The sequence below is a fragment of the Spea bombifrons genome, chromosome 2 (assembly GCF_027358695.1).
Source record: "Spea bombifrons isolate aSpeBom1 chromosome 2, aSpeBom1.2.pri, whole genome shotgun sequence".
In the NCBI taxonomy this organism is placed as follows: domain Eukaryota; kingdom Metazoa; phylum Chordata; class Amphibia; order Anura; family Pelobatidae; genus Spea; species Spea bombifrons.
In genome coordinates this window covers 136,975,986-137,047,607 of record NC_071088.1, presented here as the reverse complement: position 1 = coordinate 137,047,607, position 71,622 = coordinate 136,975,986, and the positions used below count along the sequence as shown (strand labels likewise).

The following is a 71,622-nucleotide window of genomic DNA, read 5'->3' as shown; positions in this document are numbered from 1 at the left end:
GATTAGAAGGACAGAGCCTGTGCATGCGCGACCGTCAATAGTATCCAATGGATTCCCTCCTGGCAGCCGGGTTCAGAATTAAACCCATTGTACGCGATGGTCTGCGCTTTGCTAAGAAGGCCAAGGGGTCATTGTGCCGAAGACCCTCTGCAGGGAAGGTTCAGCAAGTTGAGCAGCCTGTTCAAAAGTGTGGGGTCGCCTAGGAATTTCCTTGTTTGATAGAAAGCTATTTTTGTCAATATAACATGAAATCACTCCCATCACTCCTGTATTCCAATGGCCCTTTATCACTCCCATCACTCCTGTATTCTAATGGCCCTTTATCACTCCCATCACTCCTGTATTCCAATGGCCCTTTATCACTCCCATCACTCCTGTGTTCCAACGGCCCTTTATCACTCCCATCACTCCTGTGCTCCAGTGGCCCTTTATCACTCCCAACACTCCTGTGTTCCAACGGCCCTTTATCACTCCCATCACTCCTGTGCTCCAGTGGCCCTTTATCACTCCCAACACTCCTGTGTTCCAACGGCCCTTTATCACTCCCATCACTCCTGTGCTCCAGTGGCCCTTTATCACTCCCAACACTCCTGTGTTCCAACGGCCCTTTATCACTCCCATCACTCCTGTGCTCCAATAGCCCTTTATCACTCCCATCACTCCTCTGCTCCAGTGGCCCTTTATCACTCCCATCACTCCTGTGCTCCAATGGCTCTTTATCACTCCCATCACTCCTGTGTTCCAACGGCCCTTTATCACTCCCATCACTCCTCTGCTCCAGTGGCCCTTTATCACTCCCATCACTCCTGTGTTCCAACGGCCCTTTATCACTCCTGTGTTCCAATGGCACGTTGTGTTCGCTGATCCCGGTTTTAAGTGTAAAAGGCTAATTGATCATTGGAAACCCTTTTGCAAATTGTTACAGCCAGATATGTCCTCTGAACGGTATTGTATATATACATAACTTTTAGGTCAACTAACAAATTTGCTTGACGCCCTTAACACCGATTACTAATGAAACCAGTTTGAGATATAACAATGAATTAAACCAGAAATGATTACAATTTTACGTTTACCTTATTCGTTTGCTTCCGACTTTTCTTTCTAGACCAAAAAAGAGCGACCGTATACCTGGAGAATCGAGCTTTCTAACACAGAGAAGTATTGGGACGGCTGGTTTCGAGGCCTCTCCAGTCTCTTCCTCGGCTGTTCTGTGCCCAAGCAGCTCCTGCTAGCAGGTGGGTGCCGACGTGATCTGTTTATATATTTTTTTTTTTTTTGAAAAGCGCACATAAAACAGTCACAAGAAACACGTCCTTTCCGCCCCCCCCCCCAAAATCTGAGTAGCTACTTTTGTTCATACACAATTTTTTTTACTTATAAACCGGCAGATCTGGTTAAGTTGAAACCAGTATTTTATTTTCAAAAATCTAAAGGTAATCTGAAGAATTCTTATTTTTGTAGAAAGAGCAAAGATTCTGCTGAAGTTTGGGAAAAATAAAATATTTGCTTTAAATCCTTTTTTTTTTTCCTTTTTTTTTTTTCTGTGTTTTCCAGGGGTGGACCGGTTGGATAAAGACCTCACTATAGGACAGATGCAGGGTATTATGTTGCTATATTTTACTTTGCATGGGGTACAAAATGTTTTTTCCCCCCATTTTACTCTGGTTGAGAAATGTTAAAATACTATATTACGAGACGTGGCTTATCGGTGGAGAAAATGTAATAACCAGTTCTGATTCACACGTGCGTGGAAACCACAAACGTGCAAAATTGGTGGGGCAAAGGGGGATCGTAACTGAATTATTCAAAAAACATTTTATGGGGGGTCACTGCCCTGACCCAGCGCAGCACACACTGTCAGTTCCCTCCCCCTCCCCCTCTGCCTGCCTGCCTTGTGCCGGAAACCAGGGTATGATGTCATACGACGTGGCTGTGCGTTAGTTCACATGGAATTGACCCGGTAACGCAGCAGGTACTCCTCAGTGCTCCCTATCCAATAAAAAAAACAGTATTTAAAAGGTTGGAGATACTGGAGCTGCTTAGCAACAGAGCCCTGTCATTCCTCCAAAATGCCTGCCTGGCCTCCTATAACTGCTTGCAGTCCAGAGCAGAGCAGAGGGAGCAAATTAAGAGGCCCCACTGAAAGGTTCTTTAACCAGGACTACAGATAAACGGGTCGTTATTTTATCATTTATTTAATACGTATACAACCGTAATTAAAGGAAAGTTGGTAAAAAATTTTTTTTTTTTTTTTATATACATAGAACTGTAGATTTTTTTTTTTTTTTATTTGATTACAGAACGGTTGTGATATTTCTGTGTTTTTGCAGGAAAGTTTCAGATGCAGGTTCTCCCGCAGTGCGGTCACGCGGTACACGAGGACGTGCCCGACAAGGTGAGACGTTGGCAGATCGCTGTCTAAAAACGTAAACTTATTTTGGAATAAATGGGGAAAAATAAACCACAAATGATCGCTGTATATACTGGACTTGTGTTCATTCGTATTTGGAGCGACCATGAAAACGAACACGAATACCGAACGTGCGAACATGGTGGTGGCAAAACGTATACGAAGACGCACAGCATCGCAGGGGTTAACGGGGGCAGAAATCCGTAGGTTCGCCGTCGGGAGTCAAAGGCCTGTGCGAACAACTCTATTGGTCGCCTGCAGGGGCCTCCTCTGGCCAATTGATTTATGCCAGAGGAGGCCCCAGCAGGCGACCAATAGACTCAATGGCACGGCCCTTTAACTCTAGACGGTGCAACTTGGCCTGGGGAGACCCCGCTCCCCGCTCCAAGAGTTAAAGGTCCATACAAACGGCTCTATTGGTACTTCGTACGGACCTTTAACTCTTGGAGCGGGGACACCAGTGGTCTCTGCCGGCCAAGTTGCGGCACCAGGATTTTAAGCGTCTGTACGAGCGACTCTATTGGTCGCCAGCAGGGGGCTCGTCTGCCATCAACCAATGAAGTACAGGGGCACTTCATTGGTTGATGGCAGAGGAGGCCCCTGCCGGCGACCAATAGAGTTGTTCGTACAGACATTTAAAATTCTGGCGCCAAAGCTGTTGTGTAGTGAGTCCCGTGTTAACCCCGTATTAACCCCTTCTACAAAAAACGAACACGAAGAATGTACACGAATGTGCGTCCGTTCCTGTATTCGGTCCGGGGCGAATATTCATGTACAATATATAGATTTCCCCCCCCCACGAAGAGTTGGCCAGTGCCCAAGTCTAGTATATACCATATAGTTTTTTGATCTTTACATTTGATGGTACCCCTGTGCTCATGCATAGTAGAGTGCGACGGGCACGCCTTGTACCCCGACTGGGTACACCCGTCGGTTCCACTATGCTTCCTGCCGGGACCGAAATGGTTAACCGCTTCCAGCGCTAGCCAACTCTAGCGGGACAGGGCTCAGGAACTGGTCCGGTGTCCTCAGCATTGCAGCTCGCCGAGGCGTAGCCGAATACTGTGCCGTAATTGTCCTGAAAAGGAGTGATCCAGCGGGCCCCCGAATTAGACGAGACTAATGTCCAGGGAAGTAGCAGACTTTATTTGGTATCCTGTCCAAAAAGCGAAAGGACCCCGAGCAGCAACAGTTCAAAGTTTCCCCGGGACAGACCACGAGATGGCCGGCGTGTGAGCGATTCCGCACCCCTGGTCCGTGCCCCCACCCCCCTTGGGGTACCTCCATACACAAATCACACATTAATTGATATAAGCGGCGCTTTTTAACCCCGGATGGTCATAATAACTACTATGGACGGCACTTATTAACCCCGGGCCGTCACATACAGGATAAAGCTTTTGCCTCCATGTCCGTTTATCTCACGCTTCTCGGCCCGTTTATCTCCGCTGCAGGTTGCCGAAGCGGTCGCCACGTTCTTGGTGCGTCACATGTTTGCGGAATCAGTTGGCGGATTTCAGTGGTAAGGATGCGCTAATCACGGCCCGCGGCTGTATACTGCGGACAATGGTCCTTTTTTACCCCATTTCCAGTGAGCCAGTTTATAGAAACTTTGACAGCCGATAAGAACCCTTCGGCCCCCCGGGTGGTCTGCCCGCTTTTCCTGACGCAATCTTAACGCAAAAGTCATTAATATTTTTAATCCGCGCTTGTCTGCTCGGCCATCAAAGGGTTTCGCTGTAAAGCAAAAACGTAGACATTGATGTAAATATTGTGAAGAAATGGAAAATTGTGGCTATTGGTTCCCCTATTACCCCCCCAGACCTATTCGATATTGAGCCAGACCACAATATTAAATCACAGTGCAGTATTTCCAAACCCCCATTATAGAATATTTATTTATTTAATTATATGCGTTTTAAATCATTTCTCTTTTTTGTGTCCCCCCCCCCCAGTGTCTTCCCGTCCTGTTAATGCCCTGCATCCAGAGCTGTAAATAAGTTGCGCCAGAGGCCAGCGTGACGCTCGGTTGCCTCCGCCATCCCTTCTAGAGCGAGGAGACTGAGTCTGTCAGCACGTTGGAAAAGAGCATGTTTTTTATTTTTCTTCGTTTTCCTGCCGTAAATGATCTGCCGGCTGCGGGGACGGGAGCCGCGATCCGTCGTCTCATTCTCAGCCCCTGCCCGTGGATAGTAATAGGGGCAGTAAACCTAATATTTCTCCACCTTTCTTGATTTTTTTTTTTTTTTTTTTTTTTTTTTTTTTTTTTTTTTTTTTGTAAGTTCTAAGCTGTCTTTCTGTGTGGTGGGATTTGGGGGGGGGGGGGGGGTCCGCACTTTTCATTCATGACCTCCTCCTGACATCAGGGACTCGATACGTTTGCCGAATCCAAAGGAGCAGACTAACTCAAATCCAAATCAAATGGCCCCCAGGGGCGGCAGGGCATAAACTGTGTCAAAGTTCTAGAGGTATTTGGCTCTAGAGTAGGAGATATGACCGGAACAGTCACCCTGAACCTTTGGATTACTATCATTGAACGTGAGAAATAGCTAAATGTCTCGCTATCCAATATTCCTAAAATAAATGGGATTAAATAAAATAAATAAAATATATAATTATCTTCTCCTCCCCATCTTTCCAAAGTTGAAGGATTTGCCTGTGACCTCTTCCTTATTAATTCTTTGGATTCCCCGGTTCTCGAGTCATTCCTGACGTTCCGCCTATGGTGTCAGTTTTAGGTTTTTTTTTTGCCCTTATGTGCTAGAAGTCCTTTAGATTAAGACCCTTCTGAAAGCCGGACCTCGATAGATCATCCCCCGCGTCCGTCTCAGGACATTGTTGTTGCGCAATCCCTTTTTTGTTTTTGCGTTCTAGAGCAGAACTGATGACTTTGCCCGCATTCCTATAAACTTCTCCTTTTGCTGCCAATCCTATGCGTTGGAGGTTACTTCCAAAAGTGGCCTTATCACCATAGCAACCAGTGAAATGGTCCAACTAACATTGTGATGACACGCGTGGCCATTGGGTATTTGAAGCCCTCTTCGCTTGCATTATAATAACCCAGGAGATTCAGGGAGGCTTTAATCCTGAAAACGGTGCAGTTCTCCCAATTATTGGGATTTTCAGGAATGGCTGGAGCTTTTTTTATTTTTTTTTTCCTTTTTCTCTTTATAAAAACCCTTACGTTTGGGAAGTTTCTCACTTTTTTCTTACGAAGTTTGCCCCCCCCCCGCTATAGAATTCACACCTGCAAAGTTAGACTAGAGGTTCAGCGATTCCGTGTATTTTCGGTATCGAGCTGTCCTTAGTGGGGCATGCTTGCGTATTTACCCCCTATCTGAAATGAATACGTTTATTAAATTATCGGTGTTTTTTTTTGTGTTCACATAGCATTTAAAAATAGCATTTTTAGAATTTTTATTTTTAAAAAAATAACCCATCACGGCGTATATTTTTTTTAAAATATCAACCCGGAAATATTAAAGATGGGGACATTTTTCCGAGATTGTAAAGATGCTGTTCCACTTTTCGGTAGGTTAATTTTTTTTTTTTTTTGGGGGGGGGGCAGATTTATCATTTTGATTCTTTACTCTGAGCGGTTTTTTTTAATTTTTTTTAGTTTCTATGGCAACAGCCGGTGCCTGCTTTTTGTGTCGCGTGACAAATGTTCCCCATCTTTTTAGCCGCTGTGGTAGTAGTCTTGCGATACTATATATGCCTGCCTGTCCCTTTAACCACGGCCATCATTCATGCCCGTTCTGTGGGAATCTGATATCTTCATTCATTCGCGTCTCCGTCTTCTGCGGAACTGATACCCGCATGGCTCTCTTACTGTCGTTTGGGCAAATCTGTTCAAATCAATGCATTGTCGATTCCCATCGGGTCTTTGTAGGAGGTTTTTATGTTTATTGTTATTTTATTAAATGAATGTAAAATAGTTGAACCCGCTACAGAAGAGCAGCACGAATGAGCGGAGCTGGTGTTCAAAAGACTTTACGACCGAGGAGGTTGCAGAAGATAGCGTAAGATTAGACATTGTGATTGGCGGTGTACGAGCGTGTATTTCAGACGAAACATGTATGGTAAATCTCATTAAAAAGCAAAGTGTCCTCTGTCGTGTTTTTTTTTATTTATTTTTTTATGCGATTGTCGTCTTTCCGGCCGCACGATTGCTGTCCTGAATGGGAAACTAGTCTCAAATACTGTATAATGTCACATGTCATATAATTTAGATGTAGGAAGTTTTACTGAGAGGGGGGTGGATAAGTGGAACAGCCTCCCAGCAGAAGTGGTAGAGGCTTATACAGCGAGGGGATTTTAAATATTACATAACGGTATTTTAGTGTGGATTTATAGTTTATAGGTGCATGTGGGTTAACTTTCCCACTATGCCTTTACTAGAGATGCCAGCAACACGCTGCATAGGAAAACTTTTTATACTTAATCTGAAGTAGACATTCTGTGACATAACCCTGTTTTACTCCGGTATCCGCAAAGGGGTATAAGGGTAATAGAATTTTATTAAGCTAATTACCCGACTGTTCCTTTAAAAGGAATGTTTCTTTAAATGATACAAAGATTTACCTTTTAGGGGAAAAAATATGCTTTTCCCATAAGTGTCCAGGTTTAAAGGGCCAGTAATGCCGGTTCATATTCCTGTTGGCCTGCAGGGTGCGCTGTTGTATGACTGATTTGCCTGGATTTTCCATTCTTAGGTATTTCAGAAACCCAAATCATCGAATGTTCTAAAAACTGGAAAGAGGCGATTCTGGGGTTTATTCACTAAGGGGAGAGTTTGTGATTCATCTCCATTGACTTCACTGTACATTACAAAGCGCTTACCCCATTGAGGAGCTGCTGCACGAAGGCCTTTGCTGGCCCTGTTTAATGTATAGTTAAATCTAATAGTTTAATAAATAGTTAAATCACGTGTTGAATTCTACATTATTCAGGGCCAGATCAGCCTTCTTTGCTGGAGAATCCAGCCAGCGTTGGCCCTCTGTAATGAATAGTGAAACCACAACTCTCCTGCAGGCTCTCCCTTTAGTGAATAAGCCCCTCTGCTATAATTTTCAATGGGAAGAGCGGCAGAGGAACCCGAGTCAGGCCGGCGTTCAGCCATGCATACTCGCCTCTGGGGATGCTTACAGGGATCCCACCTTCTAATGAAGTTACAAAAATATTTAAAAGAAAAAGTAATAGTCCCCCGGCATCTCATGCGGCTCCGAGGAGATGTCAAAATAATAATAATAATAATAAATCTACGCATGTGAGATATTGCCGTACTCAGGGGGTCTCTAGATTGTAAGCTCTTTGAGCCGGGCCCTCCTAACCTGTTGTCTCTGTAAGCCAAATTGTTATGTTATATACTACCTGTTACGTCCCGTCCACCCATTGTACAGCGCTACGGAATAGGATGGCGCTATATAAAACAATAGATAATATGAAAAGTGGGTATTTGTTTAGGAAATTAAGAAAAGTGTTATTTTTTTTAAATTTAACCACTTTTTAAATAGCAGCTCTAACAAATACTGTTTTAAATAAGTAACGCAGCGCTGGCTATGAAGGGGTTAATAGGTAGATGGAAGGGGAGGATAGATAATGTGTTTCATATAAGAGTTTAAATTAAAGTATCTCGCCTTCCTTTTATATACGTTATTATATTATATATATATATATATATATATATATATATATATCCCGCTACGAGTGCTTCCTGCCCGGTTACCGGTGGCGACAGGGGAGCCTAAACCCAAATCCTAACAAATTCCAGTGTTTGGGGGTCTTCAGAGACCTGAATGAGACAGTGTGCGAGTGCGAGAGGCACAGCAGATACCCCTGCAGAAGGAGTAGATACTTTTTAACCGTCCCCAGAGCCCAGTTTTGGGCCGGAGGCCAGACGGGCTGCCCGTAAATCCTGGTTAATATATATCTATACATGGTGCGCGGACACAGGGGGCATTTAAACACAGATTTTAATTGGAATCCCTTTGGAATTTTGACTTGTAAATGGGTCATTTATTGGAAGAAGTCCAATTAAATGCAGTTTCTGGAATCCATATTGCCTACCATTAATGTGTACTGAAATTACAGCCATGTAAACAAAAATGGTAAATTACTAATAAAAGATTCACTCCGTTAATTTTTGGTAATATTTCCTAGCATGCATCCGGCATCCTCGTCCTGATTGGCTGCTCATTTGGGAAATTAGTAATGAGCGTGTATTTCAGGCGAAACATGTATGGTAAATCTCATTAAAAAGCAAAGTGTCCTCTGTCGTTGTGTTTTTTTTTTTTATGCGATTGTCGTCTTTCCGGCCGCACGATTGCTGTCCTGAATGGGAAACTAGTCTCAAATACTGTATAATGTCACATGTCATATAATTTAGATGTAGGAAGTTTTACTGAGAGGGGGGTGGATAAGTGGAACAGCCTCCCAGCAGAAGTGGTAGAGGCTTATACAGCGAGGGGATTTTAATTATTACATAATGGTATTTTAGTGTGGATTTATAGTTTATAGGTGCATATGGGTTAACTTTCCCACTATGCCTTTACTAGAGATGCCAGCAACACGCTGCACAGGAAAACTTTTTATAATCTTAGTCTGAAGTAGACATTCTGTGACAATAACCCTGTTTTACTCCGGTATCCGCAAAGGGGTATAAGGGTAATAGAATTTTATTAAGCTAATTACCCGACTGTTCCTTTAAAGGGAATGCTTCTTTAAATGATACAAAGATTTACCTTTTAGGGGAAAAAAATGTACTTTTCCCATAAGTGTCCAGGATTAAAGGGCCAGTAATGTCGGTTCATATTCCTGTTGGCCTGCAGGGTGCGCTGTTGTGTGACTGATTTGCCTGGATTTTCCATTCTTAGGTATTTCAGAAACCCAAATCATCGAATGTTCTAAAAACTGGAAAGAGGCGATTCTGGGCCTTATTCACTAAGGGGAGAGTTTGTGATTCATCTCCATTGACTTCACTGTACATTACAAAGCGCTTACCCCATTGAGGAGCCGCTGCACGAAGGCCTTTGCTGGCCCTGTTTAATGTGTAGTTAAATCTAATAGTTTAATAAATAGTTAAATCACGTGTTGAATTCTACATTATTCAGGGCCAGATCAGCCTTCTTTCCTGGAGAATCCTGCCAGCGTTGGCCCGCTATAATGAATAGTGAAACAACAACTCTCCTGCAGACTCTCCCTTTAGTGAATAAACCCCTCTGCTATAATTTTCTATGGGAAGAGCGGCAGAGGAACCCGAGTCAGGCCGGCGTTCAGCCATGCATACTCGCCTCTGGGGATGCTTACAGGGATCCCACCTTCTAATGAAGTTACAAAAATATTTAAAAGAAAAAGTAATAGTCCCCCGGCATCTCATGCGGCTCCGAGGAGATGTCAAAATAATAATAATAATAAATCTACGCATGTGAGATATTGCCGTACTCAGGGGATCTCTAGATTGTAAGCTCTTTGAGCCGGGCCCTCCTCACCTGTTGTCTCTGGAAGCCAAATTGTTATGTTATATACTACCTGTTACGTCCTGTCCACTCATTGTACAGCGCTACGGAATAGGATGGCGCTATATAAAACGATAGATAATAATAATGTAAATTGGGTATTTGTTTAGGAAATTAAGAAAAGTCATGTTTTTTTTTTATTTAACCACTTTTTAAATACCAGCTCTAACAAATACTGTTTTAAATAAGTAACGCAGCGCTGGTTATGAAGGGGTTAATAGGTAGATGGGGGGGTAGATAATGTGTTTCATATAGTGTCTCGCCTTCCTTTTATATACGTTATTATATAATATATATATATATATATATATCCCGCTACGAGTGCTTCCTGCCCGGTTACCGGTGGCGACAGGGGAGCCTAAACCCAAATCCTAACAAATTCCAGTGTTTGGGGGTCTTCAGAGACCTGAATGAGACAGTGTGCGAGTCCGAGAGGCACAGCAGATACCCCTGCAGAAGGAGTAGATACTTTTTAACCGTCCCCAGAGCCCAGTTTTGGGCCGGAGGCCAGACGGGCTGCCCGTAAATCCTGGTTAATATATATCTATACATGGTGCGCGGACACAGGGGGCATTTAAACGCAGATTTTAATTGGAATCCCTTTGGAATTTTGACTTGTAAATGGGTCGTTTATTGGAAGAAATCCAATTAAGTGCAGTTTCTGGAATCCATATTGCCTACTATTAATGTAAATCTAATTAATGTATTAATCTAAAATTATAGACATGTAAACAAAAATGGTGAATTACTAATAAAATATTCACTCCGTAAATTTTTGGTAATATTTCCCAGCACGCATCCGGCATCCTCGTCCTGATTGGCTGCTCATTTGGGAAATTAGTAATTATTTCTAATTAAATATTTGACAAATAGCAGTGAATAATGCTGTTATTAAAAAAAATATAATAATAATAATATAATAAAAATAATAATTAAAAATATATATAGATATTTATAAAATATTTGAATGAATTAATGTATTATTCTAGAAACTGGAATTTCCCAGCATGCATCTAGCATCCTCATCCCGATTGGCTGCTCATTTGTATTATTTTTTTTTATCCTTTTTTATAGACACGTACCTTAAATTAGGGTGAACAGTTTTTTGTTTTTTTTTGGGGTGGGGGTTGGGGGGGATCCCTGGACTCTTATGATTTATAAAACTTGGCCTTTTGCTTTATACGACATAAAATGTATCTACAAATAGTCGGTCTGATTAAAAAAAAATGTCCGCCAGCCAATTCACCTTTTAAATAATTTATCAATCACATGGGAAAAAATAATAATACAAAAAAAATTATAATAAAAAAATATGTTGAATGTTGGTCGCATTCTACGGAACAGTTTCTTTTAATCCTAAAAATAAGTAATTATAATTTTCTATAATTTCATGTATTATAAATTAATATTAATAAAAAATTATATTTTGGCATTTTTAGATATGTGGAATTTTTTTAAATTAAAATGTAAAAATTTTAAAATTTACATTTTTTAAATTATTTCTTTTTTTTTTTTTTTAAATATCCTACGGTTCTCGGAGGTAAAATGCTGTCCTCGGTGAATGAAATGGTTAATGGAGCAGCTACCTTGCAGCTTTGTCTGTTTGCCTGGAGGGGAATTAATCATATCTGACAAGTTTAGGCAGAAAGTAAAAAAAAAAAGAAATCCAGCAGCAGCAGCAGCAGAATAAGACAGACCTCCCTGACCCGCCGGGACCCCCAGGCCGGCCTGGAGTGGTCTGCCATCGCAAGAATCCATCCATAACACACAGAACAAAGATATTTTCATTATTTTGGTTTGCTTTCTACAAAGTGCTGCCAAATGAATCAGAAAAATGGAATTTGATGTATTTGCAAAGTCTGACAAAGATCAGATAAATTATTAGTGATTAATAGCGGCTTTAATGGTCATTCTGGCAGTCGTATTGGCTTTCATCTTCTTGATGATGTATCGAGTGACGACGTTGGATTGCGAAAGCTTTGGGAACGTGCGCGATCGTCTACCCTGCTGTCTCCCAGATTGAGGCAAACCTGACACGAGAACTACATGAAAAAAATATAAAAAAAATATTAAAAAATATTTTTGTAATTTTTTTTAATGGTTTCCACCTACAGGGTGCCCCGGTTATCGGTTTGGTACGTGATTTAGACCAAAAAAAATAGGCATTTTTTTTTAATGCTGTACTCAATATGTCAGGATAACAGACGACACAATAATAATACCGGTAAATAAAAAAAAAAAATATTATAAAAAATTTCAGCCTTTGCTTTGGGCCCCCTGGACACTCTTGTGAGCTGCTTCCAAGCCGCTGTTTGTGTAGTTTTAGCAACTTTTTTTTTGGAAGTTATTCACTAAAGGGTGAGTTTGCATGTGGGGGGGAGGGGTGGTTTGAACTCCCTGACATCACTCTGTATTATGAAGGGTTAACCTCATTGAGCTTCATTAAATCGGTGACATTTTAACAATAAATTAAAGTTTCATGCAACGAATTGAACTATACATTATGCAGGGTCAGCTCAGCCCTTCCTGCATGGGGAAAATTAACCCCTTAAGGGTCCCAGTTAAAATATTGTCGATACACAAAGCGACGATGACATCATAGACCAGATAGAAATAATTCTTTACTTTTAAAATAAAACACAAAACGTTTGCGGTATGTCCATAGAAACGTCTGTATCTTCTTCTTTCTGGCTTAAAACAGCAATGAGTGTTCACTCGAGTCCCCAAAGAGTGGGGGTCCAACCCGCGAAGCGGCACTCACTGCCGGAGAAGTCACTGTTTGCCATCGGTATGGACCGAAGGGGTTAAAGAGCAACGCTGCTACACCGTGCCACAATCCTAAACACACCAGTCCTTCTATCCTGCCCCCATGCCCACACAGCGCTCCCTTCCGCACAACCCCATTGTACCGCGCTGCGGAATATGATGGCGCTATATCAATAATAATCATCACATCAGTCCCCCAATCAAACCCGACGGTCCCACCTCTGTCCGTACCCCTTGGTCACCCGCACTCCACCTATCCATGCTCTAAACAAAAACTCCAGCAATGTTTCAGGAAAAGGGATTTTGTCTTGGCTCCCATGGGTGTTTCCATCTGAAGAAGAGACTTCTGAGGTCCAGACAGCTTATGAATCATTGCTTCTGTTTTTACATTGGGCCCATTAACGGCATTAAGTTCAACTAAAGACACCATAGCGGCCCCCCAGCTATCATTCGGGGCAGACGATTCCCTCTCCTTCTTGTCGGTATGGACGAGCACGGACTACCCTTTGCTTGGCTTTCGGGTTGCACCAGATCCTCCACCTATGACCTCATAACAGCTTTGACTCCATCACGGCCTCCCTTTAGTTTTTGGGGTTCAGGGCACACGGTCTATTAAACTCCTGGCCGTGTTCATGGATCCACTTATTGGCCACTGGAAAAAAAAAACAGCAAAAAACACAAAAAGGGACAAAAATGTGTTCAGAACACCAATGACTCTTCTAACGCAACCAATAAAAATTCCCAACAGCATTCACGGGGAGGATTTAAAAAAGGGGTGAAATCCGGTTATTATTAACACTTTTTGCCCTGGTTTTGCTTTAAGGTTACAAATTATACTAAATATAAAAATTGTGTTGGATTTTTTTTAATTAAATGTGTCTTTCTGGCTTCAGTTCTCCTTTTTAAAGGGACAGCCACTGCTTTAACATGCATTAATTACTTTGGGCTTACTTTGGTTGTTAATTAGTTGGGGGGCAGGTAATGCCAAGTAGCCCTATTGACCCCTTGTCCCCCACATACACACACATACTAACACACACACAGTTACACATACTCTGTGTTACACGTGTTAATCAGTCAGTGCAGCTAAACATCACAGACAAACAGAAGTCCAGAGGTCATAATTTAAAACTAAGGGGGTACATGCTCTCATATGCACATGTTAACACACACTCCCTCTCACAGATGCTTACACATACACATTCATGCTCACACATACACATTCATGCTCACACACACTCTGTCACACACACACATATACATTGATGCTGACACATAGACGCTCATGCTAACACACTTTCCTTCTCTCACGGAATTACACATACACATTCATGCTCACATATACACATTAATGCTAGCATACACTCTATCTCACACACGCTTACACATACACATTCATGCTCACACATACACATACACATTCATGCTCACACATACACATTCATGCTCACACATACACATTCATGCTCACACATACACATTCATGCGAAGACACGCACATTCATACTTGAAAATGTAAAGATCCCATGTGCACTAGTGCGTCTCTTTACACAATCTACACTCTTTGTTACATTTTTATAGTATTTGCTAATCCCTCAGATTAAAATTATGGGCGGCATTTCAGAGTTTTTATCGCTAAAGGTTTGACTTACAGCGCCTTCACCAGTTTAATTGTTCCGAACCTTTATTGTTTCTTTGTTAAATTCTCCAAAACCCGTTTTTTAAACAAACCACTTGTTTTTTTGCAAAGAGTTGCTCGCAGAAGTTTTTGATTTAAATTATCATCACAGAGCAGTGAGATTTGCACGGTTTTCTTGCCATCTCACACATCTGGAGCTAATAAAGATCGCGGAAATCTGAAGCCGCCCGAGCGTCTCCTGGAAACCAATCTCATCACAAACAGCCAGCCGCAGCTGCCCACCTGTGCCGTTAAAGTAAGATTCTTGATAGAATGGATCTTTTTAGGTGACCGGTACCTACCCCACTTGTTGCCGATTAGTACGGGGCAGCCGGCATGGAGGGTGTCTTCGTTTCCCTCCCCATTTCTGCGCAGATTCCACCAGAAGAGAGCAGCGTTCTGGGAACACGAGACCACAGCAGTCATAAAAGGCTGGCAGCTGGTGTGAGAATGGGGGGCTGGGGGCGTCGCGGGTATAATATCCCCAAAGAAGAGTCCTAGATAGTCTCAAAAGCTTGCAATCTATTACACTCAGCTAGACCCCGTTAAACGGAAACGCAGCTAGACCCCGTTAAACGGAAACGCAGTTAGACCCCGTTAAAGGAACTCTCTGCTGATTGCATTGCTTTCTTTTGTTGGCGGGGCGTTAGACTGCCCTGGTATCGGCAGAGTGTGGTCTGTCGGCGCAACCGTGCGCTTTCAGGGTTTCTCCAGGAAACTCCGGGTTGCGGGAGCAGCGTTACGGCAACCCCCACTCCCCACCCACAAATGGGGTGTGTATCATGATGTCAGCAGGACCGCCCACCACCATCAGCTGGACTGCCCACCACCGCTGTAGAGGTCAGCTGGACCTTCTACAGAGAGTTCCCAGGTACGCAGATACACAGCGGGACCCCCACCCCAATGATGTCTTCTGAGGGGGGGATATAAACTTACCTTTACCACCGGGGTGCTGAAATTGGCATAAATGAAGGCCGTGGAGCCTCCTGCGTCCACCGAGCTCAGCTGAAAAAAAGACACGCGGTGAAGGACGCTGTAAAAATATTCTCACTCCGGGGTTTAGGCTGTGAGAAAAAGGGAGTGGCTTGACTGTAGCCCCACCCACCATGCTATATGCTCCACTGATTGGCCATTACATTAAAGAGCGCATCCCTTTCCCCTCCCACTGCGCCTTTTAAGGCATCTTCTGATCTCGTCTTAGATTCAGGAGCCGTATATCTCTCCCACGCTTGTTTAAAGCAGGAAGTTGTGACGGATTTGTTTCTGGAGGGATACACAGCGCTCGCGTGCAGAAATAATTGATAGCGGATAGTATTTGCCGCGCGTGGCTACAGCACACAGTAAGCGTTGGCCAAGAAGCTCAAAGGGGATTGGCCCACCGAGTGCTTTTGGTCATTCCAGGCCTGATGATGTCATAAGCCAGACAGGTCCGATCCGCTACACGGCATTTTCAGCTTCACAGCTCCAAAAGCATGATTCAACATTAAACACCAGCGACGACATCATAGGACGGAACCCGGAGGAAACGCACGCGGGACTTACATAGATCATGAAGGTTGCTAAGCGGTTGCCGGTGTTTGTTCTGTACAGGGGGCTCTTCCTGGACTGGAATAAAAAGAAAGGAAAAAGGACCTTATAGATAAATCGGATGAATTAACTGCTCCCCCCCCAGCTCGAAGCAGCCAATCAGTGCCACTCTCATTGAAATGAATGGGATCACTGTCTGCGCATGCACTCTCAGCCATAGCACATGCAAGAAAATGTATCCGGCATGGAAAATAGCCGGGGTAGGTGGGAAAAAGGGGCTTATGCAGATGAGGGGGCCTCTCAGCTATCATATGCTAAAAAGTACATACGATGGCTGGAGTGTCCCTTTAATGTTTTTGTCTAAGTGGAACAGCACCTTGCTCCCTGCTTTTACTCACCGTAGCGTGGTCGAAGTGGGGCTCATAGTGCCCACCTATCCCGTAATTTACCACCTGCAGGTGCTCGGCGTACGGGACGCTGACGTTCAAACCCGTCACAGCTGCTATGCGAGTATCTATCCTCCGGATCATAGGGTGCGCGGTGTCCTTCAGCCAGGCGCTAGATCACCGCAAAATAATTGTAATATTATGGCGCTATATAAAACAATAAATCATCAGCAAAGCTTTACAGATCTACATTTACACAGTGATGGCCGGTGAGTGTGACTGAGTGAGGTGTTCTGTGTGATAGGTGTGATGAGAGTGATTAGAAGAGCTTAAAGGTAACGTGATGGCCAGTGAGTGTGACTGAGTGAGGTGTTCTGGGTGATAGGTGTGATGAGCGTGATTAGAAGAGCTTAAAGGTAACGTGATGGCCAGTGGGTGTGACTGAGTGAGGTGTTCTGGGTGATAGGTGTGATGAGAGTGATTAGAAGAGTTTAAAGGTAACGTGATGGCCGGTGAGTGTGACTGAGTGAGGTGTTCTGGGTGATAGGTGTGATGAGCGTGATTAGAAGAGCTTAAAGGTAACGTGATGGCCAGTGGGTGTGACTGAGTGAGGTGTTCTGTGTGATAGGTGTGATGAGAGTGATTAGAAGAGCTTAAAGGTAACGTCCCTTCTGTGAGATGGGCCGACTGAGCAGTGAAGACAGACACGATCCATAGTATTTTCAACAAAGAAAATACAGCAAAATGGTATATTATTTGAGCTTATTTAACATGCATTCCCTATTAGTACATAATAATATACAAATCTAGAACCTTTAATAAATTACCTTTTACTTATGCGATATTCAGCGGCTGCCTGTTTCTCTCCGGATGCCACCACTGACCGGGCCAGCTGGAAGACACGTGTTAATCAGTCAGTGCTCAAACACCACAGACGAACAGAAATCAAGAGTTCCTAATTTAAAACTAAGGGGGTAGTAGGTAAATGGAACAACCTCTCAGCAGAAGTGGTAGAGGGTAATACAGCGAGGGGATTAAACATACATGGGATAGACATCCGGCTCCTGAATCTAAGACGAGACCAACGACTGATTAAGGTTTGAGTCTTTACAGCAGGAGAAACGGGCGACTAGACGGGGGCCGTGTGTTGTATGTACAATAAAGACAGACAGATCAGGCAGAAGCTTCTTTATTCCATGCTCTCTCTTCCTCTCTCCCTCTGCCCCTCAACTGGTTACATAACAGGACTTAAGGTAGACCATATATTAGCATTTAAGGTAGAGTTTGGAAATTAACAACATTAACAGTGTCACAAATCAATATAACATTACATCACAGGCCGGATGGGTCACCCAGCCGGACTCTCTGACTAATGAAAGTCTATGGAGGAACGGACTTCATTAGCATTGCCATAAAGCATCAGCTCAGTGTGTCTGAGGAAAAGTCACCCAAAATATCAGGAAATATATATCATTATATATATTAGTTATACATTATATTATATTATATATATATATACACACACACAGGATATAATTAGCCACATTGACCCATTTAATGTAAGCCACTCACCCCAGGAGCCGCAAGCTCTTTAATTGTCTCGGCCTCGAGGTCTCTGATGAAGTCATGGAAGAGGACGACGTACGGCTCCAGGCTCACGATTTCTTTCTTTGCCGGCTGGAGGATCAGGTGAGGGCTGCCGTTTGTATCATATAAACAGACCATTCTCGGGTTTTCATAAAGCTTGGACTGAAATCAAAGTATCGCATATCAGATCGGGGCGAAAAAAAACCCAACATCTACCCATCAGGAGTGGTATTGCTTCCCACACTTCTCCAGACCAACCACTGTTCATTGAAACCAAAGCCAACGGTTTGAAGTCCTCCTGGAAGCCGACCACGAAGATGGTCCCGATGGAGGTCTTCATTCTGCGAGGACCCGTAACTCTCTTAATCTCTCATGCCGAGGTTCCTTCTTGAACCCTCAACAAACCACCCCAGATCCTCCTCTGCTTTAGGGGCCCCCGACGCAGCTGATTGAGACACCCGCCATCTTGGCCACTCCGTACCTGCTGCCCCAGGGTCTGACACAGCCCTTCGTACAGATCCCTCGTCCTCAGGTGGGTGACGTTGGGTCTGGGAATTTTTAATTCTTCCAACTCTGAACGGATCCGACTTTCACCTAAAATCTTCTCGTATTTGGCGACGTTCCGCGCCACCCTTTTGTTTTCCGGATCTGATGAAAAAGGTTCAGGAAGGTTCAGTCCAGACCATGGTTTTGGAACACATCAAAGGTATTATGTATTGAATACCTGCTTGGACACAGGTGATGAGACTCGGTCAAAACCCAAGAGTCTCATCTGTGTGACACATTTTCCTTCATGGCTCTGGGTACAGGAGAGCGACCCGCATGCAACCATCGAGCCGTCGGTGACGTACCGTAGAGCAGACACTCGCGGGACAGATCCAGCGCCTGGGAAACATTTCCAGCCTGGAGGGGAAAGCCCACAAAGGGTTAACAGAGTCGGACTCACCGGACTGTATTCCGGAATAAAGCCCCGCATCGCTGGGAGGAATGCAACGATCCACAACTCATTTATACTCATTCCGTCCCCGTTTAACGGAATCTAACTACGTTTTGCTGAGCTCCCTATAGAACCTCCGACCTCATTAGTGTAAAAAGCGCGATAGACGCGATATCTGAAGTCTTTGTAAATTCTGACTTCTAATTTTTTTTTCTTTTACCGGGTACATTTTATTTTCTAATAAAATAATAATTCTAATTATTATTATTTGTAAATAATGCCATATTGTTCCAATTTTCCAAAGTCTACACACGAAATGATACTAAATCTATACAAATAACATCTATATATATATATAAAATGCACAGATCCAATCCCAAAAAAACGTGCCGTGATTATAGAGTGAGAAATAATCATCACGAAGGGTTAAGAAATGACTAAGGCTGTGTTACAGCGATTGGCTCACTACTCGCCCGTCACCGTCATCCTCTCTTGGCTGCCGGGCGCGACTTGCATCAGCGGAGGAAATTATTTCCACCCTAAAAAGTGATTTTTTCCAGTGGGTGGGGAAGTGTGAAATTTATCCTCTTATTTATCATCTATATGAGATTCATTATATTTTATTACCAGATTATTAGCCCACAAATGATGGCTTTAATTACATGCCAACTGAGGAGCCCCCTATAGACATTCTGTCCCTGTTAATGGACAGTTATCTTCTCGCAGTCCTAAGAGGGGACTCTAGTAGCGTCCAGCTTTGATGGTCTAGGCCAGGGGTATCCAAACTACGGCCCTCCAGCTGCTGCAGGACTACATCTCCCATACTCCTCAGCCAGCCCCTTAGCTGAAAGAGCATTATGGGAGATGTAGTCCTGTAGCAGCTGGAGGGCCGTAGTTTGGATGCCCCTGGTCTAGGCTGTATAGACCATCGATGGATGGACGTTACTAGGCCAAGTTGATTAAGGAATTCTAGATTTACTCTAGAGAGATGTAGGCTATTCCAGATCAGGTCGGTTCTTGTCTGAACGTAGGTTCGAATGTTCCAAGACTTGGTCAAACTGGATTGGCTTTGAGGCTTGGTCAAGGCAGAAGAACCACCTGCAAAGCTTGAAAACCACTGCTCATTTTATCATCTCACCTTGAACCAGCCATTTCCTTTTGGATCTCTCAATGGCACCAGAAAAAAAATGGATGAAATTGGATAAATAATCAAATTAAGCACGTTTTCCTACTTACTTTATAATAAGAAAAGGCCAAGTAGTCAAGAGCGTCCTCCAGGCTGCCCTCGTCCTCGGTAAACCAGCTTCCGTAAGACTGGCGGAACATGCTCGCCGCTTCTTCCAGCCATGGTATGGAGTGATAATAGTCCTCCATGTCGTAGGCGACCTGCCCAAAAAATCACAACCATGCTCAGTACGGATGTAAGGCTGGAATCGTTGGTGCCCTTCCCTGAGTTTCCTTGTGATGAACCCATAGGTAGGCCTTGGTGGACCTTCGGACGCGTCTACCTTTGCCATCAATTTTTGGTTATCTATCTGAAACCAGAAATATACGGAACAACAAAAAGAGGCATCATGGGGCATAAGATGTTCAGAGGCGGCTACAGAGATAATAGGACCTCAAGAAAGTCTAAAGCAGTTGAATTTATTGACTCTAGAAATAAAGACCTTGACTGTCTCCAGCGTTCTAGACTCTACGTCTTTTAGTAAGAGGTTGACGCTTGCTGATGGCAGCGTGGTTTGCGCACCTTGCCGATTTGAAAGCAGTCGTCGGCAGTCATGGCGGACATCGTCGAGGGGTCGTAATGAAGGACGGGTCCGGGGCTTGCGCTCCTCTGTAGCTTCCCTTTGGCCAGGCCTTTCACGTTGAGCGAATAGACGTCCTGCAATCTCATTAGTGCTTTGGCTGCCCCTTCTACGTCTTCAAAAATGGGAAGATTTTGCTCCACCTTTTCGTAACCGTCCTTGAGGCCTGCCAAGGAGACACGGTATCAACAGAGGTCCCACACGGACATATACACAGGGCTGCTTACGGTAAATCTGGGGACGCTGTGGTTCCAAGATGGCGCCAGGTTTGCCAAAGTAAGTATGGCCACATCCCAGCATTCGGTTGTAGGTATGTTTCTAACGTGTGCTCTTCCAGTAGCTAAAACCTCCTTGTTCCACCCAAAATACCATTAACCTAACTACGAAGGAGGGCGCCCACGGTAATAGAGCCCCGTGTTTGTCCCGTATTGTGTTTGCTCTGTGCCAACATCTCCTGCGACTGTCAACACAACCTCCCTCGGAAGCAAATTCCGCCACTTCACCAAACTTAACGCGGGTCAAGAAACCTGGGACATCAAAGTCTTCTCTGGAATATATTTGTGAAAAGCCGTCCTACGCCGGGGGTCCAGAAGAGACCACCCAGCTGATTAAATGGAATAGATTGTACAAATACTTGTGAGCTGTTGGCGTTTGCCCCGAGTCTCAGAGTCTTTGGGGTGAATGGGCAGATCCTGAAGGTCATACAGCTCCTATCCTACTCTAATTTCGAGATATCTGGGCATAAAGTCATGGTTTCCAGAAGGTCACTGGAACCATTTGGTTGCCACCATTAGGAAATAGATTTGGGGGGGGTATATAATAGTCACAGGTTCAGGTGACTCCTAAAGTCCCCGCGGTGAGGACACTTTATATTTCAATGATCCTGAAATGACCAAACAGGCTGTCTTGGCTTCAAGCTCTTAACTAACCCGGTGGCCATGGGCATTGTAGTCAACAATGGCGGGGAAGGTGGACGGCTGTCCGTGTCCTACACACGGCCGACACTTCTGTTGGTACCTTTGAGGTTTTCGGAAGTCTCCTCGCTGTGCACCACGTTCCTCCACTCGGACTGAAGCCTCTTCAGTAAGGTGAAGGCGAGAACCGGATCCGTTATGGGCTCCTGGCTTCCCTGGTGAAAGCCCTCGACCTTCTCGTGGAACCTGGAAGAGACGCGCAGGGCGGAGGCGGAAACCCCTTACTAGAGTCCAACAGGATGAGTTCCACGACACATTGAGTAAAAGGACTATATAAGTAATTACTTAGTTTAGGTAGAAGCTGTAGCTCCAGGGCTGCAGCTTCACCCCTCCTCAGTGGTCCAACGATTCTCACTACCGATTGGCTACTTGAAGAAGCCAATTGGTGGCAGGAAAGTGGACCCCTGTACATCTTGTTAGGCTTCCTGCAACGTTGCTCTTGCTGGGGCAGATATGAAGCTACGAGTATTAATTTAACCTTATATTTGCTGAGAATTGCTTCCACGCACCTACTACTATTCCCCCCCACATCCTATAGTTTTGTACGATATCTGGTGTCACTGCATGTATAGACATAATGGAACAAGGTGAGGAGGATATATACGTTTCTTCCTATAAAAAGAAGGGCATCGGGGAGGAAAAAGGGACTGTTACTCATAAACAGTGACACTTGGTATGCATTTCTCCACACCTCTCCCCTCAAGTAATAAAATCCCCATTTAGCCCGTAAGGGGTTAACACAACAGTGCAAATATCTGTCACCAACTTGAGAATCCCCTCCCTCCTTAAATATACCCCCCCCCGGGGGGCTTCCACGTGTCACCTGCGGGGCAGCAGCTGCTTCTCGGATGTTTGGTGCCAAATTGTGATCGCAATGTTTTGCTCATCCCTTCTGGCGCTGAAGCTGTTAATACACATAGGTACCACGTCTGCTGGGAGGCTGTTCCACTTATCTACCACCCTCTCAGTAAAGTAAAACTTCCTTCCATCTCAGCCTTGGACCCTCTAGTGTTAGATTCCGCTCTCTTCAAACTTTAAACAAGTTTAAAATGTAAATCCCATCAGTTATTGAGAAAAGTCCTAGTAAACTCTGGCCTGTTGGCAGCTATGGTGAAGAGGTTTGCGTGTGATTGGTGGAGTCCGACCCACCAGGCCTCCTGGGTGCTTTTAATCCGACTGACAATAATGTCCCGGAATCTTGTAAAGGTGAAATTTTCGGAGATTACGGGTAAATGCTGCTCTTTTATCCATAATGATTTTTTCTTGAAAAATACATTTTTTCAAAAAAAAATATTTTCATGTTTGGTAACACGTGACTTTTTATAGGCGGCGGATATGTTTGCCGGATAATTTTTTTTTAAAATTAAACTTAAAAAAAAAAATAAAAAAAAATGTAAATGCATTGAGAAATATTAGGAAAAATTTAAAAATTTGGTTCCAATTTTTTTCCCCCCATTTTTTTTTCTGGGTAAATGGCGTTCGAGCGACCTGTCTTACGTGGAATAATCATATACTTTGTGCATGAGTTAAAGGAGTTTTTTTATTTTTAGTTTTTTAAAAAACATTTTTTTTGGATTTACTGGAGATTTTGGACGAATTCCAAATTGTTTGCAAAAAAAAACTGAACCTTTTTCAAAGTAAGAATTTCTACCCAGGAGACCGATATGGGAGAAACGCTCCGATCCTGGAGAAATATGCGGTGCTGGGGGGGAAAAAAAAATTAAAGTGGAAGAGCAGAAATTCACAATTAACCCCTTAGGTTCCAGCTGGACAATTCTCTCATTTAAAGGAGGGCATTCAACCAAATTCACAAATATATCCAACCAAGGGACCCTCCAGCCGTCATATGCACTTTAACGCTGAGTGTTCCCAAATTCATGGGGGAGGGTAATTCTGCAGAATCCCCCCATATACCTTCAACCGGCCAATCAGTGACGTGAATCGTTAGATGCCGGGGAGCTGCAGCTTCTCCCTAAGGGGTGAAGGGAAACTGTCCCTTTAATTGGGAATATTTCGGTTACATTCGCACTTAGGCCGGCGCTGACAACAAAGGACTAGTTGTCAGGACTGTCCCGACGGAATCGGGAGGGTTCGCGGCTATGCACATCTTACACGCTTCCTATCACTTGATGTAAAAACTGAGCGTCCAATCAGGGAGAGGCGATCCAAAATAATGAAAAAATAAAAATCTGCCAATTGCAGGGAAATCACCAAAATCCCCAAATTCCAAGAAAAATGCATTCTCCCGATGATGTCAGATCACGCATTGTGTACAGGGGGTATAACAGCAGCTTTGCCACCCAACCCCCATCATACCCTCTATCATGGGATTACTGAGGGTCATGGGAGTTGTAGCCCAGCAAGGATCGGAAAGCTGAGTATTTAACCCCCCCCAAAAAAACGAAGACATTAATGAAATCCCACCCCATGTGATAAATAATGCGGAGATGGCTCTGTCAACTCTTTAGTTACCCGCATCTCAATAAAAGTGCTTTGTATGGTAGATTTAATCTCATGACATGAACTCCTAGACAGGACTGTATTTCAAAGCTCAGGACAGGCGGCAGCTATGGGCAAGACGGTTTTGTTGTTAGGATTTTTGAACATCATCAGCTTCACAGGAAGGAATCGCAAGAAATTGTTTTATAAACAATGACATCGATTTCATCATTCTGAAAATATCCGCTCATCCTACCAGATAACATAAAATCCGCCTACTGTACAACGCTGCGGCTAATAAACGTGTTCCCCACGGCTCACAATGTGTACAATAATGATTATAGACACATAGAACCCGCCGGCAGATCGGCCCCCATCCGGCCCCCGTCTAGTCGCCCGTTTCTCCTGCTGTAAAGACTCAAACCTTAATCAGTCGTTGGTCTCGTCTTAGATTCAGGAGCCGTATGTCTATCCCATGCATGTTTAATCCCCTCACTGTATTACCCTCTACCACCTCTGCCGGGAGGCTGTTCCACTTATCTACACCTTCTTTGATTTACCTTCTTAAGTCATTGAGCCTGTCGGTTTCCCGCTGGATGTAGGTCCCCAGATCCCGCAGTAAGACCTTCTCGGTGCTGACGGCCTGCTGGACGCTGAGCATGGAGCTGTACATGTCCGCTAAGGAGTGCGCCAACATATCCAGACACAGAAACACCAGGAGCGCTGCTTTTCTGGAGAGATCCATCCCAGACAAACCCTGAGCCCTCTCCTAATCCTCACCAGATGTGCGCAAGTCTCCCCGCTCGAAGAAGAGACCCAGACAGTCTCATGAGCTTGCAATCTATTATACTTCAGCCAGCCGATGACAGCTCTTCTTTCTCCGGCTTCTTCTCTGTATCTCCAATAACCGCTCGGTCTCCGCTCCTACTCGCAGGTAGCGATGCCTTCTACTGCCCACAATCTGAACAATGCAGACCACAACAGTCTCTTGCACAGGTCTCTAATTTCCAGACTGCAGACAGCTGCCGGGACCTCTCGGAAAGTGATACGGGGGGGGGGGGGGGGGTGTTCCCCTCACTTCCAATGCAGAATTAATTTGGCAGTCATGCAAACCTCTGCGGTCTCCCTCCTGGCAGGCAACTACTCTCAGCAGGGTGGTTATTGTGGGATGTCCCTCGGAGGGGGCTGGATGGGAAGTATTTCGCCGACTAATACACTCCATCCATTCATTCATTCATTCATTCATTTCTGCTGAATTGTATTGTTCTCCAAATCCTCCAAACTCTCCCAGCGAACAAAGAAATTATTCTTCCTTTTTTTTTATTTATTTTTTGACATTTTCTTCTGCTGTAGTTGTATATATATACATATATATATATATAATATTATAATATTATAATATATAATAAATATAATATAATATATATATATAAAATCACTTAAAATAGTTTTATAACTTGACATTTTGTCATTTTCTGATCACCCCGATTTCTTATCATGCTGTCTATGGGAAAGAATAGAATAGCTCAGTCTTAATCACTCAGATAGATATTCTGACCCAATTAAGGTCTGCGGTGGAAGGGACTTTGTTAGCATAGGCAGGACTTCATTAGGATTGCCATAAAGTATCAGCTGGGGGGGTTACCCTCCCAGACAGCCCCACTAATTAAGAATGCAAATTAAACCAATTCAATATTTATCCTTTAAAAATGATAATAAATAAATAACAGACGGAACTGAGGTAGAAGCTGCAGCTTCCTACCTCATCCATGGTCCAATTATTTTCTGAAATCAATAGGATCCCTTTCCACGCATGTGCACGGGGGTCTCAATGGACCTCCTTTACAACCCCTCAATGTATTCACAAGGGAGGGACCACAGGGGGGGGCTATCAGGCATTAAAGTGCATTTGGTGGCTGGAGGGTCCCTTTAATGGAATATTTTGTTTTCAAACATTTGTATGGAAAACAAGAAATAAAAAAAGTAAATAAAAAGAAATAAATAAGTAAATAAAAACAGTTTCTTTTGGTGTAGGATTTCACTGAAGTAGTTACCTGAACATTATATAAGGGATTTTTTAAAAAGCATTTTCAATATAATTTGTGAATAAACTAGATTGTAAGCTCACAAGAACACGGCCCTCTTCTCCTTTTCTCCCTGTTTGTTATTATGGGTGATTTTACATTATGTTACTGACTCAACAGCGCTACGGAATCTGCAGGCGCTATACAAATACATATAATGTAATTAGAGATTGGGTTTGGTGCCACCTAGTGGTAAACGAGGGAAACGCACTCCTGGAAAGTTACTGCAGGTACCTGATTCCGATCATTCATATAGCGCCGGCAGATTCCGTGGCGCTGCTACCAAAGGGGACAGTGACAATATTTAACAATTACATTGGACGATATATGGAATCGACACACATTAATACATAGATACTGATAATGTATAGCCACGTCCAGGACCCCACTGTGCATGGGGGATCCCAGCACCTTCCAAACCTCATTAAATAAAAATACCCTTTAAATATGCTGAAAATTCTTACTGACATTTTATACTTTATATTTTTGATCATTTATTTTAAAGGCGTCACTCGGCTCATCCTGCTGAGTTTAACACTTTTTTTTGCAACATTTAACTGTAAATGTAGCAGGAGCAACATCATTCCTAGTACTGATCAATGTCCAAATCCTCCCCCCAAAAATAACTCTTTAAAAATGTAATATATTGTTTTATTTATAACTTTTTTCAGGAAATGCTCAATTGTCAAGTAATATAGAAAGATGTTTTCTGAATGTGTAATTTTGGTTAACACTTCTCTTAAATTATAAAAATTATTAATTGTTAAAAATAATATTAATAATAATAATAATAATAATTTATTATTACAAATTCAGAGAGTAATTAATTTTTGGACTTATTTATTTTTCTTTTTTTTACTAAAAATTAAATTGCTCAGAGATTTTCATTTCTCTGAGTAATTTTGGTTAACACGTCTCTTAAATTATAAAAATTATTTATTGTTAAAAATATTAATAATAATAATATTAATAATAATAATAATAATAATTTATTATTACAAATTCAGAGAGTAATTCATTTTTTGGACTTATTTATTTTTCTTTTTTTTTACTAAAAATTACATTGTTCAGAGATTTTCATTTTCTAGCTATTTCTTCAAGTGTTACAGATATTTTCCAGAACTGACATGATGTCACCCCTGGAAAATAAAAAGAATAAAAAAGCAGCCACAGGATATCAGCTGTTTGGAAAACTTTTAATAATAGGGTTCAGGAATTTGCTGCCTTTACATTTTTACCATCATGGATTTTATTCCTTAAGTAAATGAAAATATTCTCTTAGCCCACATAGACAAATGGAAAATCGAATTCATGGCCAATCTTTAGCACATGCGCAGTCCAGAAACTCTAACTTTTTTTTTATTTTTTATAAATTTTCTGAACAATATATAGGAATTACAACATTGTCTTAATTAATAAATAATAAATAAGAAGCGGTATCAAAGAGGGGAATGAAATCCAAAAAATAATTGTGTTGATTATCCATATAACCCCCCCCTTTTTTTCCCAATTAAAATAAAATACAAAGTCAGGAGAATAATTTCCCTTAAAAAACATAAAAACTAAAAAAAGATCAAGGGTGGGGCTTTATCTCCTTGTACAGCACCACGGAGTATGATGGTGCTATAAATAATTAATTAATAATAATAATAATAATAATGGAAATATTTTGTCATAATGAAATTGAGGCAAATCTGAGCTGAAAAAAGTGGAGAAAAAACTTGGGTAAGAGGGTAAGCCGGTTGGATGAGCCGGGCAGGACCCTGGCCTCAGTTTGTTGATCTGCACTAAAAACTAAGCGGGACTTACCTGCAAGATAAAGAAACTTTCCAACATGGGGAGGACCGGTACTTTAGGAAGAAGAGGAGTTTGAGCCAAGTTGGTCCTGGCTTGAACTATAGTCCACTCTTGTTGAGCCTTTCTGGGCCAGGCTATACATTGGTAATAGATTTTTATGGCAGATAGTCTGCTGGGAGGCTGTTCCACTTATCTACCACCCTGTCAGTAAAGTAAAACTTCCTTCCATTCCATCTCAGTCTCTGATCCTCTAGTTTTAGATGCTGGTCTCTTGTTGTAACTTTTCTCCTCCTTTGAAATAAACTTCCTCCTGCACTTTATTAACCCCTTAAGGACAATAGGCGGTATCTAAATATTGAAAACAATGCATTTTGAGCCCGTACATGTACAGGCTCTGTCATTAAGGGGTTAAAACCGAGACGGTTTTCCACCAACTTTCATAAATCGTTAAATGATTAAGCCCTGCTCTTGTATCCAATAAACTTATTCCTGTTGTAAAATAGTGTCCTGTTTTCCTGTGGTTTCCAGTTCTAAACCTGTCAGCGCTGTCTCTTAATTTGTCTCCTCTGCACATAGAGCAGGAGCTTTAGAAAAATGACAGGACTCTGTTTCTAAGCAGCTCTAGTATCTCAATCAACCTTTTGATTCAGTTATTAAGTAGCAGGGAGCATTTAGGAAAGAAAAAAAGAGAGCCAGGTTTATTTTACTTCTCTTTCCAGGATGCAGGAATTACCTGGCATATTTCATGAGGCACCTTCGGTGGAACAGCACCTTTAAATAGGTGTGCAGTGTCATACTGACACCTAGTGGCCATTAGCGATATTAACCTTTCTTTTTACTATGCAATCAGAATATTCACAGTCTATTTAGGTTACATTATTATTATTATTATTATTATTATTATTGTTATTATTATTATTGTTATTATTATTATTATTATTATTTTATTGATTTATATATTGCACCATTATATTCTGTAGCATTGTACAGTGGATAAACAGGGCATTATAGAAACAACAGATAATATGTCCCTGCTCAAAAGAGCTAACAATCTAGATTAAATTAAAGTTTAAATTGCAAACTTCTGGTGCTTAGATAATAAATCTTGCAGCCTGCGAAGAAAATTCACTTTATAGAAAGCCTGGGTCTTATTAGCCACAGCTGTGTGTTCTGCAAGTCAAGGTGAGATAGCATTGAGTGTATAGTGATGGAAGAAATCAATACAGGACACATAGATTAATATGTTTTAGCCTAAAAGAGACAAATAACCTTTAGTTAATTGAAACCTTTTACTGGGCCAGTATAGAAAAAGATGTAAAGTGTTTGAGACCTCAGAAGTCTCTTCTTCATCACATGGGTTGTGAGTTTCTGATGTTCCCTGTTCTGGAGATAAATTATCTTTCTAAAACACCTTATTTTTCTTCTTTCTTTCTTTCTTTCTTTTTTATTCAAGAGAACATATTAATTGAGATATCAAGAATGTTAAGCAATAAACCTTAGCAGAACTTTTATTTCATTATTTCCTCTGTAGGTTAAATCACATAAAAAAAACAACAGCACAATAACAACACAAAAAAGTTTTATGGTAACAACGTATTGTTTTATGTTAACTGACAAGAATTATCTGAATAATTCTGTCTGAAGCTACATTTTATACAATGAAAGAATTATTCATCAGTAAGTGGAACAGCACCTTTAAATGTCATTAACTCCTTCATGCTTAGGGATGGAATATTATGTCCCTGGGGGCATAAGGGATTTTGGATGAGCCTGGTGCCTCCCCCCATCTGTAGCTCATAGAAACAATGTAACAGCGCTTGAGTTGAGGACTGTTACATTGTAAAGCGGTTTAAATGCCTGTAACGGGTTTGAATCTTATAAATATAAATGAAGCATTACATTATATCCCTGTATTTCATTGCAAAGTTGTAGAGGCTAATGGAGTGATGGGATTTAAACATGCGCGGGGTGGGCATATGGCTCTTGAATCTAAGACTAGACCAACGACTGATTAAGCTTTGAGTCTTTACAGCAGGAGAAACGGGCGACTGGACAGGGGCCGAATGGGGCCGATCTGCTGGGCGATTCTATGCTTCTGCCTGGTGTTTGGTGCTTCATTAAAAAAAAATCCCTCAAAATGTAGGTTCTGGTAAAATGTTGAATTATATAGTTATATATATATAAATATTCTTTGAATTACACCCATTGTTGGCCAGAACACAGAAACGCCTTGAAATAAAAGCATAACGTTTTCTTGTCATAGCGGTAACCATTAAGGTACAGATCTTACTCTTTCAAATACCCCCCCCTACACCCGTCATATTTCATTTTCCCCTCCTTAGGATTAAAGATATAACACTCCTCCTAGCACTCTCAGCCAGCATCCTAATCAAACCACCTGACAACCAACAACCTCTGCAGATCATCCAGACCTGAACAAATCATCCCCATCAAAGCCGTTCCTCCCCTATTGTTTCACTTCCTCCTCAACCACCGACTAGATTGTAAGCTCCCGGGACGAGGGCCCTCTTCTCCCTTTGTACCAGTTTGTCATTGCTTGCTACAACGCTACGGAATCTGCTGGCGCTACATAAATACACGGAACGAGTTCTAATGAATACAATGCAAGTTCTTCTGTTTCCGCCCCACTCCTGATAGACATTATCGGCCACCCGGCACATTAATATGGGGTATTTTAAATGAAACGCACAAAGACTTTATGTGAGATTTTTTTTTTATTATTCCTGGGAACTGTCAGGGTTTTGCCCCCCCCCCGAGTCTCATGGGTTTTTCACACACGGCTGGAATCCCTGCTTGAATACAGGTGACTTCAGTCATAGCTTTAACGGAATATTGCTAAAGGGCTATTAGAAGGTGTCAGGTTTATGGTCCAGTTCCTTGAGCCGTACTGTACATGTCACTCCTAGATCAGCAGATGTCTACCAGCTTCCATGCAACATTGTATCATTCTTATATACAGTGTAGCTATAGGTACTGTATTCCCTGGTGTTGCCATATCAGCATTTTCCCCCTAGACATACATTTTTACTTGTTGCTGATCCTCAGCTATAAAGCCCCCCCCCAGCAGAATGTCTGAACTTCATTAAGCAATTGATTTCTTTCCGTGGGTTTCTACATCTCGCATACTGCAGGACAGTGCTATAAGTGGTCAGCAACATGTATAAATTAGATGTGCCCTGGGGGGGGGGGAATGGCCGGTTATGTTAACCTTATTCCCTAGTATAACTAGTTCATTCATAATAGATGTCAAAGCCTACTAAATGAAGGGCCCTACAGTCCTAGAGACAACCGCTTCAAGAAAAATACAGCATGGGGGGGGTCATAAATTATGAACAATGAGGTATACAGGTCATGGTCCTTCTTCTCCAAACCTCAGCAAGGTCTCTGTGAAGCCATCATGCTCCAGACATGTTATGAAAGCTTTCTTGGGTAGAACTTCTTCATGTGCTTGCGCAGCAATTCGTCTCGTATCCCGTAGATGACGGGGCTCAGGAACCTTGGCAGGCAAGTTAAGGTGAAGAATTTGGCCAACGGCACAAACTCGGCATCTTGTTTGGGGAACTGTTCCATGAGTAGGTACAGCAGCGAGGTCATGTACAGCAGGAGCTGGAAAGCGTGGAGCATGACGGTCCTGCTGGCCTTCACAGCAGAAGACTTGTTGGAAGTCATCTGCCGAGCGACCTTCATGACCTTGATGTACGTGTACAGGATGACGAGTCCCACAAGAGCGAAGTTAAAGAGGAAGGCGACGGATCGTATGATGATTTGGATGGGATTCAGAACCAGAACCTCTTGGGTGCAAAGCACGCTGATTGAGAAGAAGTTCTTGAGCGAGGAACCCATGAGGAACATCTCAGCGACGTTTGGAATGAACCCCAAACTCCAGACCACCCCAATGGCGGCGTAAGCTCTTTGGCACGTGCAGAGCTCCGCGTGTCGTAGCGGGAGACAAATGGCTACGTAGCGTTCCAAAGACATCACTGCCAGGTTATAAGGAGTGTTCCGGAACGTAGACGAGGACAGTTCGTACAACCAGAAGCACACAGGTCCCGGCACATACAACACGTGCACGTTGGCCATGAACAGAATAATTCCCAACCCAAGGTACAAGGTGTCGTTGACCAACATGTGGGCAAAGAGGATGTATCGCGCGTTCTCCCGGATCTGCGCCGTGGTGAAGAAGGCGCTCAGGATGACCAAAATGAAGTAGAGGAAGAAGAAGAAGCAGAGAAACATTACCACCATGAGGGCCGTTTTGATGTGAGTGGACGTTTTGTTGTCCTGGATGGACGATGGAGTGCCGTTGGCGTAAAACGCGGTGGAATTCGCCATCGCGGGGGCCAATCGAGGCTCTTCGTTCTTCAGGAACCCAGATTATGGGGGAGGAAAAAAGACCGTGGTTATTGCGAGCGGAGACATTTTTGGACGTAACGGTTTTGGCATGAAGAGGAATTACCGGAAAAATATTATTAAAGGAACCCAACCTATATATATATATAGATAAAGCTTTAGAAATATGGAAGTCCATTTGCCTCCATGCTCCCTGCATAATGAATATATATATACGTAAAAAATATATTATTATTATTTATTGTTTTATATAGCGCCATCATATTCCGTAGCGCTGTACAATGGGCAGGCAGGACGTAATAAGTAGTATATAACATAACAATTTGAGAAACAGGTGATATACATGGGTTCTAAATTCCATAGCTTTTATGGTAATTTATATTATGTTAGAATATTGACCATTTACATTTTTTATATTGGGGCGTAAAGCATGTATTGGGGTCTCCATAATAATCAAAGTTTATCTGCTTGGAACAAGGGTAGCAAACATGTAGACCAGGAGCTCCAATCAGTGCTGTATGTTTTTTAATGATCCTTCAGTCTGAAGAAGAGACCTCTGAGGTACCAAAAGGCAATGTAGCCTTATAGTTTTTCTATGTTTTTTATCCACTTCAACTAAACCCTCTATTTTCTCTCCCGGGCTCACGCAGCGCTATTTTTTTCTTATGTATAAATTGGGACAAATTGTGGCATAGTGGGGCATGCAGCCTGGTCAAGAACCGATTCTATCATTTTGGGACAGTTGGCAGATATGACTATGTTATATTCACAATACCCAAAGAAAAAAAAAATTCCATAAGACAGAACATGAATTTTAATAATTTTTTAATTTTTTTATTGTTATTATTTATTATTAATTGATATTATTATAATTATTATTATTATTGAAACAAAAAGATTATAAAACCACCTGTCACGTGAAATTGTGCAGAAAGTTAATAATTATAATAAGTCAAATACTTCCCAATACGGTACTGCCGCGGCCCAACCAACACTCCTCAAAATTGAAATTCAGCAATATTGGGGCGCATGTACATAAAAGGAAAAAAGAACAGACTACAATAATGTGATAATGTATCTCAGTGGTGATATCAATGAAAATGCACCAAACGCTGGGGTGCAAAAGGCTCTTCAAATTGAAAAAAATTCTAAAAATATTTATATAAATTCATATAAAATCTACAATTATTAAATGATATTATTATTTTAAATAATACTATTCTTATTATAACTATTATTTTTAGATATTATTATTATTATTACATTATGTTATTATTATTTTAAATAATACTATTCCTATAATTACTATTATTAATATTATTATTAAATATTATTAATATTATTAAATTATGTTATTATTATTATTATTATTTGAAATAATACTATTATTATTATTATTATTACATATTATTATTTTTAAATGATAACATTATTATTATTACATGTTATTATTATTATTTGAAATAATACTATTCCTATTATTATTATTATTATTATTATTATTTTTAAATGGTAATATTATTTATTATTATTATTACATGTTATTATTTTAAATAATACTATTCCCAATATTACTATTATTATTATTTTTAAATGTTATTATTATTATTAAATTATGTTATTATTATTATTATTATTATTATTTTAAATAATACTATTCCTATTATTACTATTCTTATTATTTTTAAATGATATTATTTTATAAAATGATATTCTTATTAGTATTAGTATTATTATCTTTTATTTCTATAGCACCGAACCGGCTAAGACGATCTGATACATTAGGGAAAGAGAGCTCGGCTCACAAGCTTACAGTCTAGAGCTTTAGCAGATCAGTCATTTTATTCTTTCCTTTAAAGATTCATTCACATGAAAATGACATAGATTTTTTTTATTGTTTTCTGTAAAATATAACAACATGAAATGAGATGTATTGTTAGGATGTTTTACTTTACCGAGAGGGAGGGTAGATAAGTGGAACAGCCTCCCAGCAGAGGTGGTAGAGGGTAATACAGTGTGGGTATTAAACATGCATGGGATAGGCATACGGCTCCTGAATCTAAGACGAGGCCAACGACTGATTAAGGTTTGAGTCTTTACAGCAGGAGAAACGGGTTACTAGACGGCGGGGCCGAATGGGGCCGATCCCCCGGCTGACTCTATGTTTCTCTGTCTGTACATAAAAAGACCTTCTTAAAAAGTAGATTTTTACATTTAAGGGAAATAGAAATTAACTTAAATCCGACTGATATTTCCATCACAAATGCAATGCAATCAGACCTTCAGAAATGTTATAAAATATACGCCATAGATTGCAAGCTCTTGTGTCCAACTCCCATATTTTTACATTTATTTTAGCTTTTCAACATACTGCCTCTCCTTTGTACAACACCACGGCGTACGCTGGCGAACGATATAATATGGTAATATATAATAAAATACTGTATACAATCAGTGACGCCGTTCATTTATCTCCAGCTGATAGCAGCGGTTCAGTACTCACCCCGAGCGCTCTCTTGCTCTCTCTCACGCTCTGTCTCTCGCTCTCTGTCTCTCGCTCTCTCTGTATATATGTATTTATATATATATCTTAGTAAATGATCCACCTTCTGCTGTCAGAACCTCTACTATTTATCTTCACCCGGCTCCCTACAGTATTCTGGGGTTAAAAATGTTAATTCGGCTTCCCCCTGACAGGTCTCCCAGATGGCACGGCTGGCATCTCCTTAAGGAGGACTCGTGTGGCTTGTGTTTTATTCGACTGCTTTGACAAATAAAGCCTAATTACTAAATCCCCTGGCTTGACGCGGGCGACGGCGCTCGTATGTGACACTGCTTTTTGAAAACTTGAATTCAAGGCAGGAAGCGTACGGTATATCTGGAGTGAGAGCATGAAGGCGTCCTCAACCCGTCAACAGAACAAAAATTATAATAAGCCCGAGGGCAGCGTTTAATAAAATAAATTGGACGGGGGGGGAGGGTTTATGATTAGGGTTGCCACTTTAAACTCAAAAAAAGAAATGGCGGTCATAGTTGTGGGTTGGTGAGGGTGGAGCTAACAAAAAGGCGGAGCCACAAAGGGTGGGGCCATAATGCAATGCGTTCTAAGTAGTGAAGGTTTACGTGACACTGACACTCACACTACTGGAGACTGAGGCCGAGCCACCGCTTCCCTCCTTTGGCGTTGGCGGCACACAGCGCACCATTCGAATATGCAAATATTCAAATATTCCGCCAGTTTTGGGGTCCCTTACAAAACAAATGACCTGGCCCCCCCTACTCAGATGACCCCCCCCCTCTGCGCTACAGGAGTTTTCTCTTATACTCATCTTTTTTTTTTGCTGGTAAAGATGGCTCAGACAAGCCATTTGGGTGCAAATATGGAGCAGACAAGCTGTTTGGGGGCACAGATGTCATGGAGGTGTTGCGGAAGACTAGTGACACCTCTATCAGTGAGGGCTATTGTGACTACATTTTTCCAGGCGTATATTATAAATTAGATTTGCGTGCAGAGCACAAAATTATTTCGGACTAATTTTTCGTTTTAATTGAGCTCCGGGGAGCTTTTTTTAAATTTAGAAACCAAATTTTTTGCCCAATGTTTTCTGCTATCTCTTTCTGTTGCTCAGTCCTGTCTCTGCCCCCCCCACATGCTCACTTACTGTCTCCAGTCATTTTCTGGTCTCCTCTGATCTCTGTCTGAAGAAGCAGAGACCATGCTGACAGGATAGTTGGAAAAGGGAGTAAGGAGAGGGGAGGGATGAGGTCAGTATGTGAGGCAATGTTCTACTGCAGAGAAAAGAACGACAGAAGAAAAGAGTAGGGGGTGTAGTGTATTCAGTGCCTGCAATAGAAGCTACCTTAAATTATAATACAACTATACCTGGGAACTTCTGGGCTCCGGTTACCTGGAGCCTTCCCTTGTGGGACGCGGCCAGGACCACACATTGACGTCAGCGGGCGGTCCTGTGATGTCGGTGGGTGGTCTTGCTGACGTCGGACAAATGGGCGGGGAGTGGGGTGTGTCAAGACCCCGCGACCCGGAGGATTCGGTCAAATCCAGAGAGTTCCCAGGTATGAATATAACCCTTGCTTGTCTGTAGAGGTAAATTCTTACAGGCACTGAAATAGTAAATTGTCCTTTGCATATTTATTATCCTTCCTGAGATTTTTACTGTTATCTAATGTAATAAAGTTCTACTTAATGTAAGGAAGACATCATTTACAGAGAGTGTGGTGCCTCCCAGCCGAAGCTTGAGGTCCACAGAACCCCTGAGACTTAATAAAGTCTTGGCTGTATTTGCTTAGGCTTAATAAGCAGGACCGGTTACATTTATTGGACCCACTTTGGACCTTAACCACATTTTCTGGGAATGCTGCCAAAAACGCTCTACACAGCTTGTTGAAGCCTGCCTGACCCATCTTGGCAACCGTCCCAGAAAATGTGTGCACAAAAAAATACCAGCTTTTCCATTAGTGAGTATTTTACTTATGGCATTGACTACCGGCTGTGCCGGTAAAATACATACAAACACACACTCAGTAACACCATACACTTACACATACACAACACGCACTCAACTCACGCTCTCTGATCATCGCTGAAGCTCACACACTTCCCCCTCTGAATTTTTTTAGGTCTATTTGCCTGTATATTATTTACTGTCTTCTGTGTTTTAGAGAACTTTGTTTTCAATAATTTATTTAAATTAACTTGAAAATTGTTAATTTCATACTTGTTGCGAGGTCTCCAAAAGATCCAGGGCTGGAGCCCACAGGAGATTTGATGGCACTTTGGGAGTAGTCTCTGTGCACACTCCACACATACACACACACACACATATATATATACACCCACATATATACAAACATATATATATATACACACATATATACAAACCCTTACGAAAAATTACTGCAGTTTTTTGGACATGAAAAAACTGCAATACTGCACTTTTACTGCAGTTTTACTGCACATTTACTGCACTTTTTTTTAATATTGCAAACCTACAGTTGTAATTCAAAGTACTGCAGCTTTATTGCATTTGTGCTTCCGTACAAAAATAACTGCAGTAAAACTGCAGTTCAGTGAAGTACAAATGCAGTAAAACGGCAGTAAAAGTGCAGTAAACGTGCAGTAGAAGTGCAGTATTGCAGTTTTTTCATGTCCAAAAAACTGCAGTATTACTTCAGAAAAACTGCAGTAATTTTTTCGTAAGGGAATATTCGCGAAACATTTATAAAGCAACAATATTCTGATTTCTCTGTTTCCAACGTGCCAGCTCAGGGCCTCAGCTCTCCTGTCAGGGCTCACGTACACCCTTTCTGCATTCTATACCCTTTAGGCCCAAAACAGTAATGGACAAACTGTCAAAATAAAAACATATACTCTACTTTTACAAATTGCTTTGTTTTGTGCACTTTTTGGTACACTTGGGCGCCGGCCAACCCTTCGTCTTTGTGTGTTCGGTTGGGGCGAATATTTGTCGTGTTCGTTTTTTGATGTTTTTTTTTGTAGAAGGGGTTAATACGGGGTTAACGCGGCACGCACTACGCAGCAGCTTCGGCACCAGGATTTTACAGGTCCGTACGAGCAACTCTATTGGTCGCCGGCAGGTGCCCACTCTGCCATCAACCAATGAAGTGCAACCTCTTGTTTTAAAACGAAATATACAACCAGTGTATAAATATATACATTCATATTTTTCTACTCTTTTTATTTTATTTTTTTTTTAAATCTTTTACATTTACTTTTCCATTCTCTTACTTTTGTTCCCATTTCATGTGGATTTTCAGGAGAATGTGGCTTGTTAGGATTAGGATTCTATAAGAATGAAAAGACCGGTAATAATGAAACCATGGAAAAAAAAATAAAAACACTATTTTGACACAATATCCAGTCATAAAGTCATTCGTTTTATTAATTGTACATTTTGGGTGATGGTCCTTATATAAACACTTCCTGTATCTCTTTGTTTTCCTTGTCTCCGATGAGCCAGAGGCTCGTGGCTGGCTCGCCAATTATGCCGATCGCACGTTGCATATTAAACAAAAATGAGACTTTCGCGGTGGCGTTTAACCCGTTGGAGTTAACTTTGCCAAAGATGATGTGAAAGTTTTGAGGAATACATCTTTCGAATGAATTTGCTGAACACTTCGTCCCTCAGGCCGTAGATTAATGGACTGAGGAACCTTGGCAGACACATGAAGACTAGGAAATTGATCGTGACTACGAAGGGAATATAGTCTCTGCCGTTGGACTCCGTGAACGAGGAGGTCAAAGAGGCCATACATAAGACCAGCTGGAAGGCGTGAAGCATGACCGTTTTGCCGGCTTTGAAGGCGAAAGAACTTCCAGTATGGATCTGCTGGGCCACCATCATGACCTTGACGTACGTGAAGAGGATGATCAGCCCAACTAACGTTAGGGTCAGCACAAAGGTGAGGCTCTGAATGGTGCTCTGAAGGGGGTTCATGTTGGTACGTTCCTGTCTGCACAAAATGCGTAGTGAGAAGAATTCGGTCTCCACCGAGGCGCTGAGGGTAATTAAATCCGCCACGTTGGGCATTATTCCAGTTACCCACATGAGCGCGATGGCGGTGTTAGACCTCTGCGGCGTGCAGAGCTCCATGTGTCTCAGCGGGTAGCAAATGGCGACGTAGCGTTCCAGAGCCATGGCCGCCAGGTTGTATGGGGTGACCCTAAACGTGCACGCTGCCAAGGTGAGCATGGCGTAGCAGACCGGCACGGGGTAGCGGATTAAGAACATCCTCGACAGCAAGAGGATAAGAACCACGATGAGATACAGCGTGTCGTTAATGAGCATGTGGGCGAAGAGGATGTAGCGCGCATGGTCGCGGACATGAGGGGAGGTGAAGTAGACTTTGAGGATGACTATGATGAAGTACAGGAAAAAACTGAAACAGAGTAACGTCACAACCAGAAGCATCAATAACAAGTGCCATACAAAGTCGCTGCCGGGGCTGTCCGTCTGGGTGGTGTTGGCGCGGGAGAGCATACTATCCACCATGGCAGCTCGAAAAGAGTTTGGAATTTTGAAGATCTGGACCTAGGAAGAAACAAAAAAAAAAGAAAAGAATTCTGGTAAACAGAGGTTTTCATGGTTGCCGTGGAACATTATAATTTTTGACCTCTACCACTTCCTGCTGGGAGGCTGTTCCGCTCATCTACTACACCCTCGGCAAAGAGACAAAATCACAAGATTTGGCCACTCGCTAGGGAGGCAGTAATTGCCTTTGTTTAGTACGGCAGATATCCTTTCCATCGATCAATTACAAAAGAGGAGAAGTCAATCAGACTATTTCAAACGTAGAGCGCGGAGAGGGGATGGTTAAAAAAAAGTAATTAAATGACTGTTTCTTTAATTTGCTTTAATTGTGATAGAATTCAAGGGATCTGAGCTTATTTTGTTGTCATGAATACCTTTCAGAGGTCTTGGGTTTGAAAGACCTGCATATATTAACCCTTTAGGTGCTGTCCATGGTTAGTCGGTAGTATTTATTAATATTATTATTATTATCTTTTATTTATATAGCGCCGACAGTTTATGCAGCGCTTCTTACAATACATATATTCAAGGGGTCTGACGAGATGAGAATTGACGGACTAAGACAAACCGATACATTAGGCGGAGAGAACCCGGCTCGCAAGCTTACAATCTAGAGATACAGCGCTGCGGAATATGATGGCGCCATGTGAAATAAATAACTAATAATAACAAAAATAATAATAAATACTCGGCTTATTGTGAGATGCGTCTTCACAGTCATTTTGTAAAATCTCTATAAAACATGATCTGCATTGTGTATTGTAAGGGCTTTTCTATAGGAACACTGTTATACATTATTCATTTAGACGAATTCAGAGGAGGGGTGTGGGGGGGGGGGGTCATTGATTAACCCCTGCAGGACCAGATCAAGATTTCTTTGGTTTTAGTGCATTAGGTGGAAGCTAAGAAACAAACTCTTTTTTAATATGTTCAGACTATAAAATTTAGTTTTTATTGGTCGTATTTGGTGAATTATTTTAGAATTAATAAACCTATATTGGAGCATTTAATAAACTATTCCCTTTTCTTATTTATGGAAAAAAATAATGAATGAAAAAAAAAGAATTAAAACACAGAAACATAGAATCTGACCGTCTAGTCGCCCGTTTCTCCCGCTCTAACGACTCAAACCTTAATCAGTCGTTGGTCTCGTCTTAGATTCAGGAGCCGTATGCCGATCCCATGCATGTTTAAATGGTATTACCCTCTACCACTTCTGCTGGGAGGCTGTTCTATTTATCCACTACCCCGTCGGTAAAGTAAAACTTCCACTCTAAGGTGTTTAGAAATATCTATTTGGTTCTTTCTAAACAACTATATTAAAGGATACAATGGTCAATATTCGAAAAAGAAAATGTATTGTGAATTTAGTAAAAACTAAAAAAAAATCTGTTTTCTACCCCAAAAATATGCCAATTTTTTTTTTAAAGTAATTGTAATAGACTTACTACTTTAAGAGCACCTTGCAGATCTGTACAGGTAATTTATCCGAGACGGAATAACCATATTTAACCATTTAAATACAACAGATGTCGTCATTGCATTAATCAAACCACGTAAACGCTCAAAGGAAGATATCATTTTCCAATTAAAAAAATAAAATAAAATATAATCTAAATAATATATACAATATTTATAGAATATAGTGTAATATTTGAAATGAACAGCACTATGGCACCTGCCGGAGCTATATAATAAATAAATGAAACGTAACCCCATCAAAAAGTAAAAAAAAATAATCACATACTGCATTTATTCCAAGAAGAGTTTTTTATATATATATATACATACAATAAAATATAATAAAATATCATTATAAATAAAGTTAACTAAATATTTATTTCAAGATTTAACTCATTAACTGCTTACTTTTTTGGTGTTATTTCATTGTGACTCTTGCACGATGCCTTGATGGGGTAATGCAGTTTTATTATGCATAGTCTCACCCCAAGTTAACCCCTGATATCCCAGCCAGCAGGTAAGTCTAAGCCCCCGCTGCCCCTGGCAGGGTTTATTTCCGTAAAAACTTTGCGCAGACGTCGAGTCTCTTATCGGCTGGAAGTATTTATCTGGCTCTTGGTCCCTGCGGCGTTTACCTAATTAACCCCTTGCCTGCCTGACCGACGGCTCCTCCGTGTGCCACGGGTTGCCAGGTCTACCAAATGCCGCGCCACTGGGGAGACAGGTTAATCCGCTCTCCCCACCTGGTACATCCTATAGGGGGCAATCGGACAGGTGCATGGAGTCTCACACATGACTGCTTTGATAGATTCGGGATAATTATATTCTTGGCGGCTTTTGTTTTTAGATACTCTTGGTGGCGTTTAATAGAGCGTTGACAGATTGTAAGCTCTTTGGACAGGGCTCGCCTCGCAAGTCAAATTGTAATATGTAATATGTAATATGCTACTTGTTATGTCCTGTCTACCCTTTGTACAGCGCTACGGAATTTGATGGCGCTATATAAAACAATAAATAATAATAATAATAATAATAATAATAGATTCTGGTTCAATGTACAAAATAACGCTTAAAATGTACAAATGTATTCAATAATAGAAATATTTATAAATGTAGCAAAAAAAAGTCAAATAGAGAAAGCAAAGCTCTTGCTGTATAAAGTGGACTTAATATTCCTGTTCTGAATGACCTAATATTACCAGAAGCGACATTATAAGAGCTTCTACCAGTTTTATGTGATTTGATTTTATTAAATAGAAAATGTTTTTTTTTAATTTAAATTACCTCCCTGCTGCGACGAATATATTATACACCCATTATTGCTGTACTTTAGGGGTGTATTTACTAAGCCATGAGTTTGCAGGTGAAATGTAATTTGAGAAATACTGAGAAGGATCAACTCTGTGAGCTTCTTCTGCTGGAAGGGCTGAGCCAGCCCTGTATAATGTATAGATTAATCAATGAGAAGCCCTTTGTAATGTATAGTCAAATTTGTGAGATGCCCTGTATAACGTATAGTGAAATCAGTGAGCCGTCCTGTATAATGTATAGATAAATCAGTTAGATGCCCTGAATAATGTATATTTAAATCAGTGACAAGCCCTATAGAATGTATAGATCAATCAGGGAGATGCCCTGTATAACGTACAGATAAATCAGTGAAAAGCTCTATAGAATGTATAGATCAATCAGTGAGATGCCCTGTATAATGTACAGATAAATCAGAGACATGTCCTGTAGAATGTATAGATCAATCAGTGAGATGGTATGTATAGTTATACATTATACAGGGCATCTCGCTGATTAAACTATACATTATACCATAAGTGCACTGATTTAGATAGAGCTATGAGCTGGCCCTGTATAATGTATAGATGAATCAGTGAGATGCCTGTCCAGAATCCCCCTCCTCGCCCCATATTAACTAAACATTATACAGGGCCGGCTCAGAGCTTCCTCCAGAGCAATTCTCCGGCTAGATCCCCTTTTAATGAATAAATCCTTTGCTTCTGTTAATGTGAAGAGAAATATAAAATACACAGCGCTGATCGCACCAAATAAAACCGCGTCGTGTTTAGTATTGTTTACTGTTTATTAACTGTTTCACTGCCTCACAATCACAGTCATGCAGACATATTGATGTCATTTGACGCTTTAAATTCTGTACACCCCATTTATAGGCATAATCACATATTTACTAAACAGTATTAAAGCATCACATAGTAGAAAGGTGTGGATTGGTGGAATATATATATATATAATGTGATTCTAACTCAGAAGTAAAGAATGTCTGCAGTAAAATGCATTGGAGTGAATGGACTGTATCGGCTCCCGTATGCATTTAACATGAAAATAAGACTGATGTGCCCCCTAAAACTTCTGCAGAGAAACACAAATATGACCACCAGTCAAATGGAAATGTGGCCTGTGGCACTACAATCAAGTATTTGAAGAACATTCTTTCTGAAACGTTACGCTTGTCTGTGCCATCTTTGCCCCAAACGCCTTGTCTGTGCCATCTTTGTCCCGACATTGCTTGTGTGCGCACGCAAACAGCTTGCCAGTGTAATCTTTGTCCCCAAACAGCCTATCTGTGCCCCCAAACAGCCTGCCTGTGCCTTTTTTGTCCCCAAACAGCTTCTCAAGCCCCCCCAGATTGCCTTACCATATTTGCCACCAAATAGCTTGTTAGTGCCATCTTTAACCCCCCCAAAAAAAGGGATCGGGGAAAGGTTATGTTCAGGTTATGTACAGATAAATTCCTTTTGCTGAGAAATGAGAATAATTTACCCCCTGAAAGAAGACAGTCTTACGCGTATATAAAATTAGGGGCAACAGCCTTTTCAGAACTTTTCCAATGTTTTTGTGCTACCATAATTCCACACTTTTAAATGTAGGTTACCCACAAAAATTAAACATCATTTTTTTCCCTAATACAAGTAAAACTTTCATGCGTGTAACATGCTAATTAATGTCTGTATTTAGAATGCGATGTCATAAAAGTCCCTGTGGGTGTAATGGTCAGGTGTCCCAATACTTTTGTCCATATGGTGTAACCAGAGTACCGTTTTATTTATAAAGAGAAAAATGTATACTTTAACATTTTAAGACATTTTTAATCATTCTAAGTAAGCTGACCCTGAGTTTCTTGAAATATTAACCCTTCAATGACCTATCATGCAGATCCTATATAACAACTCATCAAATGTGTTAACCGAATGGCTTTAATACAGGTCCTTCTGGAAACCTTGACATTATTTAAAGATACAGTTAATTAAGTCACCTGCATTCATGAAGGTCAAATAGGTCAATAGAATTAGTTTAACCGGTAGACGTAAAAAACCTCTATTAACAATGCCTTTGCAGAGAAACAAAAAAAACATATTTTTTAATAACATGCTCTTTTCTGTGCTGCTGGTCAATTTCAACTCAATGCTGCTTAAAGTTAAGAAAAAAAGGAGAAAAAAGTAATATTTTTTTGTCTTTTTCTTAATTTTTTTTAAACTCTATCCTTGTTCTGCTCTATGAAACATGTCAGCGGCTTCTCAAGGCTTGATAGCCTCTCAATCTGGTTTGCGGACTCTGGTGGCATTACGCTGGATAGATGAGAGAGAGATTTATTGTATATGTTGTGATAAAGATAGGGTTACAATCATTCTTATTCTACCAGTTGGACAGATAAACTCACACATTTTGTGGTTGAATTCCCTAATTTTGTGTATAGAAACTGTTTGGAGTTTCATGTAGTCCACAGGCGTGTGACCAGCGAGCAACGTTTTTGACCTGGGCCATGGGTGGTAAACGAGGAGAGACCAAACGATAACTCCAGTATCTACACCCCCTTATAATACATTTTCTTCTAATAGTTGGGCGATAACTGAAGCCCAACACCCGGCTCAGGTTGGCTTGTGAAGACCAAAGAACCAGAAGCCAAGCCATCTCCCACCCAACATCTCGGACATGATGAAGGTCCTCATAAGTACTTCTGTTCCAGGTAACTCATCTGTCTTACGCCCCCCTACTTATTTCCTAACCGTATGGACTCTGCATAACATCATCTACAGTAAAGCGTTAAAATAATGCGTTCAAATGAAAAACAATGAGAAAATAAATACAGGAACTTGGAAGCACGTCCAAGCCAACATTTCTTTTTTAAATGTATTTTAAAATTTTGAGGAGTACATCTTTCGAATACATTTGCTGAACACTTCGTCTCGTAGGCCGTAGATCAAAGGACTGAGGAACCTTGGCAGACACATGAAGACTAGGAAATTAGTTACGATCAAAAAGGCGACGTAGTCCTTATAGCTCGACTCGGTGAACGAGGTGGTCAAGGAGGTCATGCATAAGAGGAGCTGGAAGGCGTGGAGCAGGACGGTTTTCGCCGCCTTTAAGGCCGAAGAATTTCCCGAGCCGATCTGCCGCGCGACCACCATGACCTTGATGTAAGTGAAAATAAGTACGAGTCCCACCATAGTTAAGGTAAGTATGAAGGACACAGAGCGTATGGTGGCTTGAAGTTGGCTCCTTATCATGTGTCCCTGTGTGCATAACAGCCTACTCGAGAAGAATTTGGTGTCCACCGAGGTGCTCAGGGCAATGAAATCGGCGAAGTTGGGTATCATTCCCGTTGCCCACATAAGACCGATGGCGGCATTACACCTCTGAGGCGTGCAAAGTGTGATGTGCCTTAGCGGGAAGCAGATGGCGATGTAGCGTTCCAAAGCCATTGCCGCCAAGTTGTACGGAGTGACCATAAAAGTGGATACGGCCAGGGTGATCAGGAAATAGCATATCGGAACAGGAAGGTGGGTAGTGAACAAATAACCCAGCATAAGCAAGAGCCCCACAATGAGATATAATGCGTCGTTAATGAGCATATGGGCAAAGAGTACGTAGCGCGCATGCTCACGGACATGGGGCGTTGTGAAGTAGACGTTTAGGATGACCGAGATGAAGTAGAGGAAGAAGCAGACACAAAATACTGTCAGAGTCACGAGACCCACCCATACGTTATATACAGCACTGTTTTTGTAAAGGGACATCTGAGTCGAGTTGGTATAGAGAGTGGAATTCACCATTGCAGGGGAGACCCCGACGTTCAACTTTCCAAGCTGTTCCAACTACAAAAAATAAAAATAAAAAAAGAATCAATGCATATTTATATATAAAAAATATTTTAAAAGGGAATAATTTATTCACAGATATTTTTAAAAATATAAATAATATAATTTATAAAAATATAAAAAATATAATTTATAAAAATATAAAAAATATAATTTATAAAAATATAAATAATATAATTTATAAAAAAATATAAATAAATATCAATATTTCTTAATAATTTGTAAAAAAAAAAATTTGGAGGCTACAGAACGTTTAACTGTTATTTTTCTTCTTTTTCATTGTAAAGACGGACAAACTTTAGTAGGAGAACTAGTAATGCATCGTTAGGTGTTATGTCATGGAAAATTAGAGAAGAGCTGATGCTGTGTTACAATGTGTTCATTTGTCTGCTTTGCCTTTCTGAAAACCTTGCCCATCACTTAACTTAATATTAATATTTTCTCTTGAAACTCTCTTGAAACTTGGAATTTTCTGACAGATCGGCCCCATTCGGCCCGTCTAGTCTGCCTGTTTTTCCAACTCTGGAGACTCAAACCTTAATCGGTCTCGTCTTAGACTCGGGAGCCATATGCCCTTGCGTGCGTGTGTAAGTTCCCTCACTGCATAGGCCTCTACCACTTCTGCTGGGAGGCTGTTCCACTTATAGAACATGGATTAACCAACCTTAATCTGAATGTGCTTATAAAGCTAGCCTCTTGCGTCTATCATGGGGCATGCGGCTCTGCCGATTTCCGGCCACTCTTCGATTTCCGACCACTGGTCGAAGTGACTTCTTCTAAACCAATTCTCATCATTTTGAGCATAGTGGTCTCTTGTCCTCGTTTTATGCTGAAGGAGCCTTGTTGGTTCGTAGACCTTCTTCCTTCTTGTTTTAAGGAAGAGACGAACCAACCCTACCACTGATTTTATGTTAATGCCAACAGACAAGAGAAAGTCCCCCCCGTAATGCTGGAGATATAGAAACTATATATTCATAAAAATAACCAACAACTGGAATCGAGTAAACAGCAGGAATATTCCATTTGTTGCTATGGTGATAAGTCCACTTTTCAAATTTTGCACCTCTTAATGCCATAACCTGAAACCTAGAGGGCCAGATGGAATGTAAGGATGATTTACTTTACTGAGAGGGATACGAGGAACAGCCTCCCAGCAGAAGTCGTAGACGAGGCAATTTAAAATTGCATGGGATAGATATAAGCGTATCTCACTGAATATAATTCTTGACCAAAGAGTGAGTTAAATTTCAGGATTTTACAAAAGAAGAAAAAAACTAAAGCCACCTGTTGATGTGAAATTTACTATTACTATTTTTTTTTTCACATGTTTTTCTTTCTATTGACCATGAACTATTTTTGTATTTTAAGATAGATCTTCTCTTTAATTATTCAAAAAAATAATTGTTATATTTAAATTAAATATTATGATTTTTTTTACCGTATTTATGTAAACCATAATTAAACTATTTCAAGTAAACAGCAAGATTTTTAAGCACAATTTTAAAAATAATATTTAACTATTTTATGCCTATTTTAAAAATAATATTGAGTTATTTTAAACACAGATTTGCGTTTAAAAAAAACTAAGATTTTTTAAACATATATTTGTATACCACACAGAAAATATATAACTGATATATAGTTTTAATCCTGCAGAAATATTGAATTTTGTTGTTTTTTTTTGGCAAAAAGAAAAATGAATGAAAAATAATATTATATATTATATAAAAATATATTTCAAATATAGCTGCATAAGAGTGACTATAACAATTAAGAAATTTAAGAAAAAATATTATAATATTTTTAAAATAATTGTAATAAATACTATTATTCTAATTTAAAAACGTAATATATATTTTTTTAAATGCATGCTTACCCGGGACGTGCGGAAATATTTCTGTGATGGTCCTCGGCCAGATTTTGAACCTCTTGTCATCTGAAAGTATTTATCTGTTCCCTGGTCCCTGCCGTACTTACATCATTAACCCCTCACCTGCCATGCCCCGTAGGTTACCAGGCCTACCGTACTTGGTCCCCTAAAGCATTAGGAGGTCTCCCACGTGGCACAATCTGCTTTAACCATCTGGTAATTCCTACAGGGGCAACCAGATAGATTTGCGGAGTGTTATACATGACTGATTTTATCTGTTTTAATTGTCTTAATATCCCTATGTTTAATATACACATGACTAGTTTGACTTGTTCAATGATAGTTTCCTTTACGGCCCTGCAAAATTAGAATTTTACTTATTTCGCAAGAAAGTGAGACTTTTCTATTCTATTCATAAAAATATCAAAACCCCAGAGTGGCATAAAGGAGTATAAGGCATTTCTGGAGGCAGAGTAGCATAACTGGGGGGATAGGTTGGCAAATAAAAGGAAATAAATACAAAACAAATATGAAAAAATAGTTTACATGAATTAATAAAGAAATAAAAGTTTCTTACAAGAATATCGTGAAGAATAATGTGATCAGTGTTTTGTTCCACTGAATAAAATGGAACTTTTTCATCTAAAAATGTTTGCAGTAGCAAATGTTTTGATTCCATTATGTCTAATGTATTTCATTTATTAGGGCCTTTAACACTTTTGCTCTCTGGCATTTTAATACGAAGAATGTGACCGCGACCGCGAGATAAACTATATGAGGCTGGTCTCCAAATGTTTCCAGGGCTGCTTTTCATTCCCTGTCCGGCCCTCGGCAGGAGGGGGAGCACCCATTAGAGCGCTCCCCCTCCTGCCGCTCTGTCTTTAGCGCAGCGATACGTGCCACTACGGTGATTGGCGGAGGCTGAGTGCTGGGGGGAAGTGATGTTTAATTTCATGACGTCACTTCCCCCCAGCGCTCTGGAGTCTGGCAGCATCCGCAGACCGGCTGGCCTGTGCAAGCTCGCTGCCTGTGGACTCGGAGGAAAAAACCTTATGTCCCTACTCCTGCCTGCACTGATAAAAGTAAACTGAGGTAGGTGAACATTATGTTTCTGTGACAGGAAATATTGGGGGGAGGGAAGGTGCACATTATGTTTCTGTGACAGGAAATATTGGGGGAGGTAGGTGCACATTATGTTTCTGTGACAGGAAATATTGGGGGGAGGGAAGGTGCACATTATGTTTCTGTGACAGGAAATATTGGGGGGAGGGAAGGTAGGTGCACATTATGTTTCTGTGACAGGAAATATTTGGGGGGTAGGTGCACATTATGTTTCTGTGACAGGAAATATTGGGGGGAAGGTAGGTGCACATTATGTTTCTGTGACAGGAAATATTGGGGGGAGGGAAGGTGCACATTATGTTTCTGTGACAGGAAATATTGGGGGGAGGGAAGGTAGGTGCACATTATGTTTCTGTGACAGGAAATATTTGGGGGGTAGGTGCACATTATGTTTCTGTGACAGGAAATATTGGGGGGAAGGTAGGTGCACATTATGTTTCTGTGACAGGAAATATTGGGGGGAGGGAAGGTGCACATTATGTTTTTGTGACAGGAAATATTGGGGGGGTGTAGGTGCATATTATGTTTCTGTGCATAGGCTATCTATTAACCTACCCCAAATTAGACTGAAATTTTCCTTTTTTAATATGTTGACAAGCTTCAAACTTGTGTCTCCACGCTGTCATAAATGGAAGGCTTGTATGTACTTCTTAATCACGCAACCAGGGTAGGTAGGAAAAAGCTGTTCGTTAGACTTCCGACGATAGTGGCGATTCTGGTGAAAAAGGTTAAAAAAGGTTAAGTTAAAAAAAAAAATTATTTTAGAAAAACATACTCAACTTCTACGTCTTCCTGGTAAAGGGTAGGTAAAGCCAAGTACCCTTCGGGTGCCATGAGGATGGGCAGTAAAAATCACTATCCACCCCTTGCACCCTTTGCAAGGAGTGCAACCTGTAGGAAAAAAAAAACAACCAAGCACTTAACATTTAAGGTATCATCCCGCAACGATCAGCAGAATGGTCCTCATTGTGTAGCCAAAGGCAAGGCCTTTAAAAAAAAATGAAAGCAGATGCAAAAAAATGTGTCCTGACCTCCAGCACTCAAAGGTTTAAAGGGCTGAAACTGAAGATGTTGCATGTTGTGGTACGGACATGTTGAGATATTTGAGCTCAGTTCTACAAACAGGCATTAATTAGGAAGTAACAAAACACAATGTTTTAATTCACATTTTTATTTGCTAAAAACTCAATTTCAAACATAATCCTTATCAATAACTCAAGTAAAGCTGATACTGTTTCAAAAATATTTAAGCTTTTTTTATTATTTTGTTTAATTGGTAATATCTATTAAGACCCTTCCTTCGTTCTTTGCTTGACTCTTGTTCAGCAGTAGATAATTTCCGGAACTCCAAGTTGTTATGTGATGTACTAATTGTTATGTCCTGCTTACTCATAGTACACCGCTACAGTATAAGATGGCACTATATACCGTATTTGCTCGATTATAAGACAAGGTTTTTTTCAGAGCTAATGCTCTGAAAAATACCCCTCGTCTTATAATCGAGGTCGTCTTCTAATCAGACCTCATTCTGCTGGGGCCAGGCTGCTTACCGGGCTTTGAAAGCGAGCAGCGTCTCTGCTATTAGCAGCAGGAAACAGGAAGCTAGCACAGTCGTCACATAACTCTACCTCCCCCTCCTTCCTCTGGGGGCGGGGCCAGAGAAGTTGCTCGCACAGCCGGGCCCCTGCAGAAGTCTGCGAGTGGGAGATCTGCAGTTCAGGTAAGGGGGTGGGGGGTTTGAGTGTGTGTGTGTGTATGTGTGATTAATGGAATGAATGAGTATTTAAATGTTTGTGAATGAGAGTGTGTGTGATAGCATGGATGTGAAAGGGGGGGTAGCATGGCATAGGGAGGCTGTACTCAAACTCCTATCATCCCCAGGTTCCAGCATGTACTGGCTGCCTTGGCTTGATAGGAGTTTGATTGCTGTTAGCAGTTATATATATATAAAAGGCATTTCTGGAGATATATATATATATATATATATATATATACCTCCAGAAATGCCTTTTAACCCCCTATATGTCACTCTGGCATATAGGAGGGCATAAGACATTTCTGGAGGCAGAGTGGCATATAGAGGGTTAAAAGGCACATCATAGGGCAGAGTGGCAAATAAAGGGGGATTAAGGCATTTCTGGGGGCAGAGTGGCAACCTTGGGGGCAGATGTGCATAACTGGGGGGGGGCAGGTTGGCAAATAAAAGGAAATAAAAAAATATATATTTTTCTCAATCATAGCTTTTATTAAATATGAAAAAATTGTTTACATGAATTAATATTTACTAGTAAAACTTTTTTTCCTATAGGGTAGTCTTATATTCAGGCTTTTTGTTTTTTTTCCTAAATTAATATTTAGATTTTGGGGGGTCGTCTTATAATCGAGCAAATACGGTAAATTAATGAACAATAATAGTATGCTGTATGGTAGCTAAGGCTATAATGTAACAACTGGATTAATTAAACACCTTGGTCTGCAGATCATAAAAAGCTACTAATGATTAATGAAATAATGAGAAAAAATGAGAGCTATACCATAACCGTATTGAATAAAGAAGAGTCATCTTTCTATAGATTAGGGATATTAGGATCTGAAATATTACCCGATGATTGAATATTCATTTTTTAAATCTTTTTGAAGGTTAGTTGAGTTAGAACAGATACACTTTCTATCCATTTTCTGTGGTGGCTTCTATATTGGGGCTGAAAGACTATTACGAGATTGGTGAGAACTACTTATCGACACCCAGGAAGCCACCTCCAGGAGACCCCCAACTCGGATTGTCCAATAAAAGTCATCACTGTTGAGACCAACACGGTTTTATGCTATAAACATCTTCTTTCCAATGTTGGTCCCCCATGTCCTCTGAAAGTTCAAGTTTTATGTTTCTACCCAAGTGACCACAAAGCTCTATAATTAGTACTAAAAGGCAGACCGTGATGGACCTCTTCTCATGTGAGGGGATCTTATTGGGGTGCATCAGGACCTTCATTAAGAACCTCGCATCTAGGAGGCAATAACATCACATTTACTTGACTTGATCTTCAAGTTGATGAATGTCTTAAAGTTGTAAAGCTTTCTAAAGCATTGCTTGAAGGCTTCATCCCTTATCCCGTAGATTAAAGGACTGAGAAACCTTGGTAGGCACATAAACAAGAGGAAGTTTCCGATGACGAAGAACATAACGTTGTTTTTAAAGTATGGCTCCGTAAACGATGATGTTAAGGAGGTCATGCATAAAAGGAGCTGAAAAGCATGAAGCATTACCGTTTTACCAGCCTTGAAAGCAGAAGAACTTCCAGAGCTGATCTGGCGAGCAACCATCATGACCTTGATATACGTTAGCAAAATGATCACCGCTACCAGCGTTAAGCTTATTATTGTTGCAAAGGACCTTATATCCCTTTGCAATGCATTAAATATCATATTATCCCGGCTACAAATTATATCAATAGAAAAATACTTTCTATTAACGGATGTGCTCAGGACAATGAAGTCAGCGACATTTGGAATTAGTCCTATTACACACATAGTCGCGATCGCCACGTTGGATCTTGATGGAGTGCAGAATGTTACGTGTCTTAGGGGATAACAGACGGCTATGTAGCGTTCCAGCGCCATGGCTGCCAAGTTGTATGGCGTGATCCGGAATGTCGAAGATGCCAGAGTAAGAATGGTATAGCAGATCGGAACAGGGATGTATATTACGTACAGTGCACAGAGTAACAGAATAAGACCAGTGACCAGATACAATGTGTCGATGATTAGCATGTGAGCGAAAAGGATATAGCGGGCGTTCTCTTTGACGTGAGGTGCCGTAAAATAGACATTTAGTATCACTGCGATGAAGTAGATGAAAAAGCAAAAGCAGAGAAGCGTCAGGATGACGAGGACCGTCCTCACAATCTCAGCGGCTTTGCTGTTGAAACTCGTAATCTGGAAAATGTTTCCGGAGGGAGATGTAGAATTTTCCATCGTACAACAATTGCTGTTCCTTCCTTATTTGGGTTCTAAATCAAGAAAAAAAAATACATTTAATATATAAATATCTAATATACCATAAATATGTATAACATATTCCTACAAAAACCCTAACAAGGCATATGCGAATGAACAAAGTCTAAGTCAAATCCATAGATGAATCTAGGACTGAAAATCATTAAATAAAATTTATTCTTTTTCTGTTCTGTAGGATTTTTTTTTCAAAGGAAAAGAGATATCGGGATGGGAGACTATAATCTAAAACTAGAGGGTCCTAAAGACGATATGAATACTCCGCTTAACCCTTTAGCAGTTGAGGATGTAAAACCATTATCACTAATATCTTTTGAAGAGCCATTAAAATAAATGTACATGATGATGAAATTATCTTATTGATAATTAAGTGAAAACTAGCAAAAAAACAAAAAAAAAATCTCTTTTTTATCGAAAACAGTTTATTCAGAATATTTTGATTCACTGAAAAGGCTACAGTTTAGCTGGATTTTGTTGTGGTAGAGGTAGGTTACCCTTTTGGGCTCCTACTTTGCTTTTTGAAAGAAGAGCAACATTTCCCCATTAAAAGAACATCAAATTGATCAGAATTACAGAGCAGATCTTGCTAATGTTGTAAACAGGGGCGGGCTGACCCGGGCAGAAGGGGGGTATTTGCTTACAGGTGGGTCTGGCCCTTTGTAAATAAGGTTTGACTGTCCTAGCCGCCCAGCGAGACGGGTACACGGTGGGGTCACGTAACGGTAAAACTTTGGCCCCAAACTTTGGGACTGTGGTTTATAAGCATTATTCATAGAGATAACCGAGCGACAATTCCTCTGTAAGCTTTTCTTTATTTAAACAGATTGGCCGGGGGGGGGGGGCAATATCTAATATCTATGATTTCTATCTAATATAATCTGCATGCAGACAATCAACAATCTTTGATAAATCCTGTCTCCCCTTCTTCGTTTTGCTTATCCCTTTAATTAGAAGGGGAATTGACCCTTGGATGGCCCGTGGCCCAGAGGAAGCTCCCTATTTTTCAACTGTTCCCACGAAAAACCAGGAAGGATCTGATATTAAATTGGCTGAGGCATATTTTATAATCCTGTAACATTTTAGTTTTCTAACATTTAAAACACGACTTGCCCTTCTCTGCTCAGACTCGCCCAGACTACTCAAAGGGACCCCTCCGCTAAATCGTCACTACAACCACACGGATTAATCGCCGAATCTGAACAAACAATGGAGAGCGGGTGGTCAACTCTGCTGCTGTATCGGCCAAAGAGTCCTAGCATTGTGTGCTTGTCCTTTTTATTGCCAATAACCCACCAATCACAGCATAGGCCCGCCCCCTTTCCATTCCAGACCTCACACTGGGACCCACCAACACTGCTAAAGCAGAGGTGCCCATCCTCAGGGCCAGCAGGGTCATGAACCTCTTTCGCTGGGGACTCCAGTGGTCTCTATCTACTAAAAAGTGGACAGGGGTGTAACTAGAAATCTCAGGGGCCTTGGTTCAAAAATTGCCCTGGGCCCCCCAACTTCAGCATTCAGTCTGTGCCGTCATTGCTCCCACACAACTGGTCTGTGCCTTCTTTGCCCCTTTCCCCCCTTCTAACATACAACATATGTAAACACACTTACACAAATTACTTCTCTATGATTACAATGAAGCATTTTCAGCGGTGCTGGCCAAACAGAACGACCCGTTAGCAGAGCATAAGAATCGTATGCTCATTTATAATATTATCCTGAAAATTTAAAATTGTATTGAATTTCCCCCCATTTGAAACTAAACAAAGAAATTTGTATTCGCATCGATATGATTCTAATTCTAGATTTTGGGGTTTGGGTTTTTCTATATTTATAAACGTATCAGAATTTGGAGCCAATTTCTGGGAATCCAGATTATAACGTCCCATTTACAGAAATTGGATAATATAAAAATATTATATATAAAATAATAAAACTAAAAAATGTGATTGAACAACATTCTCAATTTAATAAGTGGTAAAATGATAAGGAAATTAATGCATGCCGGATAAAAGGGAAATTAAAATAAAAAATGTAAAAAAAAAATGTATATGATTTTTAAAAATAAATATTTGAATCAAATTACTTATTGGGTAAATAGCCATTTTTTATCTGTTTTAATAATAATAATAATAATCTCTCTCTCTCTATATATATATACACACATATAGTATATATACATATATTACTTACCGTGAAGTGGTTTGTGCAGCGCGGCAATTGTAGATTTCGAAAGCTCAGGTCCTGTCAGTCTGATTCCCAATAAATTGCGTAAAATATTTATCTGTTTCTGAGCCCCTATGGTATTCACGTAATTAACCTCTTGTACGCCGGAAAGGGTAGCTAGATCAGCGTTTTCCGTATTGCAAAATATGGTATAATTACATAATTATCAGAGATCTCCCTCGTGGCGCTGCTTTTCCCAAAGCAATTGGACAGTTCCTTGGTGTCTCATATGTGACTGCCGTGATAAATTGATCCTAATTAAGCAAGTAACTAGGTTTGCCTCTTGTGGTTTAGTGGACACCCATGTAAATGCTAAACATACCATTTCAGACATAAATTTTTACAAATTTTTATTTATGGTACAATTTTATTAAATTTTCCATAAGGTGTTGTTTAGTAAGATATATAAAGAAATAAAGGCAAACACATTTAAATGTTTTTAATGGAGTTAAATTGGGTGCAAAGATCATACTATTCTTTGCTTTCACACATGACTTGGTTGTGTCTCTGTTTAGCCTTAGAAATTATATTATTGTTTCTACTTAGAATAGTAACGATTTGTTTGGGAGATTCCTGACAGCCAAAGGCGTCGCTACAGGGGGGCAAGTGGAGATATTGCCCCCCTAGGGTAATCCTTGCCCCCCCCACCGAATTTGGAACCCCCATCTAAACGTATGGACACGCTGGGCAGCTGCCCAAGTGCCCTGCATTCTGAGGGCCCGGTAAGGGCTGATAGCAATGTGATTCACCACGAAGCCCCGAAAACAGTAACATATCTATAAGGGAGGGGGCCTCCCCTGGGCTGGTCTTTAAGGCACCGCTGAGGAAGCAGCAAGATTTTGATCTCCCCAACCAGCCCTGCTCGATGGGCGCCCGATGAGCAGGGCTGGTTGGGGAGATCACAATCCCCCTCCAACCGGCCCAACATTAGGGAGCAAGGTCAGTCACTTCAGACCTCTGCTTGTGTGCTCCCTAATCACACCAGGCTGAGCGCCAGGAAATGATGTCATATCCCGTGCTCTGCATCAATAGCCGGCGCATACTGATGAGGGAGCACTAAAGAAGAGGCCTGGAGTGACAGACCTTGCGCTCCCATGACAGGATGGGGGATGGAAGATGAGAATGGTTAGAGATGGGGAGAATGGGGTGTAATGGCAGTGTATGTGTATATACGTGTGTGTTTGTAAGTTAGTGTGTGTATGGGCAGATGTATGTGTATGGGCAGGTGTCTGTAAGAGCATTGTAGGTATTTGTTTGTTTGTAAGCTTGTGTGTGTATGTGTATATGTGTGTGTAAAGGCAGGGGTGTGTGAGAGCAGTGTATGTGTATATGTGTGTGTATGGGCAGGTGTTTGTAAAAGCAATGTGTGTGGGCATATGTGTGTTTATGGGCAGGTGTGTGTAAGGGCAGTATATGTGTGTTCATGGGCAGGTGTGTGTAAGGGCAGTGTATGTGTTTATGTGTGTTTATAGGTAGGTGTGTATAAGGGCAGTGCATGTGTATGTGTGTGTTTTGGGGTAGGTGTGTGTGTAAAAGCAGTGTATGTGTATATCTGTGTTTATGGGTAGGTGTGTGTAAGGGTGCGTGTATATATGTATGTTTATCAGTAGGTGTATGTAAGGGCAGTGTATGTGTGTTCATGGACAGGTGTGTGTAAGGGCAGTGTATGTGTATATGTGTGTATATTTGTGTTTATGGGCAGGTGTGTGTAAGGGTAGTGTATGTGTATATGTGTGTTTAGGGACAGGTGTGTGTAAGGGCAGTGTATGTATATATGTGTGTTTATGGGTAGGTGTGTGCTAGGGCATTGCATGTATATATGTGTGTTTATGAGCAGGTGTGTGTAAGGGCAGTGTATGTGTATATGTATGTTTATGGGCAGGTGTGTGTAAGGGTAGTGTATGTGTATATGTTTACAGACAGGTCCTCATCATGACGAAGAGGACCGTCCTCACAATCTCAGCGGATTTGCTGTTGAAACTCGTAATCTGGAAAATGTTTCCGGAGGGAGATGTAGAATTTTGCATTGTACAATTGCAGTTCTTTCCTTATTTGGGTTCTAAATCTAGAAAAAAAAATACATTATATATATATATATATAATACTCATACCATAAATATGTATAACATAACATTGGACGAAGCAACAAGTTGAAAAAAACAATAGAAATGTCTTATTGATAATTAAGTGAAAACAAGCAAATATGAAAAAAATCTCCTTTTTGATTGAAAATAGTTTGATTCACTGAAAAGGCTTTAGTTTAGCTGGATTTCTTTTGTGGTAAAGGTAGGTTACCCTTATGGGCTCTTACTTCCCTTCAAGACTCAGTGAGTCACCTCATTGGAGAGGGACCAAGAAGATCTGGCCCTTGGGCAGGCCTTTTGGTCAGGGAAGGGACGATAGGATCACATATCCCGTTCAGGGAACACATCCTCAGAAGTTTTGGAGATCTGATGATTCTCTGTAGCCGCCCAGGGAGACAGGTAAACAGTGGGGTCATGTAAAGCAAGGCTACGTAATCCCGCAGTAAAGGAGCCAGAAAGAAGGGAATGAGGTTAAGATTAGGTAAGAAATGATAGTGGTTGGGAGTATTTATGAATGAATGAATGTATTTATGTTAGAATGAGAGTGCATGTATACATGTGTTTGCATGTTATGTATGTGTGTGAGCGTGAATGTGTAAGTGTGTGTGAGCATGAATGTATAAGTGTGTGTCAGCATGAATGTGTATGTGAGCGTGAATGTGTATAGGTGTTTGTGAATGTGACTTGAATGTGTTTGTGTGTGAGCATGTACATGTAAGAGTGTGAGGGAGTGTGCGTTAACATGACTGTGTGTTGTGTAGGAGTACGTGTACGTTAGTGTAAGCCAGTGTTAACGTGAGTGTGTAGGTTTATGTAAGTGTGTATACATATGTGCGCCAGTGCATATGTGGGGGGGGGTCAAGGGGCATATGGACTTTACTTGCCTCCGGGCCAGAAAGTACCAACTCTCCCCTGGTTGTTAATTACTATTGTAGCTGGAAATGGCTGCTTTTTAATGGAATATATCCATTTTGCAATTATGTTACAGTCAGAAATGTCCTTGTTTCCATGAAAACAGCTGAGTGACCCCAAACTTTGGAACGGTGGTTTATAAGCATTATTAATAGAGATAAGCAGGGGAGTGACAAAACCTCCATACTCTCTTCATATAGGGAGCCCCTCTTTACTTAAATAGATTGGGCAGAGGGGGAATATAAATGTGTTATAAGCAATAGACTATGAATATAAGACAAACTTTGTCTATAGTTCAAGGTTTTCAAAAACCAAGAAGGATCGGATATGAAATTGGCAGAGGCATATATTATAATCCCGCAACATTTTCATTTTCTTAGACACACATCAAGTTAACTTTAACATGTAATCAGCACACAGAAGTCTCTACAATGCCCGGGCCCATAGTCGATAGGGAGGAGGCTGGCTCTCAGGCCTCTCCAGGGGCCCCAGTGATGGAGGGTTCTGTCACATATACTATATATATATAATATATATATTACTTACTGTGAAGTGGTTCATGCGGCACGGCGAGAGTAAATTTCGGAAGCTCAGGTCCTGTCGGTCTGATTCCCAATAAATTGCAAAAAATATTTATCTGTTTCCAAGCCCTTACAGTATTCGCGTAATTAACCTCTCGTACACCGGAAAGGTCAGACAGATCAGCGCTTTCCGTATTGCGAGATGTGGTATAATTACACGATTATCAGAGATCTCTCTCGTGGCGCTGTCTGCTTTTCCCAACTGGGACAGTTCCTCGGTGTTTCATATGCGAGTGCCGTAATAAATTGATCCTAATTAAGTGAGTAACTAGGTTTACCTTGTAAATGCTAAACATTTTTTTTGAATTTTATTTAAGGTATAATTTTATTAATTTTTCCATAAAGTGTGGTTTTGTAATATATATATATATATACTTGATTAAGTATTAATTCAGTGTTCGGCAGGCATTGAAAGGCTATAGGAAGAGAATTTGGGGTCAGGATATGCGGAGGCCGGTCTCTTCTTCTGTATTTATTTTCTATAGAAAGCTATACGGGGCAGAGATAAGACCCTCCGTTGGGCACCTGGGTTTTGATTCCAGTTGCGGGATCGTTTCAGAGATATCCCACCACGTTCATGGGGTGCCCAAGGTCCTTTTGTTGCATGCTGGGGGTAATGATTTAGGACATATGCCTGTTCTGGAGCTTCTGAGCAGAATGAAGGCAGATTTTCATCAGTTTTGAGACATTTGAAGTGGACGGTGGTGCGTAGCGAGAGGGCTCAGAAGCAGGTTAAGACAGCTATGGCTTGTATTGTGGCCCTTCAAGGAGGTTTGGTAGCGCCTCATCTGGATTTAGATGTAGTCCTTTAGTTACCCATCAATGGTAACTTCCCTTTAGGATCTCCATGATAATTTACCCCACTAGGTGCAAGCTGGTTCTGGCAACCATTAACATGGAGACCAAGCAGAAAGTAGGGATCTCCAGTACAGGAAACAGCTCGTTTTGCCCTATTTTCCGTAACGCATACCTTCAACATTGTGAAAAGGCCACCATTAAGTAAAAATAAATAAACTTTATGCTATAACCTTTTATTTATGTCACCACAATAGATATTTTGCAGTTTGTTGGCTGTCTTTGTACGGACAGTATGGATCCTTCTAGCTTGAGGTCTCTTCATCCTGCCTTCTGCATGACCAGAAGAAGACCGGAAAGACGGTTTCAGAAGAACTCCAATACTCAAATGATACTTCCATACAATTTATTAAACACGTGTTTTGTGTTCATGTTTTAGCCTAGGTTGAATAAAATTGAATCAGGACTGGTCTTAGTATCAGGCGAGTCCGGCAGCTGCCCGGGGCGCCTGAATCAGGGTAACCCCAGAAAATCCCCCAATGGGTAGAAGTTGGTCTGGTGCATGACAGTTTATGTAGGGGGTGAACAAAACACAACGTTGTCTACTTTGGCATTCTAAATGCATAAAAAAGACATGACATGTTCATGTGGTGGGCTTCTTGCCTGGGGCCGTGTTTTGGTGAAATGGATTCATCCCATGTTGGTATGGCCCACCTGATCTGATTGAGGAACCATATGAATGTTGGCTTGCTGACGCGTGATTTAATAACGAGTTACAATGACTTCATTAATCAGTTTAACTTTAAATAACTCTATGATAGTCACAATGCCTTCTGCTACATAAACGCATATAAAATATACATAAAATTCATAAAGTCATCCATGATCAGGAATAATGTTGACTTGGCCTCAGATTGCATTAACATGTATCCTTACAGGTTTGCAGAGCACATATCTCCTGATACAATCGCGGAACACGTCGTCCCTGATGCCATATATAAGCGGGCTTATAAACCTCGGCAGACACATGAAGAGAGAGAAGTTGAGTATGGGTAACATGATGATATAGTTTCTCAGATACATCTCGGTGATGGGGTAAGTGAACGCTGTCATGCACAACAGGAGCTGTACGGCGTGAAGCATGACGGTTTTGCTAGCCTTCGAGGCGGAACTTTTGCCGGAGTCAATCTTCAATGCAACCACCATGATTTTGACGTACGTGAACACGATTATAAGTCCGACCAGAGTAAAGGTCATGGCGTGGATGAAGGACCTTAATGTATTTTGCTCGGCGGTGTTTAATAATGAGGTCCGGGCGCAATGAACGTACGTTAGAAAAAAGTTGACGTTAACGGAGGAGGACAGCATTATGAAGTCGGCGATATTAGGAATTAGGCCCACGAGCCATACCACCGCCACAGCGATACCAGATTTCCGCCTGGTGCAGAATTCCGCGTATCTTAGCGGGAAGCAGATGGCGACGTAGCGCTCCAGAGACATGACGGCCAGAATGTACGGCGTCACCTTGAAGGATGACGAGGAAGCTGTAACCATCACGTAGCAAATCGAGACAGGGAAGGCAACAGAATACATCGAAAACAGCAAGAGCGTTATGGCCGTGGTCAGGTAAATCAAATCGCTGATAAGCATGTGGGCGAAGAGGACGTAGCGGCCGTTCTCTTGGACGTGGGGCGTCGTGAAGTAGACCTTCAGTATGATGACGATAACGTACAAGAAGCAGAGGAAGCAGATGAGATTTGGAGTCAGAATTGTCATCCTTAGGATTTCGAGGTTTAGTCCGGTTTGTGTAGAACCCTGCGTGATGTTGCTTTGGAGGTTTGAGATATTCATGTATCTCATGAGAGATATGTGTTACTATACAACTCCTCCTGATATAGGTTTTTATCTGTGATAAAAAAGAAGGAGCATTAATACTACAAAGCGCATTTATTTTAAGGATACACATGAATACCTGGAAACTGGGATTGACCCAGAGTCTTCGGGTGAAGGGCTGCTTCCCTGGGTCTCCGGGTCACTCATCTCTTTCTCCAGATTAGCCTACCCTTTCTAGTATAAGGAGGGCGGAATTTTAAGGGTTTAAATATACTTCCAGTCCCTCCCGCAAATTCATGCAATACCTTTCACTTATAGCATTTTATTTATAAAATTATAATGAGGGCGGATACAACTTAACAATAACATTCCCAGTAACAATATATAATATTAATAATAGCATAAAACATACTGGTATAGAAGGAGAAGAGGGCCCTCAAGACCTCTTACATATCCAAGCAGCATACAGGTAAAAATCCCTGTTCTTGTCTGATTATGCTGACTACAGGTTGCATTAAAAAATAATAATAATAATAATAATATAAAAATAAAAAAAATTATATAAAGTATTTTAAGGTTAATGCTGCATTGCATGCATTGATAATAATCATTTTTAAGTTCAGGAGGACATAGCATGGATGCCTTGTAATGCAAGGGTTAATGCTAATAATCGCACATTTGCAGGAATTTTTTTGTATACAGTAATCATCCATTACTGCCCCTTAATTAACCCTAAAGACCCCATTAGCCATAACTGCCCCTAAATTAACCCTAAAGACCCCATCAACCATAACTGCCCCTAAATTAACCCTAAAGACCCCATTTTACTGTGCGAACAGAGATCAAATGGGCGGCTCAGCCAGCACTTTAGCAAGCGCAGCAGCAATTGAGCCAAATAGGGTCTTTCTTCCTACGCATGTGCAATAGGCAGAGGCCTAGACAGGCTACATCAGGGGACAGGAGGCCTTATGGCACGTGAACCCCAAAGTGCAAAGGGGGAAAAAAAATAGCAAAATTCATCACAATTCCATTTTCATCAGATTCCCCCCCCCCTTTTTACGCTTGGGAGTTCACGTGTGCATGTGCTCCTATGGAGGAGCCGCCACTGGTATACAGTAATATAAGCCCCCAGCATTGTATACAGTAATAACCCCCCAGCGCTGTATACAGTAATATAACCCCCCAGCACTGTATACAGTAATATAACCCCCCCAGCGCTGTATACAGTAATATAACCCCCCAGCGCTGTATACAGTAATATAACCCCCAGCGCTGTATACAGTAATATAACCCCCCAGCGCTGTATACAGTAATATAACTCCCCAGCGCTGTATACAGTAATATAACCCCCCAGCATTGTATACAGTAATATAACCCCCCAGCGCTGTATACAGTAATATAACCCCAGCACTGTATACAGTAATATACCCCAGCAGTGTATACAGTAATATAACCCCCCAGCACTGTATACAGTAATATAACCCCCAGCGCTGTATACAGTAATATAACCCCCCAGCATTGTATACAGTAATAACCCCCCAGCGCTGTATACAGTAATATAACCCACCCCCGGTGCTGTATACAGTAATATAACCCCCCCACGCTGTATACAGTAATATAACCCCCAGTGCTGTATACAGTAATATAACCCCCCAGCGCTGTATACAGTAATATAACTCCCAGCGCTGTATACAGTAATATAACCCCCCAGCGCTGTATACAGTAATATAACCCCCCCCAGTGCTGGATACAGTAATATAACCCCCAGTGCTGTATACAGTAATATAAGCCCCGCGCTGTATACAGTAATATAACCCCCAGCGCTGTATACAGTAATATAACCCCCCAGCGCTGTATACAGTAATATAACCCCCCCCAGTGCTGGATACAGTAATATAACCCCCAGTGCTGTATACAGTAATATAAGCCCCAGCGCTGTATACAGTAATATAACCCCCCCAGCGCTGTATACGATGATATATACCCCAGCTCTGTATACAGTAATATAACCCACCCTCGGTGCTGTATACAGTAATTACCCCCAGTGCTGTATACAGTAATGTTGGTTGGATTTGACAAAAACATGGTTTTATCTCATTTTGTCTCAATAAACTCCCTTTATCTGCAGACCTGGAGCTGCTGTTGCTGTCAGTCATGTGATATTTTGGGGGACTTTTCCTGATCAGACACCACACTGAGCTGATGCTTTATGGCAATGCTAATGAAGTCCGTTCCTCCATAGACTTTCATTCCGGAGAGGGCTTTCAATTGCTTGAGGGACTCTTTTGGGTTAAAATGCAATACAGTCCCACTGATTCAGCTCCTTTGTAAGCAATATAGCGTGAAAATTTTTTGATAGGACTCCCCAAACTAAGCAATATATGGCCACATAGTGTGACAGAATCACCAATTTATGCTTTAGATAGGTGTTTCCAGAACGGTATTCTCTGGGTATGCTCTGAATCCTTGTTTTATTTTACAGACGTCCATCAGCGTCAAGCTGTGTAAGTAAGACTGAGCCATTCTATTGTTCCCCACAGGCATTATGATAAGGAGTCGGGGTGTTTAGTAGAGTGGGGCTGATATGCAGCTGCCTGAAAACATTATATTATGGGGCCGATAACTGATTTAAAAAAGAATATTTTTTGACCTGATACTAGGAATAAATAGATGGCGAGAGATTCCCCTTTAAATCTTTAACTCCAAATTAAAGTCATACTTACAACCCAGGAGTCGTGAAGCAATGAATGCCTCGCGCCAAGGTATCCAGGTCTTCTGCTTTGTAATGCTTTTAGATGATCTTTGCTTTGACTCAAGCTAGAGTATTTATAATCTGGTGGATCCCTTAAGAGTTCAGTGTCATTAACCCTGTGTGAGCCAGTCAGCACATAACGTGCCGTGGTTGTAATGTACTTCCACCCCATCTGGCATTAACACAGTCAAATCTGTATTAATTTACTTCTGTTCACACCACTGGCTGATCTCCCCAATGAATACGACCTGTAATACATGCCCGGTTTCACAATACTTCACACATGGCCGCTCGCTCCTGAGTCTTAGAACCAAGTTGCTTTCCTTTCTCACTAAATTACATGTTTGATTGTACCCCAGAACTCAAATGCACATAATCCATATGATCCCCCTCTATACTTTTAGTCACCATCAGCCAAATCCATCTCGGGGTCTCGCATCTGCTCTAGGGGGTCTTTCCAGAGGAATCAATAACTTACACATATTCTGCTCCTGCTCTGGATACACATATGGTTGTTGTCGGTCTACTATGTACCTGCAGATCATTTCCTCTTGAATGAATAATTATTACAAATGTCCTAAGCGCCTATGGATATGTAGGTCAAATACCGCTCCTCTGCCTAGAGAAAATAGAAACTGATCTGGAGACCCGGGGTGGTAGGGTTTCACCCTGAGCCTCCATGTAAAACCCAGAAAATTCCCAGGTTGGTCCTAAAAAAGTCAACAGTGTGTGAACATAATAATATTTTGGATACTATTAACCTGTATGTATATTTTCTTTATTTATCGCTAACTGATGTACTTAGTGATTTGCCGTTCACAGTAGAATACAATAGTGAGGTACAATAAGTGCAGTCGTATAATAAGTACAGGGGTCTGCAGGCATTATGATCGGGGTACAATATATATGAAAGTATTAGGGGTCTGCTGGAGCAGGTCTATTGAGGGGGAGATCATGGATCTCCTGCTAACCGGCCCAAACAGTGGCGTAACTATAGGGTCCCCTGGGCAACCCCTGTGACCACTTGTTCCTGTCTCCCCATGTCCATTCGAAATTGTTCGGAAAGGGCCCTTCCGCTCTCTAAAAAATATGAACTGGTGCAGGGAGACAGTAGCGCAGCAAAGCCACATTACTTTATGTGACCCCTTGTTAAAAACCGAGGCTGCTCGCATAGAGTGCGAGTGGCCATACCCAAAGCTGCAGCAACAGTAAGGAGGTGCGGGGGGAGGGCTGCTCGATGGTGGGGTATGTAAGTTTGAAAACATGTATGTTTAAATGGAGGTAAGCATTAAAGTGCATGTGTCTGTGTATAAGTGTATGTGAGCATGAATGACTTTGTATGAGCACGTGTGAGCATGAATGTCTATGGATAAGTGCGTGTGATATATATAAGTGTATTTGAGAATGAATGGCTATGGATAAATGTATTAGTGCATAAATGTCCATGTATAAGGGTATGTGCGCCATGATTTGATATCATACCCCGGCGCCCAGCACTGAAGCTACGTCCACTGCGGGACGAGAAGGCTGTTTCTTAAAGAAGACTGCAAAGTTAGGAAAAGAAAAGGAGGAGGCAAAACAGACTAAGACAGAAGAAGAAAAAGTGGAGAAAGAGAAAGAGAAGCTGCGGGAGAGAAGACAGAGACAAAAGTAAGGTAAGGAAACATTGTGAATGTGTTAGAAAAAATGAAGCATGTGTGTGATGGCCTACTGATGGTGGAATACAATAACTTCCATCTGTCAGATATTTTATGAGGGAAAACATGTATTCTATATATTCTGTATTTTACATGAGCACAAAATGGAGTCAGAGCCATTTTATTTTACTTAATCATATAATGATTATTTCTTTTTGTCCTTGTTCCTTCTATAATTGAGAACAAAGAAGTATTCACGTATATAGATGTTTCCGTATGTATGATACAATTAATGTTATCTTCCATGAGAAAGTTAAGGAGTAGACACTGCATATGCTTGGGAATGTAAATTCGTATGGGGGATACATGGGAAGACTACCAAGACCTGAGTTACTATCTACCATCACTGTCTGGCTCAGTGTAAAGTAATGGCAGTTATGCTGTACCACTGTCAGTGTATTGTTCAGTGTAAAGTGATGGCAGCTATGCTGTACCACTGTCATTTGTCTTGTTCAGTGTAAAGTGATGGCATTTATGCTGTACCACTGTCCTTTGTCTTGTTCAGTGTAAAGTGATGGCAGCTATGCTCTACCACTGTCAATGTCTGGCTTACTGTAAAGTGATGGCATTTATGCTGTACCACTGTCTTTTGTCTTGTTCAGTGTAAAGTGATGGCAGTAATGCTGTACCACTGTCAATGTCTGGCTCACTGTAAAGTGATGGCGGTTATACTGTACCACTGGTAATGTCTGGTTTGTTATAATGAGATGGCAGTTATGCTGTACCACTGTCAATGTCTGGTTCAGTGTAAAGTGATGGCAGTTATGCTGTACCACCATAAATGTCTGGCTCAGTATATAGTGATGGCAGTTATGCTGCACCACCATCAATGTCTGGCTCACTGTCAAGTGATGGCAGTTAGACTTTTCCACTGTCAATGTCTGGCTTACTGTAAAGTGATGGCAGTTATGCTGTACCAATATTAATGTCTGGTTTAGTGTAAAGTGATGAAAGTTATGCTGTACCAAGTCAATGTCTGGCTCAGTATATAGTGTTGGCAGTTATGCTGCACCACCATCACTGTCTGTCTCAGTGTAAACTGATGGCAGTTATGCTGTACCACTGTCAATGCCTGGCCTGTTGTAAAGTGATGGCAGTTATGCTGTACCACGGTCAATGTCTGGCTCAGTGTAAACTGATGGCAGTTATGCTGTACCACTGTCAATGCCTGGTCTGTTGTAAAGTGCTGGCAGTTATACTGTACCACTATTAATGTCTGGTTTTGTGTAAAGTGGTGGCAGTTTTGCTGTACCACCATCAGTGTCTTGCTCAGTGTAAAGTGATGGCAATTATGCTGTACCACTGTCATTGTCAGGTTCAGTGTAAAGTGGTGGCAGTTATGCTGTACCACGGTCAATGTCTGGCTCACTGTTAAGTAATGGCAGTTATACTGTACCACTGTTAATGTCTGGTTTAGTTTAAAGTGATGGCAGTTATGCTGTACCACCATCAATGTCTAGCTCAATAAAGTGATGGCAATTATGCTGTACCACGGTCAATGTCTGGCTCAGTGTATAGAAGTGGCAGTTATGTCATGGTAAATATTCATACTTTAGATTACCTGCATTTCTAAATTTATTATACTGTCAATGTCTGGCACAGTGGTACAGCATAACTCCCATCGCTATATACTGTGCCAGACATTGACAGTACCACCATCAATGTCTGGCTCAGTAAATAGTGATGCCAGTTTGGCTGTACCACCTTCAGTGTCTGGCTCAGTATAAAGTGATGGCAGTTATGCTGTACCACTGTCATTGTCTTGTTCAGTTTAAAGTGATGGGAGTTATGCTGTACCACCATCAATGTCTGGCACAGTATATAGCGATGGCAGTTATGCTGTAGCACCTTCAGTGTCTGGCTCAGTGTATAGTAGTGGCAGTTATGTCATAGCAAATATACATACTTCTATTTTTTCCAGATTGATTTTCTGTATTTATATATTTATTATACCGTCAATGTCTGATACAGCATAACTCCCATCACTATATACTGTGGCAGACATTGACCGTACCACCACCGGTGTGATCTCAGAATGGATAACACATATGATCAGGACCACTTAGAGCCACAGGTACTTGTAACTAAAAGTGGAGCAGTGTCGACAATCACACACGATACAGACTTGGAGGCTGAAGTGCCAGGTTCTGATGGAGACCTAGGAGACCAGGTCCCTTTTTCATTTCATTTTTGGGCCATTCATTTTGGGACAACAAATTTTTGTTTTCGAGAAGCGGACCAAGAAAGAAGACAGAAGAACAAGACGGGGCAAGACAAGAAGCAGAAATGCATAAAGGAGAAAGGGACACAGAAGCAGTAGGAGACATTGCGAGATGGTATGAGAGAAAGAGAATTGAGAGTGTTAGTGGAAAAAAGCTCAATGCTTTGTTTTCGTTAGTTTCATTGGGGGCTCTACTCCTTTTCAGACATTCATACAAATTTACAAAATTGACAAATTTTGGTTAAATTAAAATGAGTGCAAATCTGAACGCACAAGTCAAGAACTAAATGTATTTAAGTCATTTTGTGCATGCTACTTGTCCTTCACCAAATTGATAAAAGTATCCCACACACTCAAGTTCATTTTAGAGGGTATGGAAGGATTGGACAACCCCCCCTCAAAAAATATATGTCTAGAAAAGTAGTTGCTAAGATTTAGTTGGTCAACAGCATATCTGTCAACAAGTCAAATGGTTAGAGGTGCGCCTGGGGAAGGACTTTGCACCCCAACTGATTTGAAGAAGAGGGGATGGTAACCAGATTCTCTCTGCCATTTCTGAGCTAAAACAGGCCATCCTCACAGAAGGAGATAGAACATTGCTCTATAGAACCACAGAACCCAATTGATTTTTGAAGTTCCAGCAGTGTCTGGCAAACTGAAGATGGGTGAGTTTGTTTTTGGATGAGGCTAGAGGCTTTTTTCTTGAAACCCTTCCAGACAACTTGTGGTGATGTAGGTGACGTCAGATTGTGGTTTTGGAGATTTTCTGACCCCCAAGACGCAACTTCTGCATTCTGGGAGATTTTATGGCCACTCAAACCATCCTTGAGACAATATAGACAAGCGTCTTCTTCTAGGTTCATTCATAATACTTCCAGTTGACTGGAATTTCTTAAGTATCGCCCTGATGGTGGGAATGGGCATTTTCAATGCTTTTGCTATTTTCTTATAGCCACTTCGCAACCTTTTGCTGCAGATCACAGCCACGTTCCTTGGTCTTACCCATTGTGATGAATAACTAAAGGAATTTGGCCTATGTGTTACTTAATATTTATACCCCTGTGTAACAGGAACTCATGGTAGAACAATTTCCTGTTCCTAGTCACCCAGGTGTACTAAAAAAAATGTAAATTATCAATTGGAATATACTTCAAAGATATTTTTCTCATAGGAATTCATAGGGGTGCCCTATATATTTAAATTTAATATTTTTTTGGATAAACCTGTACAGGTGTGTTGGAGGTCTTACCTATCGAGTCATAGAAATGTGTTTCTGCTGTAGGGATTAGCTTTATTTGTGACCCCCCTGTTGATTGTCATGAGGGCATGCGCATAATATTTTTTGGACTGACTTCGATAGGTTATAATCTTAGTGATCGCTGTCTAAATTTCTATCTACGCATGAAAATGAACTGCGGTCACAAAGTCAATTGAAGACTTAAAAAAAGTAAGTAGAATCTTTCGTGAAAAGAAACAATCATTTTCGTGTTACAAAGTTGCTTTTATTAATCAGTCTGTAGGCGGAGTAGAGTTTATCCTTACAGGTATACAGAAAAAATATCTCCTTATATACTCACGGAATACATTATCTCTTATCCCGTATATCAGAGGGCTCAGGAACCGCGGCAGAAACATGAAGAGGCAGAAGTTGATCACCGGTATCAATAAAGTGTACTGTAGGAGGTACATCTCAATGATGGGGTAAGCAAACGCCGTCACGCACAGCAGGAGCTGGACGGCGTGAAGCATGACGGTTTTACCGGCCTTGGAGGCAGAGCCTTTCCTTGAGTCGATCTTCAACGCAACCACCATGATCCTCACGTAGGTGAACACAATTACCAGTCCCACCATGGAAAAGGTCATGGCGTGACCGAAGGACCTTAGAAAGCTCTGCGCTGGGGTATTTAGAAACGATGCCCGGCTGCACAGCACGTAATGCGAGAAATAGCCGCTCTTAACCACAGAGGCCAGAATAATGATATCGGCGATATGAGGGATCAGCCCCACGGTCCAGATGATCATAATAGCGATACCCGATTTCCGACTGGTGCAGAACTCCGCGTGCCTCAGCGGGAAGCAGATGGCGACGTAGCGCTCCAAAGACATGACTGCTAAGTTTAACGGCGTCACCTTGAAAGATACCGAAGATGCCGTAACTAGCAAATAGCAAATGGAAATGGGGAAGAAAACGTCGTACAGAGAGGAGACCAACAGGACCATAGCCAGCGTCAGGTACATCGAATCGTTGATAAGCATGTGGACAAAGAGCACATAGCGGCCGTTCTCTTGGACGTGGGGGGCAGTGAAGAAGACTTTCAGTATGATGACGATAACGTAAAAGAAGCAGAGGAAGCAAATCAGAGTCGGGGTCAAAATGGTTATCCAGACTAGTTTGAGATTCAGGGTGTTTAGGTTAGAAGCCGGGCGCGTGACGTTGTTTTGGAAATTAGTTAAATTCACCATTACTGGATAGCAGGTGGTAATGATATAATTTTCCGCCTGTAATAAAAACAATATATATTATTACTTAAACATATGGAGAAAACACGGTCTAGGAGACGAGGTCATAATAAAAAGAGGTTCAAAGGCTTAGATGTAATGTAATGCAGAGAGGGTGGTAAAAAAGGGGAATAGTCTCCCAGCAGAAGTGGTAGAGGGTAATACAGTGAGGGTATTAAACATGCATGGGATAGACATACGGCTCCTGAATCTAAGACGAGACCAACGACTGATTAAGGTTTGAGTCTTTACAGCAGGAGAAACAGACAGACTAGACGGGGGCCGAATGGGGCCGACCTGCCGGCAGATTCTGTGTGCTATATAAACATAACTTAAAGACATCATCTTTGTAAATATCTCTGTAAATATCACCAGTCAATAAAATAAATTGGCCGGAGGTGATTTTTATAATAATCTATAGCGAATACTGTTCGAAATATGATATATATATATAATTTATCTTAAGTCTTTCAGAGTTTCAGGAAGTTATCCTGAGGGCAGAAGTCTCAACCACGGCACTTAAACTATTTAAGAACTATGAAAAATGCCTGTCGTTAAAATGACGGGCCGGCAAAACTTTTTTAAATCTTTTCTCTGGCGCCGGATCTACAATAAAAATCCACACGCGTCGTCCTATGTCGCCGATACTTCGGTACCTATACCAACATTAATCACAATATCACACATGAACTGCAACATGTGGAGGGACCGGCCTCACAGCTCGCTGCGTGTGCGGTCACCGGTCAGCGACCGATCAGCAGAGGTGCGAGCAGGGCAGGGTCTAATGAAACCGTAGCAACCGGTACCATCGGACATTATCTATAAACCGAACCCAGCGTGACCGACAATTACCACGCAGACAAGGAGTTATATATATATACATATGTGTATATATATATATATATATATATATATATATATATATAAAGAGAGAGAGAGGGGGGTGCTAATTATTATGCAATACAATTATTATTATTAATTTTATTATTATTATTAATTTTATTATCTTTTTTATTTTTAATTATTATTGTATTCTATTTGTATAGCACCAGCAATTCTCGCAGCTCGTCTTACAGTCCAT

General features: G+C 41.2%; 8 protein-coding genes across 9 annotated transcripts in view; 1 reads left to right on the top strand and 7 right to left on the bottom strand.

The window, feature by feature from the left end:
- PPME1 (protein phosphatase methylesterase 1) overlaps window positions 1-4,413 on the top strand; it is a 14,484-nt gene extending 10,071 nt beyond the window's left edge. For both annotated transcript variants that reach the window (XM_053456646.1, XM_053456645.1), the window contains exons 11-15: window positions 1,109-1,238; window positions 1,558-1,602; window positions 2,334-2,398; window positions 3,868-3,935; window positions 4,369-4,413. In XM_053456646.1, the coding sequence (XP_053312621.1) occupies window positions 1,109-1,238; window positions 1,558-1,602; window positions 2,334-2,398; window positions 3,868-3,935; window positions 4,369-4,387 (327 nt within the window). In that variant the 3' untranslated portion in view covers window positions 4,388-4,413. The remainder of the gene's footprint in view (window positions 1-1,108; window positions 1,239-1,557; window positions 1,603-2,333; window positions 2,399-3,867; window positions 3,936-4,368) is intronic.
- An 8,018-nt stretch (window positions 4,414-12,431) lies between these two features.
- On the bottom strand, window positions 12,432-25,046 carry P4HA3 (prolyl 4-hydroxylase subunit alpha 3). Its single transcript, XM_053456638.1, has 13 exons — window positions 24,590-25,046; window positions 21,634-21,776; window positions 20,559-20,782; window positions 20,048-20,197; window positions 18,726-18,777; window positions 18,356-18,522; window positions 17,860-18,036; window positions 17,115-17,179; window positions 16,300-16,459; window positions 15,917-15,979; window positions 15,311-15,379; window positions 14,677-14,773; window positions 12,432-13,348 (listed from the first exon to the last, which is right to left on the bottom strand). The coding sequence occupies exons 1-13, from the start codon at window positions 24,772-24,774 to the stop codon at window positions 13,278-13,280; spliced, it is 1,623 nt and encodes a 540-aa protein (XP_053312613.1). The 5' UTR covers window positions 24,775-25,046; the 3' UTR covers window positions 12,432-13,277.
- Window positions 25,047-31,342: 6,296 nt separating this feature from the next.
- On the bottom strand, window positions 31,343-32,263 carry LOC128473921 (odorant receptor 131-2-like). Its single transcript, XM_053456142.1, has one exon. The coding sequence runs from the start codon at window positions 32,261-32,263 to the stop codon at window positions 31,343-31,345; it is 921 nt and encodes a 306-aa protein (XP_053312117.1).
- A 6,107-nt stretch (window positions 32,264-38,370) lies between these two features.
- On the bottom strand, window positions 38,371-39,312 carry LOC128473919 (odorant receptor 131-2-like). The gene has a single exon (XM_053456141.1). It carries the CDS (start codon window positions 39,310-39,312, stop codon window positions 38,371-38,373), a length of 942 nt encoding a protein of 313 aa, XP_053312116.1.
- Window positions 39,313-44,975: 5,663 nt separating this feature from the next.
- Window positions 44,976-45,893, bottom strand: LOC128473918 (odorant receptor 131-2-like). Its single transcript, XM_053456140.1, has one exon. It carries the CDS (start codon window positions 45,891-45,893, stop codon window positions 44,976-44,978), a length of 918 nt encoding a protein of 305 aa, XP_053312115.1.
- A 6,043-nt stretch (window positions 45,894-51,936) lies between these two features.
- Window positions 51,937-52,905, bottom strand: LOC128473917 (odorant receptor 131-2-like). Its single transcript, XM_053456139.1, has one exon. The coding sequence runs from the start codon at window positions 52,903-52,905 to the stop codon at window positions 51,937-51,939; it is 969 nt and encodes a 322-aa protein (XP_053312114.1).
- A 7,114-nt stretch (window positions 52,906-60,019) lies between these two features.
- Window positions 60,020-61,390, bottom strand: LOC128473916 (odorant receptor 131-2-like). The gene has a single exon (XM_053456138.1). It carries the CDS (start codon window positions 61,388-61,390, stop codon window positions 60,449-60,451), a length of 942 nt encoding a protein of 313 aa, XP_053312113.1. The 3' UTR covers window positions 60,020-60,448.
- Window positions 61,391-69,535: 8,145 nt separating this feature from the next.
- LOC128473915 (odorant receptor 131-2-like) lies at window positions 69,536-70,505 on the bottom strand. The gene has a single exon (XM_053456137.1). It carries the CDS (start codon window positions 70,503-70,505, stop codon window positions 69,552-69,554), a length of 954 nt encoding a protein of 317 aa, XP_053312112.1. The 3' UTR covers window positions 69,536-69,551.
- Between the last annotated feature and the right edge of the window lie 1,117 nt (window positions 70,506-71,622).

Bases quoted from the DNA above. Each gene is read 5' to 3' on its own strand.
- LOC128473918 (XM_053456140.1), bottom strand. From the start codon at position 45,893: ATGGTGAATTCCACTCTCTATACCAACTCGACTCAGATGTCCCTTTAC.
- LOC128473921 (XM_053456142.1), bottom strand. From the start codon at position 32,263: ATGGCGAATTCCACCGCGTTTTACGCCAACGGCACTCCATCGTCCATC.
- LOC128473917 (XM_053456139.1), bottom strand. From the start codon at position 52,905: ATGGAAAATTCTACATCTCCCTCCGGAAACATTTTCCAGATTACGAGT.
- P4HA3 (XM_053456638.1), bottom strand. From the start codon at position 24,774: ATGGATCTCTCCAGAAAAGCAGCGCTCCTGGTGTTTCTGTGTCTGGAT. The intron at 20,198-20,558 runs GTGCGCAAACCA...TTTTTTGGGCAG, and splicing joins ACTGCTTTCAAATCGGCAAG to GTCGCCTACGACATGGAGGA. The intron at 18,523-18,725 runs GTACGTCACCGA...CTTTTTCATCAG, and splicing joins CCGCGAGTGTCTGCTCTACG to ATCCGGAAAACAAAAGGGTG.
- LOC128473919 (XM_053456141.1), bottom strand. From the start codon at position 39,312: ATGGTGGATAGTATGCTCTCCCGCGCCAACACCACCCAGACGGACAGC.
- LOC128473916 (XM_053456138.1), bottom strand. From the start codon at position 61,390: ATGAATATCTCAAACCTCCAAAGCAACATCACGCAGGGTTCTACACAA.
- LOC128473915 (XM_053456137.1), bottom strand. From the start codon at position 70,505: ATGGTGAATTTAACTAATTTCCAAAACAACGTCACGCGCCCGGCTTCT.